The sequence below is a fragment of the Micromys minutus genome (assembly GCF_963924665.1).
Source record: "Micromys minutus genome assembly, chromosome: 27".
In the NCBI taxonomy this organism is placed as follows: Eukaryota; Metazoa; Chordata; class Mammalia; order Rodentia; family Muridae; genus Micromys; species Micromys minutus.
In genome coordinates, this window is record NC_137962.1 from 18,178,715 (window position 1) to 18,249,427 (window position 70,713).

The 70,713-nt window shown below is 42.4% G+C and overlaps 3 protein-coding genes across 9 annotated transcripts; 2 read left to right on the forward strand and 1 right to left on the reverse strand.

Annotated features, from left to right (window-relative positions):
- Positions 1 to 6,508: 6,508 nt before the first annotated feature.
- NFE2 (nuclear factor, erythroid 2) lies at positions 6,509 to 8,788 on the forward strand (the record flags this gene model as incomplete). Its single annotated transcript, XM_080939243.1, has 2 exons — positions 6,509 to 6,622; positions 7,781 to 8,788. The coding sequence occupies 2 exons, from the start codon at positions 6,509 to 6,511 to the stop codon at positions 8,786 to 8,788; spliced, it is 1,122 nt and encodes a 373-aa protein (XP_080795369.1).
- A 2,285-nt stretch (positions 8,789 to 11,073) lies between these two features.
- Positions 11,074 to 17,011, reverse strand: HNRNPA1 (heterogeneous nuclear ribonucleoprotein A1). Of its 4 annotated transcripts, XR_013975596.1 has the most exons (12): positions 16,911 to 17,011; positions 16,243 to 16,359; positions 15,885 to 16,031; positions 15,550 to 15,760; positions 15,368 to 15,460; positions 15,198 to 15,290; positions 14,978 to 15,052; positions 14,617 to 14,775; positions 13,939 to 14,094; positions 13,690 to 13,755; positions 11,307 to 11,383; positions 11,074 to 11,221 (listed from the first exon to the last, which is right to left on the reverse strand). XR_013975596.1 is itself a non-coding variant. In XM_080939900.1 (11 exons), exons 1-10 carry the CDS (start codon positions 16,923 to 16,925, stop codon positions 13,700 to 13,702), a joined length of 1,122 nt encoding a protein of 373 aa, XP_080796026.1. In that variant the 5' UTR covers positions 16,926 to 17,011; the 3' UTR covers positions 12,753 to 13,465; positions 13,690 to 13,699. The 4 variants fall into 4 exon arrangements, 3 of the variants coding, with proteins under 3 accessions (XP_080796026.1, XP_080796025.1, XP_080796027.1); XM_080939900.1 differs by lacking the exons at positions 11,074 to 11,221; positions 11,307 to 11,383 and adding an exon at positions 12,753 to 13,465; XM_080939899.1 differs by lacking the exons at positions 11,074 to 11,221; positions 11,307 to 11,383 and having other exon boundaries at positions 12,753 to 13,755.
- Positions 17,012 to 17,573: 562 nt separating this feature from the next.
- On the forward strand, positions 17,574 to 54,575 carry CBX5 (chromobox 5). 4 transcript variants are annotated; one of them, XM_080939565.1, is made up of 5 exons: positions 17,574 to 17,699; positions 39,857 to 40,037; positions 48,265 to 48,451; positions 52,961 to 53,061; positions 54,302 to 54,575. In XM_080939565.1, the coding sequence occupies exons 2-5, from the start codon at positions 39,901 to 39,903 to the stop codon at positions 54,450 to 54,452; spliced, it is 576 nt and encodes a 191-aa protein (XP_080795691.1). In that variant the 5' UTR covers positions 17,574 to 17,699; positions 39,857 to 39,900; the 3' UTR covers positions 54,453 to 54,575. The 4 variants fall into 4 exon arrangements, with proteins under 4 accessions (XP_080795691.1, XP_080795692.1, XP_080795693.1 ...); XM_080939566.1 differs by having other exon boundaries at positions 17,601 to 17,675; XM_080939567.1 differs by lacking the exon at positions 17,574 to 17,699 and adding an exon at positions 37,968 to 38,033.
- The last annotated feature ends 16,138 nt before the right edge of the window (positions 54,576 to 70,713 follow it).

Below are 70,713 nucleotides of genomic sequence, written 5' to 3' on the forward strand. Positions count from 1 at the left end.
CCCAGATCCCAGGACCTAGAAGAATGTTTGCCACTAGAGGACATCCCCAGCCCCTGGGGTGTTTAGGCTTATCACTTACTTGTCACCTCAAGCCCATTCTAGAAGCATCTGTATTTTATGCTTTTAGTGTACCCACACCTTTGCCAGAATACTTTTTCTTTTTTTTTTTCCCCACAGCCCAGATCCACTGAAAAGCCTTGCTTGAATTTCACCAAGTGCTGTACATAGACTTTTTGTGTTGTTTTGTTTCTGAGACAGAGTCTTCCCATGTATCCCTGGCTGGCCTGGAACTTACTGTGTAGATCAGGCAGAACTTTGTTTGTTTTTGTTCCACAAATGCCTTTTTTCTTTTTTAAACAGTGTTTCATTATGTATCATATGCTGTCCTGAAATTTACTATGTAACCCAGGGTAGCCTTAAAAAAAAAAAAAAAAAAAAAAAAACAAACCTTTCTCTTCCTGCCTCAGTCTCCTAAGTACTGGGTTTTTAGGCGTGTGTTGTCGTGTCCACTGACTATAGATCTGTGTGTGAAAATATGGGCTGTCTTAGACATATTTATGTTTCTGGAGCAGAAAGTAAATATTTCTAAATGATGAAGGCTGAGGTCTATGTTGTATACAGATGTATCTGAAATGCCACACACTCTGTTCACAGATTATCTGTGACCTGATATTATATAACCAACTGAATGTGTGAGTGTTACTATTTCTTATTCCCTATGAGGACCCAAATAAATATTCAATGGCATGTATGTGACCTAGATTCAGTCCCACACTAGGCCCCAAGCCTACATCCAGCATGCAGTAAAGTCATCAGGTTGCCTCCTGTCCCACACAAACCATACAGGTGTGTGTGATCAGGTTGGAATAGGAAGCCAGACTTGCATCCAGCTGAGTGTAAGCAATCTCATCAATGTTAGTTTGATGGGAGGTTCCTTGTGGTATCAACACACATAGTCATTACTTGCTTGACTTTCTTGCCAGGTTGTGGAGGATAGTGGGGAGAACAAGAGTGGTCAAAGAAGATGCTTTTGTGATGGAACAGTTGAAGGGCTACCAGCAGCTGTTGTTCATGCTTCAGGACAGAATACTCCCACTATTCTAACAGCAAGCACAATCCTATCCAAAGGGCTGGCAGAAGGACACCTTTACCTTGGTGTGGGACTCATCTGTTTCCTATCTTTTTTTTTTTTCAGAGTCAGGGTCCCATGCACCTCAGGCTGACCTCAAACTCACTATGTAGCCTTGAACTGATCTTTCCTCCACCTCTGTAGTACAGGGGTTCTAGGCTTTTTTTTTTTTTTTTTTTTTTTTTTTTTTGCCAAAAACCGAGCTTGCTTCTGGTCTGAAAATGTTTCCAACTTTACTTGAATATCCATGAGAAAAACAAAACAATAGGGAAAAAGCATAAGCTGTAGTAATCAGAACCAAAGTTAGATTGACCAAAAAGACATGTTCCTTTGATCTGAAAGTTACTGAAGCAGACACAGGGGGTACTCCTATAACTCCAGCACAGCAAAGCAAAAGGATGAAAGGCTTCTGGGAGGGCACAGTAGCCTGATACAGAGGTATTGTGTACCTGGAGATGAATCTGATGCACATATGTATGCTGGCCTGCAAGGAAGAAAGATCCCTTTTAGGGAGACTAATTATTAACCAATAGGACAGCCTCCCACCTAAGGACCCTCACACCCCATACACACTGGCAATAAATAAATAAATGGCCAAAAAAGAATCCTTTGTCTTATAGCATCTGAGGCAGAGGTTGGGGGTGGGGGGAGGTAACAAGTAAAAGGATACCTCTAAGCAGCGAGCAGCCTCTCATCCCCAAAATAGCTCCCTTAGAGCCCAGACTTTCTAGAAATGAAGGCTGTTGCCCTAAGCAAATTAGACTCAAATACCTGGTCCTTTATTGCCTGTTGCCTTTTGCCTTACAATGACTCAGTTTCCCTGTCTGACTTTAAGAGACAGCACCTCAAAGAAAGAGGAGGCTGTCGATCGTGTTTAAGCTTAAGGGTCATTTGTGAGTGGACCATAGGCTGTGAAGTCAACTCGAACAGGGAATGCACTGTCCTGGACCAGCTGGAGAGGGTCGGGAGCCTGTGAGCCCCGGGTGCCCCCGCCGCCATAGAGAGGCGGGGGCGGGGTGAAGGCAGAAACCACACCGGGCTCAAGTTTCCTCTCTTGGCCAGAAGGGGCAGGAGGAGAGAAGGGCCACAGGGAAAGGGAAGAGTTGGAGGAAGCACTGCTAGCTCCGACCGAGGGCTTCGGAGAGACCTCTAGTGCGCCCGCTTCTACCGGGGCCAACCGGTGCTCCGCGCCCAGCCATGGCCCGGGGGCGGGGCTCGGCCCTCAATAGTGCTCAGAGGCAGCGCTCAGCGCCCAGGAGGTGTCAGCTCTGACCCAGCCTCTCAGGGACACTACCTGCAGCCTCATCTCTCTCCTCGCCTCGCCGGGCTTGGAATCTGCCACAGGTGCCAGAAAGGCGAGTCCTGAGGGAGACTTTAGTGGGCTCTTGGGGAGGTCAGGCTGGGCAGGTGGAGGAGGTACTGGGAGGAATACTTAACTTCTGTCTGGATGTTTCTAAGACATCTTCATAGACTGTCCCTGGTGTAGGAGATACTTTGGAGACACTTTTAGATGACTTCCTGGCTGTTCTAGGATCTTTGGGGTGGGAAGGAGGTTGTAGATGGGGACCACACAGTGCTTTACTAAAAACCACCTAGGAGGAGCAGAAGAGTGACCAGGAGGAACCCTTCAGTTGGCCTGCTGGCTGGGGGAGCTAATAGTCTCCAGTAATATGTACCCTTCCCCATGGTATTCTGTAGCCCCAACCATCTGAAATTTGGGGGAAGCAAAGGGACCATAGATATTGGATTCTGGACTTCTAAAAAGCCTAGCTATAACAAGGTGGGGTAGTTGGCTGAGTTCTTCCAGGCTGCCTCTCCTCTACAGTCCTAAGCTGAACCTGCAAAGAGGAGGGCATTCAATCTCAGTGCAGATGCTTCTACAGAAATTCTTGGCTGCTAGTCGCAGGAGGTTGAGATGTTATGGAAGAGAAAGACAACCACCAGATCTATGAACTACCAGATCTGTAGCCTCTACTTATTGCTTCCAATGAGCCAGGGTTCCAGGGATAAAGTCACAGGAGAGCAGAAACTTGCTCCCTTTTCCTTGTTCCCAAGCATCTTGTTGAGTCATCTGTGCTCCCCGGGGACTAAGCCTTCATGGCTCAAATCTTCCTTCTCCGTTCTATTGGCTTCTCTATTTCGCCTCTGTGTGTCTCTCCCTTTTGAGAAATTCTTCCCAATTTTTGTAGCTAGGTTGCTTACCTGCTAATTTACACACCAAGATTTACTCATATCTCCCCAATTTTTTCTTTGTCTGTGTTGACACCGAAAGAGGTAGGGTAACCTTAATACAGTACCCCGAGGCAAGCTCCCTGTCAAAGAAGTTCAAAGTCTTGGGCTAGCAGTGGAAACTAGGCTGTTTTTTTTCCCTACCTCTCCAAGAAGATCTTTGGAAGATTTGAAGAATGTAGCTTGGTTGTAGAGTGTTGGCATGGCATATTCGAGGCCCTAGGTTGGTCTGGAAGGAGGGAAGGAGGAGGAGAGGGAGGAAGAGAGAGGAAAGTGGGTAGGACCACTAGGGTGAAAAGGAAGAATTGGAGGTTTCTACCAGATCTACAGTGTGGAGGACTAAAGAGAATAACCAGCCCAGTAGATTCAGTAGTTGTATGACCTGAAGGGGAATGTGTAAAATCAGAGCAGCTTTTGTTAAAGAGCACCCCCCTGGAAACCTAGCTAACATCCCCTGTCTCTTTTTACTGCCATCTCTGGTACTCTATTTGTCTGGCTTCTAGTCTGTCCTACTGACTGTAAGCTTGCAGATCCTCTGAAAGGCAGGCTCCCAAGACCCAAAGTGCCTGTGCCTGTTGTAAGCCAATGGTCTGGTGGTTTCCTTTATGAACCTCTGCCTAGGCTCTAGCCTCTTCCTGCCTCTTCTACACTTTCGTTTTATTTTAAATCCCAGGAAGAAGATCTTCATAGGAAAGGGCTGATAACTAGGTACCACCTGGAGTCTAGCTTTGCCTGGGTTTATAGCTAAATGAAGATTATAGACCATTTGCTAGTCCTCTTTCTTGTGTTCTTTCCTGAAAATTCATCTAGATGTATGTTTCTTGAGGCAAGATTGGCCTCACCTCTATGTCTAGGGCATTGTTGTTCTTAGGTGCCTGCACACAAATTCAGTTCAGTAGGCCTAAGGCCTTCAGGAATGTTTTCCATACACCCCAGGTGAATGCGGCTCTCTAACTAGAGGCAGCTTGTTCTCTCTCACAATAGTGAGCTTTTCTAGTCTTTTCTCCACTTGGCTGGAGACTATAAATGCAATTTGTCCAAGGTCATGCATCTTGAAGGCTGGAGAACTTTGCCTTCTAGGGCAAGATCTTTTGTATAGTACCTCAGATTCAGATCCAGGAAGACAGGTGAGACAGAGAGGTTGAGTGGGTGAAGAACTATGAGGCACCAGTATAGTCTCTGACTAACCCCAATCTCCTTCTTCGTTCACTATGCCTTTGGGCAATTTCCGCCAGAACCTGGGTGGGGAGGGTGGAGTTCCTGTGTTGAAATGGCATCCTGGACAGACATAAACACCCCACCCATTTACCCATTGGTCAAAAGCCTGTGCCTATACCAACTCCCATTTCTGGGGATGGCATCATATAGCAAGAGGGTGCAGACAGGGCCTTAGGCAGATCAGTCGTTTAAAGGACACTTGGTAGTGGCTATACATTTTGTGGTAGGTCCAAGAGGGGACTCCATAATGAATAGCAGGTGATATAAAGTCATACAAATTGAGGTTATCCAGCTCAATCCTCTGGTCTTCTGTAAGGTATTTATTTGGTATATACCTTATTTATATGGTATGTAGTGTGGATGTGAATGTACATGCTGTGTCTGGCTCTGAGAGAGCAGGAAAACCTTGTCAAGTCTACTTGGAATCAATTTGGACACAAAGGAAACAGATTCAGATAGAGATGGGTATCAGGGAATATGGAGGCAGGATGAGGAGAGAGGTGGACCAAAAGGAGATGATGAAAACCAGGGTAAGAGTTTGCAATTGTCCAAGCAGTAAGGGTTTCCCCCAGTTCAAGCTGGGTTGTCTAACCTCCTGGTTTACCACTGGGAAAACTAACCAGGAGCAGTGGGGTGTCTTGGGTTAAGACACCTCACTGCTACTTTGCAGCAGAGATGAAAGCTAGAACCCAGATTAAAAAGAGTAACGGAAGAATGGTAGCACTTGAGAGCCCAAAGAGATATTGTCTAGAAGAGAAAAGGGCCTGAGACACTATGGGAACTTGCTGAGGTAGATTCCCTATAGTGGTGTGGGTTGTGGACAGTGAGCACCTTGGGAACCAAAGAAGCCTAGAAAACAGCAAGGGATATGATCAAATTCCAACCTGCCATCTATCAGCCTGAGCTTCAGTGTCTGCCTCCTTCTCCCTTACAGGGTCTTTGTGAAGCCCAGCCTGATAAGTTATGCTTTTAGAATGCCAGCACAAGTCTTGACCAGTGCTTACTAAATCTTTGTTGTGGGTTGACCTTAGAAGAGAAAGGAGCCATGGTTATATGGGGTAGGACATGACCAAATGACCTGGTTGGAATACAGGGTAGAGGTCCAGTGTCTCCTGGAGCCCATTCCTCCTCTGCCTCCACTGCCTGCGGCTGATAAACCCCTTATCTGGCCCAGGCAGGGGAGCCTAAAGTAAGGATGGGAGGAGAGGGAAGGGCTGCTATCACCAGCAGGCTTGGCCCCTATCTCAGGGAAGGGGAGGGGCTGTCTGCCTAACACTTCCTATAACACACTCCTTGAGGATCCCCAAGCACTTACATCTTGGGAAGAAAGGGCTGAAATACTAGGTGTGGTGGCACGTGCCTTTAATTCCAGCACTTGGGAGGCAGAGGTGGGCAGATCTCCGTGAGCCTGGTCTACATAGCAAGGTCCAGGACATCCAGGGATACATAGTGGGACCTTGTTTCAAAAAACAGCAACATAGGCTTAGACCCTAAACTGAGGAACCAAGAATAATTCCAGGATGACTCCTGATGTTTTCTCCCAGAATGGAAAATGAAACTTCAATTCCCAGACTCCAGAAGACTGAATTTTGTCTTTGGACAGAAATGCCATTTTTTTTTTTAAGGAAGGAAGAGAAGACATCTTGCTGAGAAAAAGTAAAGATGCTTACTGTGTGCCCACAGAGGACTATGGCCAGAGCATGTGAGGTAGAAAGTACTCCACTAAAGAACAGAACATTGGAGTTCATGGGGTGGTTGATGGCACCCGTATACTACTGACAACGCTCCTTTCTTTTGGGAATTCTGCACGGGACAGGACAAACTTTTGACCTGGTAGAAGCAGCTCTAATACCTTTCTTCCTTCAACACAGGTTGCAGGAACTCTTTGTGCTTGGGGGGGGGGGACCTGGGGCCATCAGCTGGTACAGTAGGATGCCCCTGTGTCCTCCTCAGCAGAACAGGAACAGGTTATTACAGCTGCCTACTGGGGAAGTTGGAGAGATGGAACTGACTTGGCAAGAGATCATGTCCATTACGGAGCTGCAGGTGAGTATGGGGTGGGCTCTTGCCTGGCCAGAAGCAGAGAGTAGGGGGGTATGAGGAACACCCAGGGGTTGTAGGCTTCTGTCCAGCTGCTCTGCTTACACCTCTCTCTACCACCCTCTGCTCTACTCTTTTTATCTTCTCATCTGATTGGACTCTCTTCCAACTCTGCCCATCTTTCCTCATTACCACCCCTCATCCTTAGCAACAAACTCTTTTCCTCCAGGTAGCAGAGCCTTAAAGGGCCTCAGAAAGGGGAAGATAGATTGTGCTGGGGTCCTCTCCTCCTGAATGTTTGACAAAGGGGTGTCTGTTGGTCTAACAGTGGTGCCTTTGTCCTCAGCTAGGCTTGAGCAGGATAGCTCCGCTAAGTAAGTTGGGGGCCTTGTTTGTAATATGTGTTCTCCTCCTCACTGCACCTGGGCCTGGACAGAGGGTTAACCCCTCATCCTGGGCTCTGTGCCTACCTCTACCTCAGGCCTGGTGTCCTCGGGATCTGCCCTTAGACACTCCTCCCACACACTGGCTCCCTCTGCTGGGCACCGAGGAAATGGCAAAGCCCTAAACATGACCCTTTGACCCTAGATAACCACAGCAGAAAAGGGTTCTGAGGGTCTGTCTTGGATAATAATGACCTTGTCTTCCTGAAGAGAGTAAAGGAACAGGAGCTATTTGGCCCAGTAAGAACTTCTGATAAGGAGATGCTGTAACCAGTTCTATGTGAGGTTGTCTTCTCTGAGGTCTCAACACTGACTTTTATTTCTGTTAAACAGCCTTTTCCTCTTCATTGCCTCTCCCTCTCTTCCTCTTTTCCTCTCTCCCTCCCTCCTTTTCTCCCTCCCTCCTTCTTCTCCTCCCTTTTGATACAGAATTTCTTTGAGTAGTCCTGGCTGTCTTTCCAGAGTGTCTTTGAATTCAGAGATCTGGTTGCCTCTGTGCCCTAGTGCTGAGATTAAAGGTGTGTGCCACCATGCCCAGCTTCTTTCTTTTTCCCAGAGTTTCTCTATGCAGTCCTGGAACTTCCTTTATAGTGCAGACTAGCCTAGAACTCAGATTGGCTTTGTCTCTTGAATGCTGGGATTAAAGGTGTTTACCAGCATAATCTATCTTCTAAACCTCTCTCTCTCTCTCTCTCTCTCTCTCTTTTGTTTTTCTTTGCAGGGTCTAAATGTTCCAAGTGAGCCATCTTTTGAGCCCCAAGCACCCACCCCATACCCTGGGCCACTAACACCTTCAACATACTGTCCTTGTTCAATTCATCCAGATGCAGGCTTCTCCCTTCCTCCACCAATGTATGAGCTCCCAGGATCCACTCCCCATATCCCAGACCTTCCATACTCCTATGGCAACATAGCTATACCAGTGTCAAAGCCAGTTACCCTTCCAGGCATGCTCAACGAGCCCCTTCCAGACTCCTTAGCTCTTCTGGACATTGGGCTGCCAGTGGGGCAACCCAAACCCCAAGAAGACCCAGAATCTGACTCGGGATTATCTCTCAACTACAGTGATGCAGAATCTCTTGAGCTAGAGGGTGCAGAGGCTGGCAGACGGAGGAGCGAGTATGTGGACATGTACTCAGTGGAGTACCCTTACCCACTTATGCCCAACTCTTTGGCCCACCCCAACTATACTCTTTCGCCCACTGAAACACCCTTGGCCTTAGAGTCATCTTCCGGTCCAGTACGAGCTAAGCCTGCTGTCCGTGGGGAGGCGGGGAGTCGGGATGAGCGGCGGGCCCTGGCCATGAAGATTCCTTTCCCTACGGACAAGATAGTTAACTTGCCAGTAGATGACTTTAATGAGTTGTTGGCACAGTATCCGCTAACGGAGAGCCAGCTGGCTCTAGTTCGGGACATCCGTCGACGGGGCAAGAACAAGGTGGCAGCCCAGAACTGTCGCAAGAGAAAACTGGAAACCATTGTGCAGTTGGAGCGGGAGCTGGAGCGGCTGGGCAGTGAAAGGGAGCGGCTCCTTAGAGCCCGAGGGGAGGCCGACCGCACTCTGGAGGTCATGCGCCAGCAGCTGGCAGAGCTGTACCATGATATCTTCCAGCATCTTCGGGATGAATCTGGCAACAGTTACTCACCAGAGGAATATGTACTGCAACAGGCTGCTGATGGGGCCATCTTTCTGGTACCCCGTGGGACCAAAACGGAAGCCACAGATTGAGCTGGCCTAGAGGGGGTGGATACTGGTGCTAGGAACGCCCTATTCCCTTCTGATAAAGGTACTTCCCAATTCCAGAACAAGGCTCTGAGTTCTCCAGACCAAAAGAGGGCAGATGCAACCTTAGCATCCCTAAGTTTGAAGGTGTATTTGGTGAGATTTGCCTGGAGGCCAGGTTGAGTGTTGGCTTCTCAGGTCTCCACCTCCAGTCCAAGCTTTGATCCATAAAGAGATGTGTGGAAATAGCTTTCCATTGTGTCTTCTTTGAGGGTCATGAAGCCAAACGGCCTCAGAAATCACTGTTTACTGGAGAAAAGGAAGTCCTGAACTTATTTAAAGCACATATAAAATTTGGGCATGAGCAATACAACCCACCTGCCTTCATAGCGGCTTAGAGTCAAGAGCCTGGGTGCTTTGAGGAACTCCCATCCTGGGTGGCCCTCTCAATTCATTAATGCCAAGAGCTGTCAAAGTTGGCTGTATCCTCTATGGAAGGTCTCTGGAGCATATACACACACAAACACTTGATATACTCACACACAAACCCTTTTTAGTTTTCTCCTGCTTCTCACTCTGGGTCTGAGAGGTTAGACCTTTTGAAGCTCAAGTGACTATTGATTGGAATGAGATTGAAGAGGCACTAAAATTAAAAGCATTTCACAGCCTTGCCTTAGTCATGCTCCACATTTAGGTATGCACTGCACCTAGAGCCTCAAGAAAACTAGGCAACTGAAGAGGCTCCAAACCAGCCCTTCCTGGTTAAGACAATAGCTATGCAATCCAATGTTGGGAAGATGTTATTTCTACACTTCTAGATAGACAGGGTGGACCAAGGTAGTCTCCAACTCATAAAGATCTATTTGTCTGTCTCCAGTGTTGGAATTAAAGATACGGTATGTGCTAGCACAATCTAGCCTTCCTCTTTATATTTTGTGACTATACTATATTCATGCAGGCTCCTGGAGATCAGAGAGGTGTTTCCTTGAAGTTAGATGAGTGCTGGAATACTTAAGTAGGGTCCCACACTAACTCAAGCTGGCCATCTACTTGTGGAGTAGAAAATGACCTTGATCTTCAGTCTTCCATGTCAAATATTAGAAAATGCAAATAGATGGGATTCCTGATGAACCCCCCCCCCATCAGTGCAGATGCTGAGACTTTTCACCATGTCTCCACAAGCACCCTCTGCCAAGCCCATCTCGGCATTCACTTTGTGGCTGAGTTCAAATTGTCTTTCCTGGATTCTCTTCTCTGGGCTTGAATTTGGCTACAGCTCAGGCTGGGGCCTTGGTTTCCAGAGGGTCTGGGCTGGTTTGACTGCTTTAACTAGGATTACTTCAGTGGTGCTAGGGGTAGGGGGTGGGGGTGTTGAAGTGGAGTGAATGGGAAAGTCATTCTGGTCTTGAGATTTATGGTTTTGCTTCCTTGACACTGGTCTCTTAAAATGCCAATGATGAGTCTGCTTTTCTCTAAGCCAGCACTTCAGTAGCTTCTGGCTTTGCAAGGTATCTGTCCAAGGTGCCATGACCTGCTGGAAAGGGTCTGTCTGTCCAGCTACAGTCCAGAGCCAATTTTCTGCAAAATTAACTTGCTTTGTCCAGGTCACCCCAGATACCACCTTTAACTTCCACCTGAGACTGGAGACTAACCCTAACCCTCCCTGTAATCTGTCTGGAGATTGCTGTTCAGGGACTGCTTCTGTCCTGAGTTTTAGTTGTATGGTCAAGAGCCTTGAGGACACAGTAGCCCTGAGCTAAACTAAGATCATCTTCCAGGGAGCAAGCCTAAAGTTGTCAGGTCCCCTGGCTAGAAGAGCCCCGCAGTCTTACGGGTAGAGAGCCTGTGCCCTGCCACATCCCCCTCCTTTTACAGGAAGGTGGGAAGCCCTAGGCAGGAACCATTCTTGCCACCCAGGGGTCCCTGAAGTCTTCTGGTCCTCAACAAAGGGTACTGAGACAAGGATGGTGAGGTTGGTTGTGCCCAGTTTAGTGCTGTCGTCTATATTTCTTGGAGTAAGCATTTTAAATGAATAGCATCATTGTCTATAAACCTACCTCATCTTCCCTTTCACTTTGAAATATCAGCTATGGTGTAAGCCCAGTGCTCATGCTACAGGCAGGAGGATTGATTCCTGGTACTAACTAGATGCTTGGGTTTCAGAGTGCTGGGACTGGAGGCATTTGTCAACATGACCAGGCTATGTTTGTAGATTTTAGTGTGGATTCCAATCTGGGTTAAAGAGTGAAAGCAACTCAATGCTTCTATAAATGCCACAAAGACAAGAAACAGAAGTTAATTAAAAAGTTTATTTTATAAAAAAACAAAGTAAGCCATTCACAAAATTGAATGATCTTTAGCAGTACAGCCAAAACCAACTGCATGGCAGTGAGAATGAAGTACAGTGGCCCAGGATAAAGGCTGTTCTCAAGGCTGTTCCTGTAAAGAAGGAAAAAAAGTTATATGGCTTCACAGACTCATTTAGACTTCTGGCTTGTATATATAGTTTAACACAAAAACTCACCTTTTAGCCAACAACTTCTGCAGAATATTTTAAAACAAATTTTATGACAGCAGTTAAGCCTCATAGCAGATTCCTTCCTAGAAAAGCAAACAACATTTAGAACTAGCCTTTTGTGAGGTCAATTCCCATCATTAAACTAGTCCCACCCCCTCCCATTAACAATCCACCCATCCTCCCACCATCGGGGAAATGTTATCTAGTATTACTTTGAGCCACTGCTTTAAGAAAATGGGTCAAAGGAAGGTTAAATAAAATTAAAGGGCCAAAACATTGTCACAATAGAAATATATCCACTTCCTTCAAGTAGGATTAACAGGGTACTAATTAGATAGATAAAAACAATTCATCTCCAGAAAAACCAAGTGCAGCTTTAACTGGACTAGTTTTGGCTCAATATAATTAAGAGAAATCCAACAGAAAATAGGACTTTACAAACTATATGGATGTAAGTAAAATCTGTTCTTACCTAGCAGCATAGCAATAAACCTTTCCTTCTGGCTCTGCCTGCTAGTCCTAAGAGTCAGGTGTGCCTTACTCTTGTCTGCCTCCTTCCTTGCGATGGTCACTCAAACTTCACTCCCTCCTAGCTTTCATGGAGGTGCCGTGGCCTGCCCCTGGCTTATCTGTACTCCACATACCACAAGTGTCTACTCTCAGCTGTAGAGACTCTGAGCTGGAAGCCATTCGCGCTATGCTTGCTAGCAGTTCCTAGTAGCTGAACATCTCCTGGATCTTTAAAGGCATTGTCCCGATTCCTGAGGTATCTGCAAACTCCCTCAATAGTTAAGATTCCACCTGCTATTGCAAACTCAGCCAGTATCATGGAACTACCATCCATGCTTTCCCCCACCCCCTCTCCCCCACCTCCCCACTCCCCCATTCCCCAAAACTTCCAACCAATATATATATATATATATACACCCAAGAGATGGAATACATAGTCCTGTGGTAAACAGTCATCTATGCTACCCAGTACAATGGCACTTAAAAAGGGGAACCAAATGGGAAACTCATAAGAGCCTATGCACAAGTAACAATTATTGGAAGTAACTTTTCAAACTCATTCTCTATACAATTAACACTTGAGGACAGTAGTGTGAAGGAAAGCTGCCGTTTATACAAAATTACATTGTTAACTATATTTGTAAATTTAAAATTTCAATGAACCAGAATCACCTATAAAAAAACCTTGAGACACACCCACCCACAACCCAGTTAAACTGCAGTTTTCCTTCACTACAGCCTGTGGATTAGGGCAATTAGAGTTCTTACTAAAGATGCCCCAACACTGCTAATCTCTGGATTTATAGGTGGCATTAACCAGCAGTTGGGTTCTATGCTGGCAGAGCTTTGAACTTGCACTGCAGTAACACAATCAACATTTACCAGGGGTATTGGGTAGGGAAAGTCCAAATCTCTGCCAGTCCCAAATCCATACAGTTGTCATTCCATTCAAGAGAATTAAATCGTTTATTGAGTACACATGATAATGGAGATACACAAGCTTCATTCCCATCTGTTTTTTATCTGATACCGTTATTCATTTTTGATATTGCATAGGGTGTGCCAACAACCATTTTATAACCAAATTGTGACCTTGCTTGGATGACCCTTTCAATGGTGAAACTCATTAAGTTACAACAGTAACTGGCAGTTTAACAACACCAAGGCTTTTGAAGACAATGGCTTCTCCACCCAAGCAACCATAAATAAATTCCAAATGGAACTTGGCACTACCCTGAAGGAATTCTAACTTCACACTGTTAGGGAAGTTTACCAAGATGGCTTCAGAGTAGACTAACTTTACACAGCACATTAAAAAAAAAAAAAAAAAAAAAAAAGACACATTTATTCAGCGTCATGATCAGACTATTACATTTAGCAATCAACAGCATGGGTAAAAAAAGGTCTACAGTAAAACCTTTTGTTGGAATGCTTTACACTTTCCACAGAACAGAAACTAAAATAACCTGTTATACAATTAGTCACAAATACAGTCCTGGAGTTTTTGCCCACACACATGAGTATTGTCTAAAACATGTCTTCTTTGTAGCAGCTAGGCCCTGCCACCACTGTGCTTGGCTGAGTTCACAAATCTGTTGTAACCTGTAGCTTCCCTGTCACTTCTCTGGCTCTCCTCTCCTGCTAAGCTTTGTTTCCTGTTGAACAATATGGAATAAAGTTGTTAATCTAAAACACATTAAGACTCAAGGCTACAATCCAATAGAGCAAGTTGTTTCCCACAAATTTTGCTGAACTGCATATTAACTTAATATCCACCATTTTACTGCAATTATAATGTTAACTATGTTGCACTGCTCAGCTACATTTGGGTTATTGGGTTCAATTATAAAATTTAGTGAATTACAAAGGAGTCACTTACCTGGCTGTGATTAGAACCTCCTGCCACTGCCATAACTACTGCTGCTGCTGGAACCACCATAGCCACCTGGAGTATTAAACAATGCTTTGCTTTAATACTTGGTGCCAATGATTTTGCAGTAATTGTTAATCATCTGTTTAAAAATGCCCCTGGCCTTAATTAAGATGACCTAATAAGGATTATATGACCCTCTTGATGTCCTTTGAAGGGAGATTTAACTAGTCTTTCATCACATCATAGATACCATACCTTGGTTTCGTGGTTTAGCAAAGTATTGGCCTCCACCACCATAAGGGCCAGAGCTCCTGCCTCCAAAATTTCCTCCCTTCATTGGTCCAAAATTTGAAGACTGGTTGTTGTAATTGCCAAAATCATTGTAGCTTCCACCACCTCCAAAATTGCTTCCTAGAAATAGAAAAGCCCTTATTGACTACTTGAGGACTGACAAGCCAACTGTGTTTAGAGTCCTGAATCAAAGATTATGCGCACGCACACACACCTTCTGTCAGCTCATTTCATGTTTTGAGTGAGGCATTCAGTCAACCCAATATTTAAAGAAAATCAGCCCAACTACTGGCTCAACTAAGTTTTTCTCAATGGCAAGTTAGAATTAACGGTTGTCTTCAATTTTAGGTCAAGACAGACATTTCTTAGATGTTAACAAAATGCCTGAAGTCCCAATGGAATTTAGACACTCAGCTCTAGTGTTAATCTAACTACCTCATGTTAAAGATACCACTAACCACCTACTTATTTTTGGGGGAGGCGGCCCCAGCTTAAAGCCAGGAGGAGGTAGCACAGCAAGCCTACTGTAATGCGCCATGCAATGTACCCACAATGCTTTAAGAGCTTCAAAGTCCAACGGGCATAAACTTCTAAAAGTCTAATCTAGCTCCACACCAAGTACCTGCATCACTGGATACCTACCACTACCACCGCCAAAGCCGCCTCCGCCTCCTCCGTTGTTATAGCTGTCATAGCTGCCACTCCCGCCATAGCCACTGCCCTGGTTTCCATAACCCTGTCCACCACTTCCATAGCCTCTGCTTCCTCCAGAGTAACCAGGGCCGCCTCCTCCATAACCACCTACAAGAATACAAGCCTTCTCAATAAGACAAAAGTATTTAACAAGAAAAATCTATGCAAGTGTAATAGCTAAAGGCTGCTCACAGCATGCACATTTTATGGCACTGATTGAATTTTGTCATGCACTAGGTTTAGTCTCTACTAGCCTATTCTAAAGGTACAGGCTGCCAGAAACCATTACCTACAGACCTAAAAAACTTACCGTCATTGCCAAATCCATTATAGCCATCCCCACTGCCACCATATCCACCACCACCACGGCTGCCACCAAAGCCACCTGGAAGAAACCAAAGCTTTAAACCAGGCTTAATAAATGAAGGAATACTTATCAAAAGCAAATTTCTATGTATTAAAAAGCTTGCTTGGGTAAAGCCCATAAATGCTAGTCAATAGTTTAAAAAAATAAGTAATCAAAAACATACCACGCCCACTGAAGTTCCCTCCTCGACCAAAATTGTCATTTCCACCAAAACCACCTCCACGACCGCCACCAAAGTTTCCAGAACCACTTCGACCTTAAAAAAAGAGATTTTGGTATTAGGCTAACCTGTAATAACTCACACTGCTCCCCACAGTCAAGAAATAAAATCACCTCTCTGGCTGGATGAAGCACTAGCCATCTCTTGCTTTGACAGAGCCTTTCTTACTTCACAGTTGTGGCCATTCACAGTATGGTATTTCTGAACTAAGAGAAAAAAAAAATTAAAATCAGGACTTTAAAAAATCACGTGAACTCCAGAATCATTAAGGAAAATATAGCTCTCTGATACTTACTAACAATCTTATCTACAGAATCATGGTCATCAAAGGTGACAAAAGCAAAGCCCCTCTTTTTTCCACTGCCTCTGTCAGTCATAATTTCAATCACTTCAATTTTCCCATACTGCTCAAAATAGTCTCGTAGGTGATGTTCTTCAGTGTCTTCTTTAATACCACCAACAAAGATCTTTTTCACAGTTAAGTGGGCACCTGGTCTCTGAGAATCCTAAAAGGAAAAAATGACTTTCATTGGCACCTGTGGTGGCCCACGCCTTTAATCTCCCAGTTGAGGTCTGCCTGGATTATAGTCTCAGGTTAAAAAGAACCACCTATTAAGAAAAACTACTCACTTCTCTTGACACAGCTCTCTTAGGTTCCACAACTCTTCCATCCACCTTGTGTGGTCTTGCGTTCATGGCAGCATCCACTTCCTCCACAGTGGCGTATGTGACAAACCCAAAGCCCCTGGATCTCTTGGTGTTTGGATCTCTCATTACCTGTTCAGAGTTAATTCTATCAACACAAAGGCCTCACCTCAGAACCAAAATCCAATTCAGCCTGAGCATGCAAAACTTCAGAGTTGGGGAAAAAAAAAGAACCTTTAGAGATCTTATTAACAAATCCCCATAAGAATGATTTTTACTATCCCATTAATAAGCAAAATTAAATCAGAAGAAATAAGCCAGCTCTTCTTTCTTTTAACCTTACCACGCAATCGGTGAGTGTTCCCCATTGCTCAAAATGGCTCCTCAGACTCTCGTCGGTTGTTTCGAAGCTCAGCCCTCCTATGAAGAGCTTCCGCAGCTGTTCCGGCTCCTTGGGAGACTAAAGTGGAGTAAATTCGGGGTTTAGTGGAGGGGCTGAAATTTGGGTGAACGAATCAACACTACTCATCAACACATACCACACTTTTTTATTGTTCTTTATTACTGCACAAGACCACGTGCTCCTTCCTCCAAGGGCTAGGAGGTGCGGTTGGGGACTCGGGTTGCACGCAGCGCATGCGCCTTTACTTACTTCATACGCACGCGCAACAAAAGACACAGGTTGGTCTGATCCATCGCCATTAAGGCTTAGTATCTTTAACAAGAGATCATTAAACCAAACGGAAAAAAAAAAAAGAAAAAAAATCCACAAACTCCCGACAGTAAGTATATGAATTCTGCCACAGGAACAGTGCGTGTAAATTAATGGCTGTCGGATCGCAGCCTCATGGTGACTATGGGTACAAAATGGCGACCTGCATTTTTTAAAGTAGGCCTTAGCAGTAACCGATCAAACACCGAAAGCAAGGGTGCCAGCAACAAAACAGATCACATCCCGCCATATTTAGTAACTGTAAAAGAAAGCAAAACTGCAGGGCGTGCCTAACTTACCTCTGACTTAGACATGACGGCAGGGAGATGAAAGTCTTCTGCGATGCTTCCTCGGCAGCGTGAGAGAGCAGAAAGGAGTAAGATAAGGAACGTATCCCGCAGCCAACCTTCTGCTCGCCTTTTTATCCCGCCTCCTCGCTTTCGGCATTGGTAGACTCCGCCCTTGCTTCAGTCTTATTGGAGATTTGAAATTGTTCCCTCCCACCATTGGCCTGTGAAAACGCCCAACTAAGAAACGGCATCGGTTTGGGAGTTCTACTCAGTCTCCGCCCCTTTGAGTCATTGATGCCCCAAGGGATCTTATCCTTAACCAATGATTGGTTAGCTAACCAGCCATTTATATTTGAATGTACTCAGGTCTTTAAATACCTTTTATAACTTTCCCACACTTGAACATTACAAACTCACTCGGGAAAGGATGATAGTTAGAAAGTAGATAGCCGGGACTTTCCCCAGCCACTACCTATAAAGCGCATGTGTAATAAAGATGGCGAGTTTACGTCGGCGTAGTACGAAGTTCCGCCTGCTGTCTGGAACACGTGAAATGGCGGGTGGGAGAGGGTTGTGAATCTAGGCGCCTGCGTAGTGGCGGGACCTGTGTCCTGTTTTGCGCAGGCGTTTTGGGCGGAGAAAAGGTCCAAGCCCAGGATTGGTTGCGCAGGCGCAGGGAAGGATCCGTTTTGGCGGGCGGTTGGCATTGCGCAGAAGGCGGCGGTAGCGGTGGCTTGTGCCGCTTAACCACAGAGGAATCGTGCAGGCCTTAGTGTGAGTGATCAATTTAAATCCCGGGTAAGTGGCAGAGTCTTGTCTACCCGTACGAGATCTTGGACCCGCTCCAATTGCACCGGTTATTGTACAAAATGAATGGACCGCTGATCTGGGGGGAAAGACAGTGAAGGGGCTGCGACGGGTCGGGCCAGCCAATAGGACACTTGGGGCGGGATGTTTTATCCTTGCAGGTTCTGTGGAGCTGCGTTGCCGAAGCGTTTGACTGGCGAGTGTATAGGCCAATTGGGTCTTTCTGTAGCTGCCTACCGATCGGTCCTTGGACCATCGGAATGTGGTAGGCGGGTTTTTCTCGCCTGAGTTGCGTCTCTCCGAGCCAATGAGCCCCAAGCGCGCGGTAGGCCGGCCTTCCCCAAGAGGCTGAGGCTGGACTCCAGTGGGGAGCGCGGGAGTTGGTAGGTTAAATTCATAGAGTCTGGAGCCAGTAGGACAACCCCCCCCATAAAGGTTTGTCTTGCATTTGTGGGGGCGAATATTTTATCTAAAAGGACTCGTATAATTAAGGCATCCATTCCGTATATTACCTTAAGGAAAACATGTTTTCTTTTATCTTTGGTACAAAAAAATTACACCCTTCACTTGAGACTGGAAAATGTGCCTTTAGCCTTTGAAAACTTTTAAAGAAGAATATTAAAATTTTAGAGTGAAATAACTATGTAAGTACTGTAATGAAAAGCGTCCAAGAAAAATAAACTTAATCACTGTCAGCTCTTTCATTGGATGCTGTATTTGTGCTTGTATCCCTATGAAAGTTCTTGAGAGCTATGTGTCAAAAGTCAAAACGATGTTTCTATGGAAACAGTGAGGTCGAGGCCTGTATGTTTGAGGGATAATTGCCATTATTGAAATAATGAAAACCTTAATAAAAATTAACACATTTGCTTTTTGTTGTTTTGTTTTGTTTTCAGTCATGTACTTGTCACCACCACTCATGTTTCCAATTCTTTAATCTGAGTCTCTTCTTCGAAGAACATTTTTCTCCCCTAACACTCAAGATATCCTAAGCTCCTATTTCTGCTGTTCATTTGAGCATATCTGATTTGGGGTGAAAAAGCTAGTTCATTTGGGAGGTATTTAAATACTGGGGACAGAAGACTCCACCATCTTTTGGGTTGTTATTCATTGTTTTTGATTCTGTATCTTTTTGTACTTTCTATGCAGTCTCCTTGGTGTTGCTAATGCCCACACTTCTCAGAGGATCTAGACAAATGTATAACTTTCATTTACTATCTGTGTCTGTTGACTTATTCATAGTCTTTGTGATAAGAAAATTCCAGCCTGGCATAGTGGTCAGTGCCTTTAATCCTAGCAGTTTGAGTTTGAAGCCAGCCTCCTGATCCAAGTAGTAAGTTACTTGACAGCTAAAGCATAATCAGACCCTTCTCAAAAAAGAAGAAAGAAAATAAGTTACTCGCATACTTTGTATAAAAGACTGGTGACTTCAATTTAGTTTTTTGTTTTGTTTTTGAGATATTATATATCCCAGGCTGGCCTCACATGAAGAGATGGACCTGTCTTCCCTCCACAGTGCTATCATGCCTGACAGATTTCTAGATAAGGCTCAGGATTTTTTTTTCTTCCAGGCATGGTTTCACTGTGTAGCCCTGTCTGTCTTGGAACTCATTCTGTAAACCAGGCTAGTCTTGAACTCGTGGGTCCATGAGCCACTTGTTTCTCAAGTGCTGGGATTAAAGGTGCCAGCCACAGTTGCTCAGCCTCTTTCTTCCTTTCTTTTAATGTTTCAGTTTTAAAACAGTACCAAAGATGTAAAAATGAATAATAAAGTCTCCATTTAAAATGGCTAATGCTACAATTTATTATGTTCAGATATTTAGCAGACTGGTAGCTAGCAAAGCAGGGAGGAAATGGCCGCTGCTGCCACCTTGTCTTGAAGTAGTCTTAAATTTACTAGTAATCCTGTTTTTTCTCTGGTGTAGATTAGTTTTTGTGTCTTGACATTAAAAGGGGAAATTTTACTATTTCTTAGAGAGTGAACATAGGATTATGGCCAGCCAGTCTGCTTTCTGAGTTTCAGGTAAGGGGTTGGCTACATGGTTCGATTCTGTCTCCCGAATAAACAGGATTGATTACATCTTCAGTGTATGTGACTTGTTAAAAAAAACAAATGGCAAGCAATGGGCTGGATATGTAGCCCTGTCTTAGACACTTTTAATTTTCTTTTACCAGATATGGGCCCATCTTGACATCTTTTTTTTTTTTTAAAAGATGGGTTTCTCTGTGTATGGACCCTGGATGTCCTTGAACTAGTTCTATGGACTAGGCTGATCTCAAATTCTCAGAGATTACTCCTGCCCCTGCCTTCCAGGTGCTGGGATTAAAAATCAAGTGTCACCATGCCTGATATTTTAAAGATTTATTCATTTTATATATGTGAGTGCACTGTCGCTGTCCTCAGACACACCAGAAGAGGGCATCAAATCTATTACAGATTGCTGTGAGCCACCATGTGGTTGCTAGGAATTGAACTTGGGACCTCCGGAAGAACAGTCAGTACTCTTAACCACTGAGCTATCTCTCCAGCCCTCTTTATATATATTTTTTATTTGTTTGTTTTAAAGCAATGTCTCTGTTGTCCATGTTATCTTGAATTTATTATGTAGCCCAGTTTGGCCTTGATTTAAAGGAATCCTCCTGCCTCAGTCTCTCAGGCAATGAGATTACAGGTATGGCCTCACCAAATAAGCATATGAAATACCGTTTTCTAATCTCTATTGTATTCGTTTTCTTAAAAATAAGGTCAATTTCAAGGTTATACATGTGGTTGGTAGAATTCTGGTCTACAGTGCCTGGAACTTGGCATGGTGGTACTGACCTGCAATCCCAGCGGGAGGTAATGGGAAGAGGACAGATCAAGACCATCTTCAGCTACATATCAAGTTGAAGGCCATTCCAGACTCTATGAGACCCTGGCTCAAATCCACCCCCTTCCTCAACAGACATAACTAAAGAGAGAAAATAGGGTAGTTTTCATTGTCCTAATTCATAGGTACTTAGAGATCTAACCTTGGTCTGTAGACTAGAGCACCAGATCATGCCACCTTATCACCAAGAGGATCCCTCCCAACTGTGTGTACTTGTGTGTGTGTGTGTGTGTCTCTCTGTGTCTGTGTCTGTGTCTCTCTTTTTTTTTTTTCCCAGAGAAGTCGGGTGGGTGGGTTAGTTTGAGATAGGGTTTCTCTGTGTAGCATTGGCTATACACATAAATAAATCTTTAAAAACATTTAACAAAAGTTTACCTTTTCAAATCCTGCTGCTAATAGTACATATGTTGAACTATGGTTTTAAAAGTTTAGCACTTGTGTTTAAATGTTAGAGGCCTATCTTACAACTAAGTTTAAAGGGATGAATAAATGAGAAAATAACCCAATAACACATACAACTGAAGTGACTTGTTAATGTTTATGAAAAGAATATTTAGTGTTAGGAATTGAGCATGCTAAGCAAGTGCTTTACTTTTGACCTATATAAGCCCTGACCATACTTTAGCAAAGGGAAAGATTTGTTTGGTATCCAGCCAAAACAGGGTGAAGTTTTTTTCTGAGGAAAGCTAGTGACTTTGTTTATTGGTGCTGGAGTTTCTTCCTTCCTTCCTTTCTTTTTTTTTAAGATAGAGCATCATTGTAGCCCGCGCTGGCCTTAGGTTTTCGATTCTCCATCCTCAGCTTCTCATGATGATGAGGACAGACTAGAAGGTCCTCTTCATGCTTAACTTATGAGTTATATCATGAAACTACAGTATAGTCCTAACTTCTGCCTTCTGTTTTTGTTTTGTTTTTTGAAACAGGTTTGATTTCTCTAAACTTGCCTTGTAGACCAAGCTGGTCTTGAACCCAAAGAGATCATTAGCCTGTCTTTTCCTCCTGAGTACTGGGATCAAAGCTCACCACTGTGTAGCTGACCACTTTTATTTTGTCTGATAATCTTTATTTATATTCATTTACCTCCATCCAAATTGGTTCAGTACTATGCTATATTAAGTTTAAAAACAATGTAGTTATCATTTGATACAGTTTCACTGTTATTCATGAACTTGAGCATTCATCATTAAGAGATAATTAAGCATTTAAAGGCATTGTAAAGGATCTGAGTTCAGTTTCTAGCACTCAGGTCAGATAATTCACAGCTACCCATAACTCCAGCTTTAGGAGTTTGAATACCACTGGGTTTCTTAAGTTCCTGCATGTACACGTACACCCAAACATATATAATTTTAAGAAATTTTAAAAAGAACCTAGGTGATCTTGGAAAAAGTTGCCTTGTACAAACTATGAATTTGTTGGATTCTGTAAGTCACTTGAAGCCACATATTCATTTCTGATAACAACTTTACACTTGTGCTGGCAGAACACCCACAGTGACAACTGTGCCTATGTTTAGTCTGTCCAGGAGCTCAACCCACTAATCCCGTTTGTGGAAAAACCTACACTGTTCTTGTTAGCAGCTATGTAAATATTAGCCCTCTCAGAGTTTGTCTTAGGTTTGCAGGTTTATTTTGGACAAATTATGTCCTGTTTTTTGTTTGTATTTTGAGACAATGTATTACTATGTAACCCTGGCTGGTCTGGCATTCATAGAGATCAGACTGCCTCTGTATCCCACCTGCTAGGATTAAAGACCTGTGCCACTACACCTGGCTGTATCTTGTACTTTTTAAAAAATTATTTACCCATTGATATGAGGGATGAATGGTTTTAGAATGGTTTTATACAACAGGGCACACTATACTTTTAAGTAAGGATTTGGGGCCAGGAAAGCCAACCTGATCCCAAAAAAAAAAAAAAAAAAAAAAAAAGTTGGGCATAGAGAATTATACTTTTACTAGGAGGAAAAGGCAGACAGGTATCTCTTGAGTTTGAGGCCAGCCTGGTCTATATAGGGTTTTCCAGGACAGCCAGAGCCACATAGTGAAACACTGTAAAAATCATGGAACAAAAAGGCTAAGACAGAGGATAGTGAGTTTGGGATTAACTTGGGCTATTTGGTGAGACACTGTCTCAAAACAAGAACAAAAATAAGTCATGCTGAGCATGGTGTCTCACACCTTTAGTCCTGGAATTTGAGAAGCAGGCAGTCAGATCTGAGTTCAAGGCCAGCCTGGCCTACTTACATAGATTCTCAAAACAAAAACAGAAAGGTCTTAAACATTCTTTGGGGAGTTATTTGAAGCACAATTCTTTGTGTTCTGATTGGGTACTAGAGAGGCAGAACCCAGAGATTTGAACAGGCTAATAAACACATTCCCTGTGCTATATATACCATAGGTCCCAGTTACTGTTCTTTGAAGGCTTATTTCCTGTGCTTATTATCTTCTTGTAGCTTCTATAACAGCACACTGCAGAGGATTCTAGAGGCTGGAAATCAGCATTAAATGTCTTGAACTTCTTGTACATACTCTAGCTTCTGATGGCTTATGGCATGAAATTTCTTTGCTGTTTCACATTTTGTTCTTTGCAACTGGGAACTCATTTTATCTCTTATAAAGATGCATATGATTTGTACTTAAGGCTTGCTGGGGTCATTGAGAGTAAATTTCTTCTCATCTTTTAATAACAACATTGCTATGTAAGGTAATATTCACAAATTCATGGGATTAGGGTATGAATCTTTTTCAGTGAGCCCTGGGGACTGTTACCCAAATAAATTTCACCTTATTTAAAGGGGGGGGGGGTGGATTATTTTAAAAATGGAAGACAAATGAAAATTATAAGACTCATAAACTTGGATCTTTTTTCTAAAGAATTGTAAACATTTTTTAAGATTAATTTGATACCTCTGAGTATTTTGCCTAACCCAACCCCCATCTCTCATATGTGAATCTCTCTCTCTCTCTCTCTCTCTCTTTCTCTCTCTCTCTCTTTCTCTCTGGTTATTGTTTTTTCCAGACAGGGATTTTCTATATAGTCTTGCGTGTCCTGGAACTCAACTCTGTAGACCAGGCTGACCTCAGATTCACAGAGATCTGCCTACCTCTGCCTTCTGAGTGCTGGGACTAAAGGCATGGACCACTACTGCCCAGATTGCAGCCAACACCCTTAGAAATCACTAAGCTATTTGTCTAGTCCACAAAATGTGGCAGGGACTCTGTTATGTAGCTTTGGACATTCTAGAACTTGCTTATAGACCAAGCTGGCTTCTAACTCCCAGCAATCCATGAGTCTTAAATTAAAAGACTGAGATTTTTAAATTTAAAAGATTAAAAGATGTGTGTCACCATACCTGGTTGAATTTAATTCTGCAACTAGTCACTGAGTAGACTTTAAACTCATTCCTAAAGCTTACTGGCTTGTTTTATCTATTTATTTATTTATTTTTATTATTTATTTTTCAAGACAGTTTCTCTATTAATCCTGGCTATTCTTGAACTTTCTTTGTAGACCAGGCTGGCCTTGAGTCCTTTTTTTTTTTTTAACCCAATAATTAATACAAATCAAACAGTCTTGGTGCTGCATACCTTTTAATTCCTGCAGTGGGAGGCAAAGCCAAGAGGGATTTCTCAGCCTAGTCTATATATCTAATTTCAGGCTAACCAAAGTTATGTTTGTAAGACCCTTTCTCAACAACAACAATAGTAATAATTTATTCTAACATTTGACCATTGTAATCCTGTGTCATTTTGCTTAAAACTTGAGAAGCGAATACTTGCTTGCTTAACTCCTTGGGCTACTAATACAAACAGACAAACCTGTACTTAAATATATACATAAACTTAAAAAAAATATAGTGAATTGGTCAGACCATTTACTCCCTTCCTAGTGAATTTGGGAGCCAAATATTCTTAACTTTCTGGTAATAAGTACTTCATCAGAATTAAGCACTGACACATTTTTCTACCTTAAAATAGGTCATAGATGGAATAAAGATCTTTATGTGCAGTTTTAATTTACAGATTTTTCTGAGTGTGTGTTGTACTAAGCTTCATAGCTAATGCACCACGAGATTGACAAGATGTACCTGAAAAGATTGTTTCAAGGTCAGTCATAACAAATAGTACTCCCATCTTCGCCATGGAGCCAAGGAAGCACATTGAATTCAAGTACTCCCTGATTGTTATCTACATTTTTCAGAATACAGCAAATTTGCATCTGAGCCAACAGGTATAATTATGTTGGAATAAAATGCCCTGTACTAAAGAGGTCAGTTAACAAGCTGGGAAATCTTAACTTTGGTTTCTGAAGCAAATCCTTGAACTCAGTGTGCCTTGTTCTCATCCCTAAATCATTAAGACTCACTTGTACAGAGCTGTGGAGGGTGATATACCGCTAATTTGTTCAGTATCTTTCAACAGTAAATTATGTCTAAAGATCTGATAAAACATAGTAAACCTCATTTATTTGAGTAGTTAAGAGACAGCAGAGATAAAATTACAGATAATTCAGAAAATTCATTAAAGTTATTTTTTAACTTCCTTTATTAAACTTTTGCCTGTTTCCAAAGTGCTCTCTTGTTCTTTTTCCATAACAGACTATGAGATAGGTTGGGCAAATAACAGCAGGTTAGTTAATTAAAGAATCAATTCATCAAGAGAACATAAAAATCTTAAGTGTTTATACAGCTAAAAATAAAAGCTTCAGGGGCTGGAAATATAGCTCAGTGATAGAGTGTTGGCCTGGAATGCATTAGACCCACGGTATGACCCTCAGCTTCACAGTGGAGGGGGGCTCATATGCATGAAGGAGAAAAGATACAAGAGAAATAGCAAACTTCTGTGATTATATTTGGAGATTTAACTAACTGATAAAAACAAATGTGTAGAAAAGTATCGAAGTAGAAGGCAACATTATAAGCCTGTAGAATAGTTTACAAAACAGCACAGTGTTTTCAGCTGGTATGGAATATATCTCATTCAAAAGGCTGCTATTGTATAAAGTGTTAGTGCAATTGGATTAGAAAGTAGTAACACATCTGGAAAGTCTCCAAATACTTGGAATACTGCACAATACTAAAGTTACTCAAGGGTCAAACAACTGGGAATGTAGCTCAAAGCTTAGCTTATGCAAGGTGCTGGCTTGGTTTATTTCCAGTACCAACCCCCAACAACAAAGAATTTGAGAGGCGGAGGAAGAAGGATAACATGAATTCAAGGACAACCTGGGCTATATAGTGAGAGTCTTATTTCAAAAGACAGAAACAGAAAAACCAAACTCAAAGTTACTTGAGAATAGTAAGTGATAAAAGAAAAAAAGTAGGACACATAAATTACTGATTTGGAATAAAAGAATTGATGCCTCAGTTACTCCTATTAACCTTTGGGAAGCAATGAACCTTAAAAGCTTGGCTTGGTGCTTCTATAACCCTAGCATCTGGGAGGCAGAGGCAGCAGGATTACTGTAAGCTGGAGACCAGCCTAGGCTACAAAGTGAGAGTCTATGCTGACATTTTTCCCTTTTCAACCGGGAAAAGAGAAACTAAAATGATGCCTCTGTTTTTTGTGTCTAACAAATGAAACCCCTATGCCCAAATTGTTTTGTAAATTTTCTCCCAAAACAGACCTATGAAATAAGTAATTAGGGCAGTGTCAAGTGAACTATTCGGTTTGATCGTCAATATAGCTAGGATCCATGTCTACTTACTGAAGTCTTCTTTCCAGTATTTAAGAAATGCGTTTGGGTTGGGTATGGTGACAGGCCTTCAGTCAGTCCAGGCACTCTACCTCTAGTAGTGATACCTTGTTATCGTTTTTTAAGTTGCTTTACTGGGTATAGGTGCTTACTCAAGGACAATCTGGTGGTCTGAAGTCCATCCCAGGACCCACATGGTGAAGGAGAAAACGAACTTCTCCAAGTTGTACTTTGACCTCCATGGACATGCTCTGGCACAAATGTGCCCCTACACAAACATACCTGTACAGATACACAAATGGATAAATGTCTTTCAAATGAAACTTACTTATTTTATGTGTGTGTTTATGCTAGAATGTATATATGTGTACCACATGCTTGCCTGGTACCTGTGGAGGTCAGAAGAAGATATGAGATTCCCTGGAACTGGAGTTCCCACACACTATGAGTTGTTATAATTAATCTACTTGTCTTCACCTGTGGGCTGCTAGGTGCTAGAAACCTAATCAGGTCTTTTGCAAGAGCAGCAACTGCTCTTAACAGCTGAACCAGTTAAAGTTGTAATGTTACTACCTCTTTTTTTTTTTTTAAAAAAAGATTTATTTATTTGCTATCTATCGTAGCTATCTTCAGACACACCAGAAGAAAGCATCAAATTCCATTACAGATAATTGTGAGCCACCATGTGGTTGCTGGGAATTGAACTCAGGAACTCTGGAAGAGCAGTCAGTGCTCTTAACCACTGAGCAATCCCTCCCTCTAGCCTGTAATGTTACCTCTTAAGTAGTCTTTACTTTTCCTTTTGAGCCTCTGACTTTGTAGCTTAAAGCTTTGATGGAACTTACTATGTAGCCTAGGCTTGACTTGAGCATTCAGTGATCCTTCAGCTATAGCCTTGTGAGTGTCACTAGGTCAGCAAACATGCTGCTTTTCTGATCTTTTGGATTCGCTTTGTGGTATGGGAAGTTGAACTCTCAGCCTTTTGCATGCCTCACATGCACTACCCCTTAGCAGATGAAGCTTAGCTGCTTCCGAAGCCCATATAGTCCTCTTTTGTTCATTCATTTGGTTTTTGTTGTTGTTAGTGGTGGTTGTTTCTTTTTTAAATTTTTATTTTATGTACATTGGTGATTTGACCACACGTATGCCTATGTGAGGATGTCGGATTCCCTGTAACAGGAGTTAAAGACAATTGAGGTTCACCAAGTGGGTGCTAGGAATTGAACCCAGGTCCTCTGGTAGAGCAGACAGTGCTCTTAACCGCTGAGCCATCTCTTCAGCCCCTCATTTGGTTTTTTTATTTTGTTTTTGTTTGTTTGTTTATTAGTTTGGTTGTTTTTTTTTTCCCTAAACCTTTATGGAACACTGGCTCAGTTTCCAGCCCATAGGCTGAATTTAGTGCCCACGTGGTGTTTGACACTTTTGACACTTAGTGGGCTCTCAACAAATATCCCAGAGCCCAGCTAATCAGTTTTAGAAAAGGAACAGAAAGACTATATTAATCATCTTTTTGGCACAGGATTTGAATTGGGAATGTGGTTGGAAACTAGACAAAAAGAAAAAAATCTTATTTGGCCTAAATAACACATCAAACACTTGAAGAGCTGGGTGGTCTGAGATCAGCCATCCCCTTAGCCATTTATCTGATGATGGCCTTTCTGTGCATTTAACTATCAATATATTTGAAGTGTGGAGCACACTTTTATTATATTGTGCCATAGTAACTCACACTTAAATGTCAATAGAGACACTTGCAAAGACTTACAAGGTTCAATAACTTCTGGTGTGGGTTTGTTTCTCCTGTCATCACCCATTATATGTTTTTTAACAGCTTTTAAATCGCCACAAAGCAAAATTGGTCAGGATCATAATAGATGGCCCAGAAGCTACCAAGGATACCTTTGTATGGGATGGGAAAAATTCAATACTGGCTTGATTTTATTTATCTAAATTGTAGGGTATGACTTCAATATAATTCATGTTGCAAATACTCCAAGATGATTGCAAAGCACAGAACTGTGCCACCAGTTAAGGAATGCTCTCTTTATTTCCTAAAGTTTAAAGTCTGAGATGTTTCTTACTTAATCATGTAAATTTTTTTTCTTTTCAGCATGTAATTAATATACAATTAGTCAGGTTGCAGTATATTGACTTAAATCATCTCAACAGTTAAATTAGTAATATTTTTATTATAGTTGTATAGGTTAATTTTTATGTGTTGAATGCCATTGCCAGAGTATTGGGTGAATCAAAATTTTTTTAGTTAGTATATGCTAATAACCTGTAGCCCTAAGCTATTAAAGTATAAAATCTGCAAACAATGCCAGGTAAAGATTTTATTTAGGTAGAGGAACATTTTATTTCTCTTTTAACTTCCTTTTTTTTTTTTTTAATTTAAATTGGAACTCACTATATAGGCTAGGCTGACCTCAAACTCAAAAAGATCTATCTGCCTTGCCTCCAGAGTGCTGGGATTAAAGGTATGCAGCACCACACTGGCTCCAACTTCCATTTTATGAGGATAATCTCTAAAGTGTGTATAAATTCATTGTAATTTGCCCATTTTTCTTAAGATTTATTTATGATGAAATCACAGATGTGTGTGTGTATTGACAAAGTTTATAAATTCATGCTTTATCAACATTAAATTGAGAGGAGTGAGTATGAAATTAACACCCACTTGAGAGTGGAGTCTTAAGATGAGTTAAGGACATTCTAGAGGTGGTAGAGTTGTTAGAAAGTACCATCTGGAAGACATTTTTCAATAATGATGCCAAGTTCTACTTTCTTTTAAATGTTGGAATAGTTGGGTATATATTATGTGCCCAGTGGTTAATTTACCAGCGCCTTAACTAAATTTTATGACAACTTAAGAGGAGAAATTCAGTAGATTTTAATGGGAGGGAGACAAACATTCAAATAGCCTTTTTTGAGATATAAGAATTTGTGTGCAGTTGCTAGACATACTAGTTTATTAGATTGACATGTCAAACGATTCTGAGGATTGAGTTCTGTAGTCAACATTTATATAAAATAATAGTGGTCAGAGCCACTGCCCCTTGAGGAACCCACAACCACTATTGGTACCCTCTTGTGCTGCTTGCTTGCTTCTTCCTTCCTTCCTTCCTTCCTTCCTTCCTTCCTTCCTTCCTTCCTTCCTTCCTTCCTTCCTTCCCTCCTTCCTTCCTTCCTTCCTTAAATTTATTTATTTATTATATATAAGTACACTGTAGCTGTCTTTAGATACCAGAAGAGGGCATCAGATCTCATTACCAATGGCTGTGAGCCACCATGTGGTTGCTGGGATTTGAACTCAGGACCTCTGGAAGAGCAGTCAGTGGTCTTAACTACTGAGCCATCTCTCCAGCCCTTTTCTTTCTTTCTTCCTTCCTTCCTTCCTTTCTTTCTTTCTTTCTTTCTTTCTTTCTTTCTTTCTTTTTTTCTTCCTTTCTTTTGTTTTTTGAGACAGGACTTATCTGTGTAGCCCTGGCTGTCCTCAAACTCACAGAGATCCACCTGCTTTGCCTCCCAGATGAAACCACCACCTGGCTTAATACACCTTTATTATTCTCAACTCTCTTTTGTTTGAGAGAATGGTCAACTGGGTATGTGTGCACACATCTTTAATCCCTGGACTAGGGAGGCATATGCAGGGAATCTATCATTGCTTTCTCGGCAAGCCATAGTAGTATTCTGTCTTTTAAAGAAAGGTCAAGAGTTGGGGAGGGGATACAAACATCTAGATGGAATTATAGAATGGTTTTTAACAAGGTCTGTAACATAATTTAAAAGAAAGAAGGGAAACTGGGTAACAACTGTAATCTCAGTGCTCTGGAAACAGGAAGGAAGATTGTTGTCCATCTAAGGTACTAGTCAGAAGGAGGCTTTGTCTAAAAACCAAAAATCAATTAAAGATTGTTTACTCTTTTGTTGACTGTAGCAGGAGGCTTTATAGAATCAATAGTACCCAGTCTCAATGTGGTTATTAGTTGGTTGAAACTATGCCTTAGTGTTTCAGTTTTGGGAGATATTCTAGTAATTGAACTCAGAGCTTTGCACATGTTAAACATTCCCTTTATAGGCTTTGAGATGGCACAGAGGTTAAGAGCACTGTCTACTCTTTCAGAGGTCCTGAGTTCAATTCCTAGCAACCATATGGTGGCTCACAACCATCTGTAGTGGTATCTGGTACCCTCTTCTGGCCTGCAGGTATACGTGCAGGAAGGATGCTGTGTACATAATAAATAACAAAGAAACGAACACCCCATTCCCTTTCCTACAGGCTCCACCCTCAGCCACTTAGTCTGGTTTTTAAAGGATGAATTGTAACTGCTAGCCCCTGGGAGGGCACTTTTCTGTATTACTCTGTAGAGTAATAAAGTTTTTGTTTCCTGTATGCGGCTTGTTAATGATAGGGCTGTTAGTGGCCACAGTTAATCCTCCTCAACTCTTTCCTAATCCAGTCTTTTACATGGATATTTTAAAAACCTTGACTACTCCTGAATTGGGTGTTCATATGCTTCCAGTGTAGGTGGGTGATAGTTCTCAGCCCTGTAACAAAACCTGAGACAACCTAGACAGCTATAGTGTGCAACTGTGCTATGTTCTTGTTAAAATGCTACATGACCAAATCTTTAGAAATTATAAATCCAGTGCAAGAAAATGTCTTTATGCTGTTTGTGTTACATACCTAAGATCATTGGTACTGTAGTGTGCATGAGGAACAAAAAACATGAGCAGATTAAAGTGGCTCAGTAAGCTTGACTGTATCTGTTTATTTGCTGTGATTGCATAGAACACTCCTAGAAATTAGGACTGTTGTAACAATTGAAGCTTCCCATCACCTGCAAAGTTTGCTTTAGTTTTGTGTTTAAGACAATATCTTTTACTATAGTCAGACTGGCCTCTTGCTTGTGCTGCTCTTCTGCTTCACCCTCCTGTGAAGTTCTGGGTACCACAGGCACACACCACTACGCCCAACTGCCCTGAGTATGGTGGTGTGTGCCAGTAATCCCAGAACTAGGGAGGCAGAAGCAGGAGGATTACTGTAAATTGGAGGACAACATTCTTGATTATATGTAGAGAGAACCTGTCAGGGGGGATGGGAAATAGAGGTAAGGAAGCCTGGTCCATCTGAAGTCACTGATCAATAGCATATTTAATTTGTGTGATGAGAGGGAGATTTGAACATGTTTTTCCCTTCTCTCCTTCTTTAGCCAGAGCTTGCTGTCTGGAGAATTTTTGTTTTGTTTTGTCTCAAGACAAGGTTTCACTGAGTAACAACTCTGGCTGTTTCCTGGAAGTCCGTCTTAAACTTACAGAGATTCACCTAACTCAGCCTCCTGAGTGTTGGGATAAAAGGTGTGCACCATCACCTGGCTGGCTTACAGATTTTTATTGTAATCCAAAAATGGAGAATTCATTGATTATGCATCTGGATACTACTACCAAATAATTTGGTGATTCAGTGAAGTGTTGACCAGTTAGTTATCATCCATATTGCTCTGTTTCTTTAATTGATAATGAAAAAAAAAAAGTGTGTGCTATGTCATGATTTTTTAGGAACACTAGGGCAGACCAGAGATTTTGTGGGGAGTTTGGTTCAGTAATTGCTTAATCCTAACAGCTGGCCATTATACCTATTATTCTGGATTGACATGGACCAATGGATTTTAAATGTTTTGTTCTTTACTCTAGAATTTTGTGCACACACTCCCCCACCCCCGCCACATACACGGGGTTCTTTGTGTAGCTCTGGCTGTTCTAGAAATCACAGTGATGGGCCTGCCTCTGCTTTCCCAGTGCTGGAATTAAAGGTGTTTCGCCACTGCCTGGCATCTCTTCTCTTCTTTTTGCAATCCTCCCCCAGCCCCCCCCTACATACACACACACAACTGTTTTTTTGAAGATTCATCTTTTAAATAATCTCTTGTGCGTTGTTTGGAATGAGGGTCTGACTGCTTGACGACAAAGTTCTTTGCTCGTTTTCAAAGACTGGTTTCTGTCCTCATCCCTGGCTGAGGAGCCTAAAAGATGAATTTGCCTTATGTCATTTATAAGAAGGTCTGTTGATACTGGTCTTTTCTTAGCCCTGTGCACCTAGTTGCTGCAATCTATTAGTATTTTATTTATTATACTAATATATAATAGCAATCTCCATTAGTATTTAAGAGGAGGCTGAAAGCTGTTTTGCTTGAAAAGGTTCTCTAGAAATCTGAGAAGTTCCTCAGCCCTTCCCATGAAGATTTCCATAAGGATAAGGTTGCTTGTCCTCTCTTCCTGTGCCATAGTATCAGGATTCTGCTGTAATCGCTCCATCATCCTGCCAGCTGTATCTCATTTCTCATACCAGAATGCTCCTTCTTCCCAGGCTCAGCTTGACCCACCATAGTATCCATGCTTTATCTGCTGCAGGGACTAGCCTTAAATTGTCCGTCTGGCTTTGTGTTTCATTTGACCCTAATACACTGCGTTGCACTGTCTAAAAGAGAATTATGTCCCCTCCCATGTCTGAGTGCATTTCTCATTTCTAACTGCAGCTCCTGAGCAGATCTGTAACTTCAAGGTTAAGATAAGACACATTCCATCAGAACTATGTCGTCATCCTTGCCAGCTTCTGATCTGTGACCATCCAGGAGATTTATAAGACAGTTGTATGCCATTCTTTAAAGAATATTATGGTTGGACTCTGACTCCTGGCATCAGGCCCAATTTGATTTGTCAGCTGTTACAAAACCCATTTCCCATAGAGAAAGGGGCCTTGGTTCATATGCCCTTCAGGCTGCTCTTACCGATAAACAGGAGTTAGTAGATCTGAGCCTTTTTATTTCCTAGTGTTTTATAAGGATAAAGATAAATAACTATATGTTGTTCTTTGTTGAATTTACTTTTGTTGTTTTGTGCACGCACACATGCATACATGCACACACACATGGGCATACTCTGTAGTGGGGGTATTCACGTCATGGCAAGGAATAGAGGCCAGAAGACAACCTTGTATGCCATGTTCCCCTTTCCACCTTGATATGGGATCCAGGGATCAAACTCGGGCCATCACCAGGCTCACATAGCTCTTCCAATATAAATCTAGCCATTTCCCTAGTGGGTGGGTCCATCAAGACTTATTATTTTATGCCTATGAGTGCTTTGCTTGTGTGTATGCCTGTGTACTCCAGGTCAGTTGTGTTAGCAGAAGTCAAATGAGGTTTTCAAATCCTCTGGGATAAGAGTTACGTACAAACAGTTGTAAAGCCACCAATGGGTGCTGGGAATCAGTCCTGGTACTCTGGAAGAACAGCCAGTGCTCTTCAATGCTAATCTGTTTATACAGCCCTGGCTTTTTTGTTTTTTGTTTTGAAACAAGATCTTGCTATGTAGGCTGGTCTGGAATTCACTGTGTAAACCAGGTTGGCTTTTAACAGTGAATCCAGCTGGCCCTACTACCTCTAGTGCTGGGATCACAGGCTTTGTCACGGCTCCCAGCTATTTGTTCCATTTCAGTGGTGCTGAGGTTGAATATAAAGGTTATTTGCTCAAGAGCTGTTATACCTGGCAAGTTACTACTTTAACTGTATTTTATTTTCTCTGGCTATATTTTCATATTATTTAATTAAAGAAAAAGATGAGGCCAGGCATAGTGGTATACACCTCTAATCCCAGCACTGGGAAGCAGAGGCAGGTGGATCTCTAAGTTTGAGCCTAGCCTGGTCTATACAGAGTGAGTTCCAGGACAGCTAAAGCTACACAGATCCTATCTCAAAAAAGGGTTTTGGGATTTTTGTTTAGTTTTGGGTTTGTGTGTGTGTGTGTGTGTGTGTGTGTGTGTGTGTGTGTGTACACATGCATGCATGTGCATGCACATATGCAGTACACATGGGGTGAACATAGAAACCAGAAGATGACATCAGATCCCCCGGAGATGGAATTACAGATAGTTGTAATCCACCTGACATGGATGCTGAGGGTGCTCTGGAAGAGTAACAAGCTCTTCTAACTACTGAGCCATGTCTCCAGACCTCATTTTGGTTTTATGATAGTCTTCTTATTGTAGCCCCGGTGGGCTTCCAACTTGTGATAATTCTCTTTTTACCTTCTGGGTGTTGGTAGCAGAACACTGCTACACTGGCTGGGGAAATGGCTTGTGAGTAAAGGTGCTGTCAAGCCTGATCTGTATTCGGTGTCTGGAACTCACATAGTAGAAGGAAGAGTATTAGCCAGTTCCCAGTTTGTCCTTATTGCCATATGCACACTATGGCATGCAGGCATCCAAACACTGTTCACGTATATGGTATGGCACATGGTCTACTATATATTATAGTATATACTATGTAACATATACTATACTATAGAATATATTATGCATTGTATTGTGATATGTATAATATATAGTATAGGTGTAGTATATAGTGTGCATTATATAATGTATGGTGTGTATATATGCATTTTTTTAAATTTGAAAAGCTGTGATAGTGCAGGACATAGTAGTAACACCTTTAATCCCGTCACTTAGGATGAAGAGAAGACAGATAAAGATCTATGAGTTCAAGATCTCATAGACCAGTCTGGTTTAAGTTGTTTGTTCCCTAAGATGGTGACACACATTTTTTTTTTAAGATTTATAGTACACTGTAGCTGTCTTCACACAGAGCAGAAGAGATGGTTGTGAGCCACGGTGTGGTTGCTGAGAATTAAACTCAGGACCTCTGGAAGAGCAGTCAGTGCTCTTAACCATTGAGCAATCTCTCCAGCCTGGCACACATCTTTAATCCCAGCACTCAGGAGGCGGGTAGTACTCTGTGAATTCTAGGCCAGCCTGACTCTCTTTGTGTAGCCATAGCTATACAAAGAAACCCTGTCAGAGAGAGAGAATGAGTGAGTTGCAAAACAACCAGGGAAACAGAGAAGCTGAAGCTGTCCTTTAGAGAGGGGAGGGACCAAAAGACCATAACTTTCTGAACTTTGCAAAATTCTCTAGCATGCATTTATTTATTTACTTATCTATTTATTTGACTCATAGTGGCAATCATTGCTGGATGGGTGCAAGCCAACTAACTATTCTGGAGACTGAGGCAGGAGATTGTAAATTCAAGAACTTCTTGGGTTAACTTGATACCATTCCTCTGGATATAAATAACTAGATAGACTAGAGAGATTTTACATTGGTAGAGTACTTACCCAGCAGTGTTAGATGTGCTAAGCTCAATCTCTAGTACATAAATGCTCTCATACTCTGATACTTCTGGTGTGATAGCCAAAATTTCCACCATTCTCTACTTGAAAGTACTTCTTCCACCTCCCTCCCGCATTGGCCTTAAATGTAGACATCCACCTGCCTCCATCTCCTGTGTACTGGGAGTAAAGGTATGCACCATCATGTCCCCTAGGCCTTCTTTTCTTTTGTAAAGTTTTTTTTTTTTTAAGATTTATTTATTTATTATGTATGAATGCACTGTAGCTATCTTCAGACACACCAGAAGAGGGTATCAGATCTCAGTACAGGTGGTTGTGAGCCACCATGTGGTTGCTGGGATTTGAACTCAGGACCTCTGAAAGAACAATCTGTGCTCTAACCAATGAGCCATCTCTCCTGCCCCGTAAAGTTTTTATATAGATAAATATTATATATTGAACATGCTTTCCCACCCATCCATTCCTATTCTCCCATTTCTCATCCCTCCGTAGTTCCTCTTCTCCCCTACACAGTTTTAGTTCTGTATATGTGATTTTGTGTATCTCTATAAAGTAGGAGCTACTATTGAGAGAACATACTACATTTATCTTTGAGACAGGCCTCTTTTGATATGATTATAATCTCCAGATACATCTGTTTTCCTGTAACTGATGTAATTTCATGCTTTATGTCTGAAAAAGATTTCATAGTGTATGTATGCATTTTCTTTATCCCTCGTGTATATATATACATATATATACATACATACATACATACATACATACATACATACATAAGTGTTTGCTTGCATATGTGTGTTTATGTACCACATACATGCCTGTAACCCTTAAGAGGATGTCAGATCCCATGGGATTAGAGTTATAAGTGGTTGTGAGCTACTCTATGGGTGCTGGGAACTGAACCCTGATCCTCTGCTAGAGCATAATCATTGAGTTACTCCTTTCTCTAGTCCCTAGAGTCTTTACTGTTTGATTGTATCTCTTCCTTACTCTCCCATTGAAGGAGCCTTAGCATGTCTGATACCACAAAAAGTTTAAATTTCCGTATGTGAAGCAAATTTGTTTACTAGATCCAAATGAAAGGACATTGTATATATGTCTGGTTTTCTTTTCTTCTGAGACTAGATCTCTTGTAACACAGGATGGTTCTGAACTGGCAATGTAGTTGTGCACAACTTTGAATTCCTGATCTATTGCCTGTTAATAGTCTCTGCTTTTTTATCATTATGATACCATTCTTTCTTTTGGTATTAGGAATTATTAATATAAAGAGTTATACATGAGTAATATATTAGGGGATAATAATTACTAAATGTCTGTTTTATAGTGTTACAATAATAATAAAAAATACTTAAAATTAACTAATGGCTGTTGCCAACTTGCCCTTCCCCCTTTTAAAAACTAAGAAACTCATTTTTCCCATCTGTAAATTTAGTTGAAAGGTTTTTTTTGTTTTTTGTTTTGTTTGTTTTGTTTTGTGGTATGGGGGGGTGTGGCTTAGTAGTCTGTATTGTTAGCTTTCCTTTCTAGGCTCTGCCCCACAGTTACCTGGCAATAGCCAGGTATGCCTGGCTCGCTATAAAGGGGCTGTTTGCTCCTCTTCTCTTTCTTGCTCTTACTCTGCCCCTTCTCTCCCAGACCACTTTTCACCTTCTCCCTTCCCCTTCCCTCTCCACTTGTCCCTGGAAGGCCTGTCTTCCACCATCATCCCCACCCCGTATGTCTCAACTCCTTTCCCAATTCCACTTCCCATGCCCTAAATAAACTTTGTTCCACACTATGTCGTCGTATGACTAACTGGTACCTCAGAGGGAAGGGATGCTTCACCATGGGCCCACAGAGGCACCCCCTCCTACCTCTCCATACCTGTCTCTATCGAACATATCCTGGCTCCTTAAAAATAGAACACAGCAGTAAAATGACCTGGTTACAAAGCTTGATCCCTGGTCATTGTTAAGTCTTTGAGTTCTGTCATAATTCTCTCAAACAAGAGGGGTTACATAGTATCATTAAAATCCTTCCTCTCTCCCTTTCCTGTTACTTTTTTCCCCCTCAAGCAATTTTAATTACCTATACAGTGACAGATGGTGGAAAAGCCTTTGTCCAGAGTGCTTCTACATTAAGGGTGGTTTGTCCTGATCTGCTGTAGGAAGTGCCTACTCTTGCTTCCCCCCTTCTAGTGAGCTATAATCTTTTTAGGTGCTCCTAAAATGCTATTGATTAATTCACAGTGCTTTAAGAGGGATGAGCCTAAATTTTGATTTTAAAGCAAAGAACTAACTCCCTTGAGCTCTGAAAGCCTTAGCCTCAGGGCCAAGGAAGATACCTTCCAACTTCTCCACCCAGTCTGCAGAGAAAAGGAAAGTTAAGCCTTTTAACTTTTTCATTTGCCTCTCCCCCTTAGTCTAGTACGGCTGCCAGTTGTCATGGCAACGGGCTGGGACAGCTGCGCAGTGGCGCCCAAGCAGCTGGGTGGGGGCGGGGGAGCTGCCAGCCCGCCAAGCCCCAGACCTGGGAGGGGAGGCCCCTCCTGTTAGCCCAGAGGGAAAGAACGAACTGGGGCGATCCGGTAGGTAAGGGAGGGAACCCCTATTGATCTACTTTGAGGGCTTCTCTTCAGCATGAAGGTATAAAGGAAAAAAAATTCTCTTCCTCAAACTGAAGAACACATATGTAAATCCTTGTTTTTTGTTTTTTTTTCCTGGTGAGGCAGGGAAGGCCATAGCCACAATGCTTAACTGCATGCTTCCAACATGGGGCTGGTTTTAACCCAGCGCTCTGACCTAAAGTGCTCAGCTCCCGGAAATTCCAAGGTGAGTGGGGGTGGGGGTGGGGTACTCTCCCTGGAATATGACATTTCCTGTCTGTGGTGAGGTCGGAGGCTGTGTTTATTTTAAATAAACCTTATATATTTTTTGATGTTTAGGAGTCTTTAAATTCATGGAAAGATTATTTCAAAATCCCTTACCTACATTCCCCCACGCCTTCTTTCTCAAATAAAGTTATCATAGGTCAGAAATTAATACAAGCAGTTTTTGAGGCGGGCATACCTATTTGCTAATAAGTTTTGTAGGTAGGGTTTTCAACACTATATTTCTGTAATGATTTCTTAAAATTAATAATTGTAAATAAAATTTTAAATACAACTTCTGCTTCTCTGATTTGAACATAATTTTAAGATTAGTTACCCTTTTTATCCCTGAGATTGGCATTCTGGCCAAGATGGGAATGTTCTAAAAAATATCTTTAGAGATTATAGCAAAATAACAATGGAGTCAATTGAGGAATCAATTCTTACTACTTGATAATAATCCAGACTACAGGTACCTACCATTTAACATTGTTAAGGAAGAGTTATTTTTAAATGATCATGGTAACAACAATGTGGGAATTTTAAAAACTAGGTTGTCTGTGAGCACTCCTGACGTGCACTTCTCAGCCTAACTCAGTTTCCATTTGTGCTGCCTTGCTGTGGTTTCCTGGGGCCTGGGGCTGATGAATAAGTCCTCTGTGTTCTGAGGAGGCTTCATGTTGATGCAGAGTCTGGGGCCAGACTTTTCCCTCCTCTTCCTTTGGCCCAAAGTCAACTTCAGTTAAGAGTTAAGGTACCTCCTGAACTATTTCGGTTAGTTGCGCCCTGGGAATTAGACTAGTTCAATGACTAATTCTGAAAATTTTTTCTTTGCCCCTCTTCCCTTCTAACCTCAAATGAGCTTGCTAAAAAGGAGACTTAGTGTGTTTGAGCTGTTAGCCTTGCTTTTGAGAGCTGATGGATACTCTAAAGGGACAGGCTCAACTTGTTTAAGGAAAATGTACCAATTCAGTGGAAATGTGGTGAGAGATAGCCCAAGCAGGCTGTGTGTGTGTGTGTGTGTGCGCGTGTGCGTGCGTGCATGTGCGCGTGCATGATCCTGAAAGATTGATCAAATGTTCAAAGAATAAGAAAGTTACATTCAGGTGCATTATGGGAGGAAAAAATTTTTTTCTTTCATTTTTATGAAGACCTTTATTCATGTTGGAGGAAAAAGATTTATATTCTGTCTTGGTTCCTTTAATTGAAGGTTTTCCATATTTCTCTTTGAGTTCCCTGCCCACAAATAAATAGAGAAATGGTTAGGAGTAATACCCATGCTATTTGCTCTTTGGGGATATAAAATTAAAGAGTTAAACAATTATTCCATCTAATAAGTTTGATCTCTTCAGCAGAAGAGAAGTTGTTGTTAGAGAAATGTGGATTGACCCACTTTTAAAGTTAAATTTGTAACTCTGTCTTATAATTGTAGATCAAAGAGAAGGTGTAAGTGGTTCACTGGTGCTGTACCTTCTGTTCCACTAAGAAGTGACATTTGTAACCCTCAGATAGATTGAACCATTTTATCTTTCCCCTTTCAGGAACCTGGTGGCAGTACTCCTTCAGGTGGATCAACACACACGACATGGGAAAGAAGACCAAGAGGACAGCTGACAGCTCTTCTTCAGAGGATGAGGAGGAGTATGTGGTGGAAAAGGTGTTGGACAGGCGCATGGTTAAGGGGCAAGTGGAGTATCTGTTGAAGTGGAAAGGCTTTTCTGAGTAAGTGATTTCTTTTTCAGTCTTTAGTAGTCTATAGAGGTAGAAAACTTTGGTTTACTTGCCCATGAACCATAGTCGGTCTTTTTCCCATTTGCATACTTGAATAAGGATCAAGAGAGGCAGGAGAACACTGTCTCCCTATCGTGGAGCTGATACTTTAATGATTTTACTTTTGAGGGGTAGCTTAAGGAATTGGTTGGGAACACAGACTTAGGAGCCAGATGTCCTGGGACCTGATTTTTGTTCTACCCCTGTGGAACAAAATTAAATTAACCATTTGATATTTACTGCAACATACCCCTTAAGATGCAGGTGAATGACCTTAATTAATTTCTTTTAATTATTATGACTTAACATTTTTTGTTGTTGTTTTGTTTTGTTTATTTTTTATGTTTTTCGAGACAGGGTTTTTCTTTGTAGCCTTGGCTGTCCTGGAACTCCCTCAGTGGACCAGGCTGACTTTGAACTCAGGAGATCAGCCCACCAAGTGCTGGGATTAAAGGCATGTGCCACTGCACAGTGCTAATTTTTCTTTCTTTCTTTCTTTCTTTTTTTTTTAATTTATTTATTTATTATGTATAAGTACACTGCAGTTGTCTTCAGACACACCAGAAGAGGACATCAGATCTCATTACATGTGGTTGCTGGGATTTGAACTCAGGACCTCTGGAAGAGCAGTCAGTGAGTGCTCTTAACCAGTGAGCCATCTCTCCAGCGTATTTTTTTTTTCTTATTTTATGTGAATAAGTGTTTTGCCTGCATACATTACATGTATGTTGTTTGGTGCCCACAGTCCAAAAGAGGGCATCAGAAGAGGAGTTACAGATGGTTGGTTGTAAGCTGCCATGTGAATGCTGAAAATCAGACCACAGTTCTCTGGGAGAGAGAGCAGATAGTGTTCTTAAACACTGAGCCATTTTCTCAGCCCATTGGCTAATTTCATAATCTACTCCCCTCACCCCTCTCACCCCCTGCTGCTCTAATAAAACAGGGATAAAAGGTTAGTAGGTGTAGCTTAGTAGCAGAGAGCTTTTACCCAGCATACTCAGGGTCCTGGTTTTGTCCTCACATATACCAGAAGAAGAAAAGAAAACAAACAAAAATTCAGGGATAAGACATAGTACTTGGCTGTTTCAGTGAGTGTGGGTAGACCTCTTACCATTGCAAGTGTGAGCATTTGTATTTAGATCACCAGAACCCATATAAAGACAGGCATATACATCTCTCCCTGCAGTTATACACTGAGATGGGAGACAGAGACAAGAGAATCCCTGGGACCCCAAGGGACAACTAGTCAGTCATACATAGCAGTGAATAAGGGACCCTATTCAAACAAGGTGGAAGGTGGGGATCAATAGCTGAGGTGGTCTCTGACCTCTAATTGTATATACCCAAACTCACAGATAGGACACTAACAGATTTAAAAGAAGTCAAGCCTTTAATCTTAGCTCTCAGAGGCAGATAGATCTTCTGAGTTCCAGGCCAGGGCTGAGATTGAGGTATGTACCACTATGGCCAGCTTATAATTAACATTTCATTGTAAACGTCTTCTTTGTTAGTAATTTTTAACTTGTGAGGGGTGGGTCATTTTCACCTTCTTGTGTGAGTCAAGGTCTCTTGGTTTGGTTGTGTGCAGCATATCTGAGGCTAGCTGGTCTCCTCTAGTTGGTTGGGTCTTTGCCTCCCATCTTATAGTAGGAACACCAGTGCATCCGTCTTTTTATGTGAGTTCTGAGGACTGAACTCAGGTCTCCAGAGCTTGTACAGGAGATATATAGCTCAATAGTAGTGTCATAAATGAATTCTGGGATTGATATTGGAGACATGGCTTAGCAGTTATGAGCACTTCCTGATTTTTTAGAGGACTCCAGTTAGGTTCCCAATACCCTTTTCTTACAACTCACAATGGCCTGTGACTTAGTTCCATGGAATCTGATGCCCTATTATAGACTCCTCTGTTACATATATACCCTTTTATATATAGTAAAAGAAATAATAAAATTTTTTTTTCAAGACAGGGTCTGACTATGTAGCTGCTGTCCTGGAACTCACTATGTGGACCAGGGTAGTGTCTAACTCAAAGAGATCCACCTGCTTCTGCCTCCAGAGTGCTGAGATCAAAGATGTGCGCCATTGTGCCCACCAAATGCCGGGGATTTCAGTAAAGGCTGGAATAAATTTTCTTCTCTTCACTGAGCATTATCTGTAAGAGTGTACCTCGCTGTATATCAGTAGGTACCATCCAAATCGAAACTGTTATTCTTGTACCATACATAACTTGTGATAAGAATTTAATTGTTAAGGTACAAGGTTAACAACAGGAACTATGAATTTGGCACAGTTGGCAGAGTGCTTGTGTAGCATACACAAAAGCTTGGAGTTGAGACCTAGAACTGCATACATTGGGTAAACCTATCTGTCAGCAAGTAGAGGCAAAGAGGATCAGGAGGTCAAGGTCATTATTGGCTGCATAATGAACCTCAGGCCAACCTGGGTTAAAGGAATTTGATGGTGTCCTCCTTGAAAAATTAAACTGAGCATAATGGTACATATCTTTAACCCCAGTATTTGAGGGGCAGAGGCAGGTGGGTCTCTGAGTTTGAGGTCAGCCTGGTTTGTAGAGTGGATTCTAGGAATGCCAGGGCTACACAGAAAAAAAAAAACACATATTAAAAACAAATTTAAAGAATTAACAGGAAGCTGGAGAGAGGGCTCAGTGATTTAGAGCACTTGTTCTTGCAGAGGACCTAGATTTGGTTCACAACACTTATGTGGTGGCGTACAATCATCTATTACTCTGATTCCAGGGCTTCTTATTCCCTTTTCTGGCCAGGCCTGTACATGGTGCACATATATACATTTAGGTCAAGAATTCATAAAGATAGATTTAAAAAATATATTTATGTATTATATACAAGTACACTGTAGCTGTCTTCAGACACAGCAGAAGAGGTCATCAGATCTCATTACAGATGGTTGCAAGCTACCATGTGGTTGCTTGGATTTGAACTTATGACCTCTGGAAGAGCAGTCAGTGCTTTTAAAGGCTGAGCCATCTCTCCAGCCCAAGATAGATCTTTTAAGAAAATAACAGTGACAACTAGTGATAAGGGACCAGAGATACAGCTCTACAGTTAAGAAAACTAGCTATTCTATCAAAAGACCTAGGTTCAGTTTCTAGCACCCATGTGGTGGCTCACAACCCTCTGTAATTTAGGTCCCAGGGAATCCAGTGTCCTTTTCTGGCTTTCATGAACACTATGTGTGCATGTAGCCAAAACACTCATATACAAATTTTAGCTTTATTTAAAAAACAATTACTGATAGAAAAATTTTAACAAAATACTATTATAAAAGGTGAATGGTCTCAACCTATCTTTCTATTTGTAGCAACTTTTTTTTTTTTCCCTCTTCAAGACAGTGTTTTTTTCTCTGTAGCCCTGGCTGTCCTGGAACTCACTCTGTAGACCTGGCTGGCCTCAAACTTCTTCCTTTGCTCCTCGAGTGCTTGGGATTAAAGGGGTGCACCACTATCAGGCTTGTACCCACCTTTCTTACTGTGATAATACAAGTTGTGTTATAGTTTGCTTTCTGTTGCTATGACCAGAAGCCATGTGGAGGAGAAAAGGTTTATTTTATCTACATGTTACATACATTCCATGGCTGAAGGAAGTCATAGCAGGAACTTGAGCATGGCAAGAAATGTAAGTAGAAACTGTGGAGGAATGCTGGTTTGCTACCTTTTCTCCCCTTTTGTTTTGTTCGAGGCAGATTTTTCTTTGAAGTCCTGGCTGTCCTGCAACTTTCTATTAGACCAGGCTATTCTTGAACTCATAGAGATCTGTCTGCCCCTGTCTCTGTGATGGTACTATGCACAGTGGGTAGGGTCTCTTTATATCAATTAGCAACCGGAAAAAAAAAAAATCCTACAGATAGACATGCTCAGGTCCAAGGCAGTCTGATAGCAGCTATTCTTCAATTGAAGGTCTCTCTTCTCAGGTAACTCAGATAGCAATCACAGGTCTGCTCCTTGTCATTTTGACAAGAGAAAGCATATGATTGTTACAATGTAACAATTTTATTGTCCTCAAGATTTATGTTAGCATCACAATATAAAAAACAGTCCAGGCCAGGTGATGTCAGCACAAGCCTTTTAGTCCCAGCACCTGGGAAGCCAAGGAATGTGGATCTCTTTGAGTTCAAGGCCAGCCTCCGATACAGAGTGAGATAGATCTAGGACAGCCAAGGCTACATAGAGAAACCTTGTCTTGAAGCAAACAAACAAAACCCAAAACAAATCACATACACAGACCAACTTTAAAAATCTTACATTCTTTGAAAATGAAAAATTTCAATTCTTTGAAAGTTCAAGGTTTCTTTGTTTTTTATTGAATATGTATGGACATTTTCCTTGTCTGGGTACTATATACATGCCTGGTGATGAGACAATCACATAGACTTTCAGATTCTGTGTTACCAGAAATACAGACAGTTGCAGGTGCTAGGAATTGAATCTGGGTCCTCTGAAAGGGCAGCCAGTGCTCTTAACCACTGACCCACCTTTCTAGCTCTGTCCTTGTTTCCTTGAGAAATACCCATTGTAGGCACAGTGGCACACACCTTTAATACCAGCACTCTGGAGGCAGATCTATGACTTTCAGGCCAGCCTGGTCTGTAGAGTGAGTTCCCCAAGGTCTTAATTTTGAGCTTCTGTAAAATCAAAAACAAGATAAATATTTCTATTCCTCAAGAAGAGAGCCATTGTATAAAAACTGGTCCTACTTAATTAAGCAAAAGCAGAGTCCAGCTATGTAGTTCCAAGTCTGACATCTCGGACTTGTTTACCATGGGACTTGAGCAATCCTGCTTCTCTGGAGCTGCCATCAGCCACACACAGTGCTTGTCTCCTAGGTTCAGGCCAGCTCTACTCCATACCGGCCATTGTCCTTGCATCTTCAGTGTTCTGTGGTTCTCACTGCAACTGAGGCTTCATCTTCATGGATGGCCTCTCTCTGGGGTCTTTATTTCGTCCCTTGATACTAGGCATCAAATGTTCTTCATGAGAGATGCCATGTCTTGAAAACCAGTACAGCGTAGGACACTTAAATATGGCTAAGTTCTGCCAGCTTTATGTGCATGCAGCCTTGGATCCCTACAGCCTGAACCATAAGCTTCTGTGTGATGACCCTGAGGACATATTTCCCAGAAGACTGACTAGCAAAAGGTTCACTCCAACAGATTAGTAATCCAGAATGTCACACAAACAGTGCCAGTAAAGTTTCGTTCCCTCTGAAACTCTTACTGGCCAGCTTTTGTGTTTCATTACAGGTTACAGGTGTGATGAACACAAACACAACCTCTTGCTTGCCCTCTAACAGAACTTTGCCTCTGAGGAGGGAAAGGGATTGTAGTACATTTTTTTTCTTTGTAGGTACATTTGCTTTAATTCCACAAGATTGTTGTAGTTTTAATTTTCTAAAGCCTGTGCTACAAATAAAATATTTGTAGGTCAACTTTGAGAATATAAAAATTCAGACATGTTGGTTCATGTTAATCTCAGCACTCTGAGAAGTAGAGACTGGTGAATCTCTTTTAGAGGCCATCCTGATCTACCTATCTAGCAAGTTCCAGGCCAGCCAGCCACAAACCCTGAGAAAAAACAAAACAAAATAAAATAAAACAGAAGCCCACAGAGAAAGCTGGGAGTGTGTTTCATTTGTTAGAGTGCTTGCACTGGATACATAGCACTAGCTTGGGTCTCCAGTTCTGCACAATGGAGGTGTGGCATATGCCTATGATCCCAGTATTCAGGAGGGACGATGAGGAGTTCAAAGTTATTCTTGATACATACAGAGTTTGAGGTCAGCTTGGGCTACATGAGATCTTCTTCCCTAAAAATGTTACTTTTCACATTGTAGGGCTTTGTTTTGTGTTTTGTTGGAGATTATTTCAGATTTCACATAAAACTTGGTGACAGGAGACTTGAGTCTATCACATTTTAATTCACGCCATCTCCTACTTATTAAGTATATAAATAATATTCAAGACAATAGAAATTGGGAGGCACTACTGGGCATGATGGTGCACAATTTTAATCTCAGCATTTGGAGGATCTCTGGGTTGTAGGAGGGCCCCACCTATTGTGGGCAGTACCACCCCTGAGGCTGTTGGGCCTGGGGTATATAAGGAAGATGAAAGCCATGCCTGGTAGTGCACACTTTTCAGTCTTAGCACTCCAGAGACAAAAGCAGACAGATCTCTGGGAGGTCAAAGCCAGCTCTACATAGTGAGTTTCTGGATATTTTAAGATCACAGAAAGAAATACTGTCTCAGAAACAGAAGAGAAAGATTGGAGGTATGTGACTTACTAAGTTATCCTTTTTATATAGGATGTATTGTATGTATAAAATCACACACTTGACAATTAATCTTTTATATTTGGCCCTTTTAATGGAGGAAAGCTGTGCTAGGGATTAAATCCATGGAGTCTTGCTTGTGGCTGGACAAGCACTTTTACCACTGAGCTATATACCAGCTTCTAGACTGGGTTTGTTTTGTTGTTTTTAAAGATTCAATTTTGGGGGGCTTATTTTGTTTGGTTGTTTGGTTGGGATTTTGTTTTATTTGTTTGTTTGTTTGTTTGTTTAATGTATATGAGTACACTATAGCTATTTTCAGACACACCAGAAGAGAGTATCAGATCCCATTACAGATGGTTGTGAGCCACCATGTGGTTGCTGGGAATTGACCTCAGGACTTCTGGAAGAGCAGTCGGTGCTCTTAACCACTAAGCCATCTCTCCAGCCTGTTTTTTGTTTTTTAAGGCAGAGTTTCTCTGTGTGGTCCTGACTGCCCTGGAACTTGATCTGTAGACCAGGCTGGCCCCTGCCTCCTGAGTGGCTACCATCACCTACTAATTTTTTGTGTGTGTGTGTGGGGGGTGTGTGTGTCTGTTTATCTGTGTCTGTGTGGGGGGATGTGAATAGCAGGTGCCTGTGGAGACTGGAGGGTGTTAGATTCCCTCAAACTGGAGTTACAGATATTCAGGTCCTCTACAAGAGTAACAAGCACTCTTAACCACTGAGGCATCTCTTTAGTCCCCAAACTGGTAGTTTTAATGGGTTTATTAAACTATAATTTATGTATCATAAGAGTCACCTACTCCAGGTAGTAGTGGCAGCACATGCCTTTAGTCCCAACACTGGCTTTTAATCCCAGCACTTGGGAAGGAAGCAGAGGCAGGCAGATATCTTGAGTTTGGGGCCAGCCGGGTCCACAGAGTGAGTTCCAGGACAGCGCTCACCCTCAAAAAAAAAAAAAAAAAAAAAAGTCATTTATACCCATTGAAATTGTACAATTTGATGTTTCTTGTTTTGTTCTTTGAGAAAAAAAAATTTTTTTTTTTTTTGGTGTTGTTGTTGCTTGTTTGTTTCGGTTTTTTGAGACAGGGTTTCTCCTTGTAGCTCTGGCTGTTCTGGAACCTGTTCTGTAGACCAGGCTAGCTTCGAACTCAGAGATTGGTACTGTTTGTTACCACATGTCCATTACAGAACATTACCTCAATCTAATCTAAAATGTATCTTGCCAGGGTATGTCAGAGAAACAGAATCAGAAAGAAAGCATATATTTTTTTATAAACTTAGTATACTGTTTTTGTTTCTTTTTGTTACTGAATACTACTCTATTTATACAGTTGCACCACAGTTTTGTTCATTCATTCATCAGTTGATAAGCATTCAGGTTTGTTTTAGAGTTTTGGCTAAAATTTTGCTATAGGGCTATAGTCTGGTGGTGGAGCAGATATAAAATCCTGGTGTGGGGTTTGCTCCCCAGTCCTAAAAAAATACTGTTGCTATAATAATTCTTTACATGACTTTGTGTGACCATACTTTTTCCCACGTCTCTTCAGTGAAAATTGAAGATCAAATATGCTGGATTTCTTTTTCTCTGCAGAGCTGGAGATCGAACCTGTGGCATTACGTATGCTAGCTAGTACCTTACCACTGAACTAGACCCTAAGCCTCTTACTAAATCCTATGTATAGATTTTCAATCCTTTCCTTGCATGTCCTCTTTAAAACAAGCTCTAGTAATAAAAACATCTGAAGATATCATTTGCAAACACTTGCCAGTATTAAGTTTGTAGGATGGAAAGTGGGTCAAAGTAGGGCATAATTCTTATCCCTCAGTCTTTTTTTTTTTTTTTTGTCTTTATTGTTACTGTTCAGGGAGCACAATACTTGGGAACCTGAGAAGAACTTGGATTGTCCTGAACTAATTTCTGAGTTTATGAAAAAGTATAAGAAGATGAAGGAGGGTGAAAACAACAAGCCCAGGGAGAAGTCAGAAGGAAACAAGAGGAAATCCAGTTTCTCCAACAGTGCTGATGATATTAAATCTAAAAAAAAGAGAGAGGTGAGCTTCCTGTTCCTGCCACTGTCCTCTTGCTCCTGCTGTACAAATGGGGGTTTAGTTATTTCTCTAAGGATGGATCTAACAATATTGCTGAACAAAAGCTTGCATGAAGTATTTTGATTAGCTACAGTGACCCCTTCTGGTGAGTGACAACTAGTAGTACTAATTGTATTTAAGTGTAAAAATATGAAGTATAATCCATTCTGTGTCTTCCATGAATAAATGTGTATGAATGTGTGTCTTGTGTGTGGGTGCCTGAGGAGGCCAGAAGGTGTTGGATTCCCTGTGGGTAGATACAAGTAGTTGTGAGCTCTCTAAAGTGCCAGGAATTAAACTTAGGACCTCTGAAAGAGCAGCAAACTCTCTTAGCCTCTGAGCCAAGAGGAAGACACTTCTGATTTTCTTCTTTTTAAAGAAAGAGAAGTTGCTAAGGAGTTGGCTCAGGAGTAAAGGTACCTGTTGCCAAGTCTGAAAACCTGAGTTCAAATCTGACCTCACATATTGTAGGATAAAACTGACTCCTTAAGTTGGTCTTTGACTTCTGCATGCACCTGCCCACTTGAACACACTAGTAATAATAACTGACATTTTAAAAAACCTCTGAAATGTTTACTGCTTCACTCTATGTTGTCTTTTGTTCTAATAACATTATTTTTAATCTTATAAATTATCTTTGTGTGATATGTGTATAGTTTACATACTTGTTAGTGTATATATACACATGAGTGCTAGTGCATTTACATATATGTATACATTCATATGTATGTGACGACTGGAGATCAAAGTCTGATGTCTTTCTTCAATTCATTGATTCACCTAGGCTTTCTGGTTAATGAATCTCAGGGATCTGTTTGTTTTTCCATCCATAGCATTTATCTTTTCTCTTAGTTTTTTATTTTTTTCTTTTCTTTTTTGGGGGTTTGTTTGTTTTGTTGTTTCTATTTGAAACAGTGTCCCGTGTGTCTTCAGTTTGGCCTCACATTTCAAGTATGGCTGAGGATTACTTTAAACTTCTTGTGCTCCTACCTCAACTTCCAAGTACTGAGATGGCAGGCCTGTGATACTGTTTTATGCTTTGCTAGGGATTGAACTCAGGACTTGCTGCATATTAGATGAGAACTCTGCCAGCTGAACTGAGGAGCCCAGCCTCTCTGTTGTTTGGAGCCAAAGGTCATGCTTTGTAACTTGTCTGACCCTGAACTTACGACATATTTCTGGCTAGCCTGGAGCTTCCACTTCTGCCTTAGGCTCCTGATAAGGCATGTGCCTAAATAGCACCATACCTGATTATTTTCACAAATTTTTATTCTAGCTATATACCCTAAAGAAGAAAATTATTTTTATCTTCTTTTGTGTGTTTATTGTTTAGTTTGGAGACTAATTATGAAGTTTGGTTTGAATCAGTTGCTTTTACCTGATTTTTAGATAAAGGTAGTAACATGAACACCATATTGCCCCTCCCCTTTGCATCTTTGCTGTGTGCATATGATACACAAACACTACATCTCCAGCATTCCCTCTTTCCATTTATTTCAGGGCTATGAAACGTATGCACTTAAAGTACAAGTGTAAGTCCGGGTTGTATCCCTATTTATCTATTCTATGCTTGGATGCCCACTTTTCTAGTTACTCTCAACCATGACTACACCTCAGAACCACCTATCACGTCTTTAAAAAACAAAAACTCTAGTACCCAAGTTAAATGAGAGTTTCTATGGGTAAACTGAGGCAGTAGGGTTTTATAAAGGTTACATGTAACTCTTGGACTCTATGGGGACTGTTCCTGACTTCTTTCTCCTGTTAAATTTATTTTTACAACTTTTTTGTTTATTTAAGACATAGTCTCTTTGTGTAGTGATGGCTGCCTTGAGTTTGCCAGGTAGACCTGGCTGATATCTAATTCACAGAGATCCTCTTGAATCTGCCTTCTGAGTACTGGAACTAAAGTTGAAGGCCAACATGGGCTGCAACCTATGTCATGTTCTGATTATGATAAACTGTATTGATAAGGAATTTAAGGAAGAAACACTTCATTTTCTGAGGACTTGTTTTTTGTTTGGGGGTTGGTTTGTTTGAGATAGGGTCTCAAACAATGTATGAGCCTTGGCTGGCCTAAAACTCATGTAGACCATGCTGGTCTCAAACTGTCTCTGCCTCCCAATCTTCCTTCACTCTTTAAATTTTGTCTATATATTTTAATATATTTTATCATTTTGCATTTGTGTGAGCATGTATGTGATAGCACATGTGTGAATGGTAGAGAAAACTTGGAAAAGTCCTTCTTCCAGGTTGGTCCTAGGAATTGAAGTTGGGACTTTAGACTTGATGGTAGTCATTTTTTGTTTGTTTTTGTTAGCTCTTTGTATTCTGACTTTTATCATTTGGTTCATTTCTAGTTAAAGTAGCAAATTAAAAAAACCAAAAGACTTCTAACTATGTATTTGTGAGAAGATAGTAAACATTTCTTCAACTTAAAAAGTCTTTGTTCTTTTAAAGGCAGTAATCTGGCTTTGAGTCCCTGGCTACTTCAGGGGTCTTTATGTCTGGGTTCTGGAGCTGCTGACTTTGAAAACAGCCTCCAGACATCCTTTACATCAGATAGCATTCTCAGCAATACTGGCAGCTGTCAGGTAGGCAGCTGGCATAATTGTAGTAGTTGTGTGTTTTCAAGGTATGGGAAAATTGACTTTTTTTAGACCACTGCAGAAGAAATTTCTTAGTTGGTTTTATGCCTGATTTAAGATTACTGCCTGTGATGATTTTAGTGTTTTCCTTGCCTTGGCTCCTTTCAGCAGCTTGAACATTTTTTCCATTTCCCTCCCTATGTAGCAGACTGTTTCCAGCTGCCAGAGATGATGTATGACTTAGTCCCTGTGCCAGCATTCCAGCTGTGAGCAGCTGTGTTTGCATCTGGGAACCAATTCCCCTTAAATGCCCCAAAGAGGTTGTGTCTTAAAGAGCCAGTGTCTTCCCATTGACCCATGGCTAAGGTTTCCTTCCTATTGTGGGTTCTAGTATCTTTGGGGACTACCAGGAAAGTGCAAACTATTGTGTATCTATTTCAAAATAATTGGTTTTGTGTTTGCTCTTTGTTTGGGGGGTGTGGTCAGGGAATATGTGGGAATTGATACTCTACACACCATGTGAGTCAAACTACGGTTGTTGAGCTTGGCTACAAGCCCTTTTGCCCACTGAGCCATCTCAATCGCCTGCTTTTGTATCTCAAAGGCAAGTAAGTTGATCAGAGAGGGTTAGGATTTGGTTCATATGAAAGTTTTCTTTGTGTGGCTGGTGAATGAGCTTGCATTATCTCTTGTAAATTTAAGAGAAATTATGATGTGTATAAAATTAAGACTTTTGCTCTGACTGATGCCATTGTACCTGGACCAGCCAGAGACCAAGTCCCAGTACTCACCTCACGAGTTCACAGCTCAGTTGTTTGCAGTCTCAGACCGGTCTCAATTAATGTTTGTAGCATGTCTGAGAAGACCAGAGGTTCCTCTCTCAAGTTATATGCAAACAAGTGTTTGTAATCTTTGAAATTTGCCCTTTTTAGAATATTGGTCTTATATTCTTCTTACTTATGTTTTACAAGATAGATTGAAATATTAAAACTGTTGGTCGCTGTTAAGATAAACTAAGTCTAAAAGGATATGGTTGAGAAAGCATATCTGAAGTTGAGAGAGTGGAAATGAACTTGTTTGGTGTCTGAGAAGCAACAGTAGAAGGCCTGCTTGCAGTGCTTTAGAGACTGAGTGGGTTAGAGGGGTGGAATGCTCAGGTGATTCTCCTGAGACTCCAGGCTGCTAAGGGGGGGGTGGGCAGGAGGTCCCTCCTTAATTATTTGCAAGGAGTACTAGGAACGATGACTATATCTTACTGCAAAAATAGCTCTTAACATTGCTGCTCCTGTTTGACCTAGGTTAGTATCTTAGGGTTTCTATTCCTGCACAAAACATCATGACCAAGAAGCAAGTTGGGGAGGAACGGGTTTATTTACCTTAACTTCCACATTGCTGTTCATCACCAAAGGAAGTCAGGACTGGAACCCAAGCAGGTTAGGAAGCAGGAGCTGATGCAGAGGCCATGGAGGGATGTTACTTACTGACTTGTTTCCCCTGGTTTGCTCAGCCTGCTTTTTTATAGAACCCAGATCTACCAGCCCAGAGATGGTACCACCTACGATGGGCTGGGCCAGGGATGGCTCCACCCACAATGGGCTGGACCCTCCCCCTTGATCACTAGTTGAGAAAATGCCTGACAGCTGGATCTCATGGAGGCATTTCCTCAACTGAGGCTCCTTTCTCTGTGATAACTCCAGTTTGGGTCAAGTTGATACAGAACCAGCCCGTACAGTATTATATATTTCTTGAGTTGTAAGGATTTTTCTGAACTGATGACAAATCACATCAAGTGATATTAACAAAGGCTATGATTTGTTGTTCTGAAAAACAGGTTTTGTTTTTCCTTGATTTCTATAAGCTCTAATCTCTTTTGTTCTATTTATAGCAAAGCAATGATATTGCTCGGGGCTTCGAGAGAGGACTAGAACCAGAAAAGATCATTGGGGCAACAGATTCCTGTGGAGACTTAATGTTCTTAATGAAATGGTGAGAGGAATTGTGCTTTACTTTACAGTTGTGTTTTTGTTACAAAGAGTGTAAAATCGAGAATTTCTCAATTTACTCTTTAACCAACTCCATTGTCAGTATTAAGTGGGATTTAAGGTTCATAATGAATTTGTGATATTCTCAAGCTTTGGTATTGTTGTGTTATAGTAATCATATTTGGGTAAAAAAAAGCTGGGGGTAAAAGATGCATGACTGCTACCTGAATGTCTGTTTGTATAGAACTGAATCATTTACTGTAAGATCATGAGCCTGTGACTACGGGGTAAGAGCCAAGTAAAGCTTCTTCTTCTCTCTTTTTTTTTTTTTTTTTTAAGCTCAAAGAATTTGTTCATTTATTTTATGTGAGTACACTTTTAGCTGTTTTCAGAAACACCAGAAGATGGCATCTGATCCCATTACAGATGATTGTGAGCCACCATGTAGTTGCTGGGAATTGAACTCTGGACCTCTGGAAGAGCAGTCAGTGCTCTTAACCGATGAGCCACCTCTCCATCCCCAAAGTAAAGCTTCTTACATCACTGAGGGTCAGGGTCACCGAATGATATCTAAAGTGAAATTAATTTCAACAAAAGGCATCTAACTTAATGCTAAATAATGCACAAATTACTTTCAGAGATAATGACTTAATGAAAAAAAGTGGAATATTTCCCCATTCCTTCCTCCTATCCTGACAGGGTCTCATGTAGCTCAAGCTATCCTTGAACTCAATATGTAGTCCAGGATATTGAACTCCTCCTCCTGTCCCCACCTCCCTAGGACTGGAATGACAGGGTTACAGGCATGTGCTCATTATACCTGACTGGCTTCTTCCTTTCCTTTTCCTCCTTCCCTTTCTTTTGAGATTTATTTCTTATTTCATTGTATTCTATGTGTATGTGTTTTGCCTTCATGGTTGTGTGTTTGTGTGCTCAGTGCTTGCCGAGGCTAGAAGAGGTCATTGGACCCCCTGGAACTGACATTACAGGCAGTTGTTTGGTACCATGTAGGTGCTGGGAACTGAGTCCAGGTCCTCTGCAAGAACAGCTATTTTTTTTTCAACTCTTTCTTTTTTGTTTATTTTTTGATGCTAAAAATCAAACACAGAGGCTCCACCTGATTTATACCTTCATCCCTGTAAAGAACCTTTGTACTTTGAGATCAAACCAGCTACCCTCAGGCTGTGACATTGACAGATTGTCTCAGTCTCATGTCTCCTACTAATTACTCCCTTTCTTTCCAGGAAAGACACAGATGAAGCTGACCTGGTTCTTGCAAAGGAAGCTAATGTGAAATGTCCACAAATTGTGATAGCATTTTATGAAGAGAGACTGACATGGCATGCATATCCAGAGGATGCGGAAAGCAAAGAAAAAGAAAGCGCAAAGAGCTAAAGGAGGAGGCAGTCTCTGTCATTTCTCTTTGTATATAATACCTTCACCTTCTTGCCTCCTCTCTCTTCCCCCACCCCTTTCCATCCTAAACACATCCATAAAAATAATGTGCTTATCACTGTGCTCCGTGGAGATGTTGGTATTGGTTCTCTTGTAATATGACTGCTGATCTGATTCCTAAGTGTAGCTCTGTGAAAGTCAGGCATTACGTCATTTACATGCTGTGTGATTCCCATAGTGGTCGCTTTCACCCTGATCTTTTCCTTTGGTTCCCCTGTAACTTTTTAATCACCTTAGAGTCATGAACTTTGGGGTTGGTTGCTTTGGGGGATTTTATTATAATGACGATGACTTCAGTTTCTTGATTGTTATTAGAATATATTGACGACCAGCTGGCCTTTGTTTTGACATACTGTCATAGGAAGGATGTTGTCCATGTTTTAGAAAGCTAATAACAGCAGCCTACCTGTTGTGTCTTTTCTAATCTCATTTAGCTCTGCCAGGAGAATACAGGGTCCCTGGTGTGGTCTTCTGAGCCACTCCTGACTATCCTCACCTACCCTCCCATAACAACTCAGTTCTCTTGAGGGCTTGAAACTTTTAAATCTGTCAAGGCGCTCTGTTTAGCCCTCACACTTTTTTGGCCTTGTTACTTTCAATCCCCAATTCTGCTTCTGTAATGTGGTATCAATTTGTTATTAAATGACAAAATTAACTGTGGAGTCTGTAAACTGTAGTGCAGGCAGATAATAGGACGGGGCTGGATGAAGTTGTCTTTGGTATCACATGGTATGTATGTATTCTTTCCTTCATCCCTTATATTTGAACTGTATTTATGTAGGTATGAGTGATTGCCTGGTGCTTGTTTGTGCCGAGGTGCTGGGCACCTCTGACCCTGCCTACTTGTATGGCCTCTCAAAGCATTCCTGTACCAAAGAGGCATCAGCAGATCCACAACATTCCCTTCCATGCCATTATTTTAAGTTGGTAATTCTTAGAGCCACTAGCCACAGTGCCATCAGGTTTTAAATGGCAGCAGCAGTGATTCTTCATTTTACTGCCTCATGGCTGTGGGTTTGCCACCAAGCCCTCAGAGTATGAGTGTCCCTGCTCTCTCCACCCTCAGACTTTTAGTTGTAGCTTATTTTAAAAACTATTTTTATGGAAGACTATTGCCTCAGAAACTGGCAGGTCTTGACATTAGCTTTTTGATACAACCCTTTCTCACAACAAACGACTTCCTTTTGGGTTTACTCTTGCTTTGCTATTATTTCTGCTCCTATTCTCCTTTTTTGTCCCCTGAAAAATGCCCATCTTCTCTTCATTTCTTTCTTGTATAGTTCTGTAGGCTGGAGAATCAGGACTAAAAGTAAGGAAATAACAGGGTTTGGAGCTGAGCACTCTTGTCCCAGCTCCAAAGCTGAGAAAAAAGAATAAATGCTGAGGTAGCCTTAATTCTAGACTTCATCAACTACTGAGGTTGTTTTTGTAGTTGCTTTTGATTTTTAAACCATAGCTGTCTGGGCCAGAGTATCCAACCATTTCTAGATTGTTCATAGTAATGAGAGGAACGGATGGAGTGCTCCAGTCCACAGATGAGCCAAATAATATGCAAATCCTTGACCCATTCATAGCATTTGTTGACATTGCTTTTCTGCTCAGCTGCTGATTGAGTTCTGTGTTCTTGAATAAATTATGTCAACATTTATACTGCACAGTTGAGGAGACAGCTGTTTCTGCAGTGACATGGCAGACAGACAGAGAAGCTTTGCCTTAAGTCAGCCAGGAAGAACCTGTGAATGGTAATGTGCTAGGGGAAGAGCACCTAACCCATATCTCGCATGGGTGAGCATTTTCTCTTCATAGTCCATTGTTCTCTGAAGACCTTAGAGGCAAGATCAAATGCTAGATAAGTGACTGCTTGCTGTCTGTAGTTAACTTGATGAAATGAAGGATGGTTAGAGAGCAGATATATGTCCTTCAGGCAACCAAGGCTAGTAGTAATTAGGGCAGATGAAAGTAGCACAGAAGTAGCCAGAGTTCTTGAGGATCTTAGTCTTTTGATTGGCAACTAGAGGAAAGGACAACCTACTAAGTAGTCAGCAATAGTGGGCATGTAAATTGCAGTGGCCATATTTTTTTAAAGCAAAATCTTAGCATGTGGGCAACCATAATAATGATATTTGATACTAAGATAAGTCCTAAGAAGTAAGGCCTGGTGGCTTAAGTACACAGTCATGGACTGATACAGGGGTACTAATGTTCAAGGCCTTTTGGGGAACTTAGTGAGACCCTGTCTCAAGATAAGAAATAAAAGAACTGAGGATTCAGTTTGAGGGTTTAATGCCTTGTAATGCAAAAAAAAAAATGAATGGAGGAATGGCCTGCTGGCTTTAATGCCCTTTACAATGTTCTTTTCTCTCAAAAGTTCATGGTTTTCTGTTAACTATTACCAAAACACCCTTGTTTTCTTCTTAGTACTTTTCCTGGTTATATATAGAAATAGGGAACCAGGATTCCAGTATTATCTTCAGCTCTTAGTGTGAAGAATCCAGACACCCATCTGTGCCTCCAGCACGTGTTGTGCATGTGCTTGTTTCTGCTGGAGAATTGCTGCCTAAAGAGTTCGTGGCCAAAGGTGAAATATCCCCCAAACACTTGACTATATTCTCCTGTGTTAATCCTTTTTCAGAACTAATTTTGTGGTATGGGGAATTGAACCTAGGGCTAGCTTACACATGCCAGACAAGTGCTGTGCCATTGAACTGACATCTTAATCTGCTCCCTGCCCCTCCCCTTCCCATATACCATTTTGTTGTTCTAAAGATTAAGTCTCTGATACCAGGCTAGCCTCAACTTGCTGTATAGCTCAGTTGAACTCTTTTTTTTTTTTTTTCAAATTTATGTGAGACACACCAGACAGAAAAGGGCATTGAATCTCATTACAGATGATTGTGAGCCACCATGTGGTTGCTGGAAATCAAAATGAGGATCTCTGGAAGAACAGTCAGTGTTCCTAACTGCTAAGGCATTGTTTCAGCCCTTGCCAGGTTAAATTCTTGATCTCCTGCCTCTATCTTCCAATCCCTAGGATTACAGGTGTGTGCCACCATATCTTAGCTCCTTCTTTTATATTGAGATCTTCAAAGTTACCTATGTTAGCCAGGTATAGTGTAATAACCTTTAATTCCAGTATTTAGGAGGCAGAAGTAGATGAATCTTAATTGGAGGCCAGTCTGGTGTATATAGTGAGTTCTAAGCCAGCCAGACCTACATAGATCCTGTTGCGAAAGGAAAAATAAGAAAAGATTACCCAGATTGGCCTTGAATTTAGGATCTTTTTGTATCAGTTGTGTGCCTCTATGCCTAGCTCAAAACATCTTTTTTTTTTTTTTTAGTTATTATGTATATGGGTTTTTGCCTACATGTATGCCTGTGTACCATGTGCATGCCTGGTTCCCTAGAAGAGAGTATCACTGGGATAGGAGTGAGCCACTATGTGCATGTTGGGAATCAAATCTTGGTCCTCTGGAAGAGTAGTCAGTGCTCTTAACTGCTGAGCCATCTTCCACCCTTTGTTAACATCTTTCTAATGTTGAATTTCTTTCTTTCTTTTTTTTTTTTCATTTTCCTTTTCTGTTTAGTCCTGACAGTTTCTTGCCAACTTCACCTTCTAATGCTCATGTTTTGCTAGCTTTTCGCAAAAGCAGAGGTGAACTGGGTGATCCATCAACTTTTACATTGTGTTGTTCACATTTCTACAACTTTAACATACATCAATATTGCTTTCATTCAACAAACATTTTTGGCTCAGGATACAAAGTTTAAACTCCTTTGCTAAAGAACTTTGGTAATGGTGTGGGATGAGTTGATCATTATAGTTTTGTATAATGAATACTATACATGTATATAAATTACCAGTCGGGGCAGCAACAAGTATAGAGATGAATCTTTAGCGGGCTGTTAGTTCTGTGGTTGAGTGCTGGTGGGGCGTCCAGAAAGCCCTAGGTTCCCACAGAGTGGGAAATCTGCAGTAGGAGGGCGCCATTAACTGATTCATCTATGGAAAAGGCCTGTGGTCTTGGATGAACTGAATTAACTGACCATGGGGAGCATTACAGAAAATAAAGCTAGAAATGCTATCATTCCCAAGAGTGCAGAGAAGTGAGCATGAGAACCGTCTTGTGTAGACTCTGCCAACACATCCTGACTATTAGTATTGCCTGTGCTGAAGATCTCATTGTATGTGGTAGTGTTAATGGGTCTGTTTGTATATTTCTTCTTCGTGGGCACTTTAGCAAGTTGCTCACACTGTTCAGTTTCTCACCCTTTGGAGAACTCAACATTAGTCTGGCTTTAAAGCCCAAAACATATGACAGACTTTGGTAGAGCAAAGCTTAGGAGTGAACTAATATCTGAGAGTCTACTTTTGGGTCACGTGGGTCTCAGTGCCAGGGAGTAAGCAGCTCCTATGTCACTTATGTCAAAGCTTCCACAGGAATATTGTGTTCTGGCTCTTCATTGTGCATGATGCTCCTCCCAGATAAGAAACAGTCTGGTTTTCAGGTTCTTATTCTCTTGAGAGCACAAGACAAAGATCTTAGCTCTACTTGGATAATTGACTGACTTTAGAAGTCAGAATTCCCAGAAATTCAACTAACTTCTCTAGAAGGTTAAAATGTGATGTTCTTGTTTGTTTTTTGCTTGTACTGAATATTTTGAATTTTAATCTACCTCATCTCGTTTTTTCGGAGTTACTTCTGTCATTGCCACTTGAGTATCAAGCTTGACTTTGGTTGTTGCCTAAAATTGATCTCTTCTCTTCAGTGACAGTTTATTCTCTTGCCTTTCCTCTTGGCCCTCATTTCACCTAACATCATCTCTTATTGCTCCTGTCAGAAATATATTTTAAAGTCTTGTTTTATAGAAAAAAATGGTCCAACAATGCTGCTTCTCTCTGAGGTCAGTGAGAGAAGGAGTTAAAACACGGTGAGGAAGGGCAAATTCTCCACTGGAGGCAGAAGCTGACAAGGAAGGAGTCATTAATTAAAGACAATTTCAAAGTCAACTGATTGTGATCATTAATGTCACAATAGATCAAAACCTAATTATCACAGCCTAGGTAAGAGCCATCAGTATTAATCAGAAAATCTAATAGGAAACTATTACCAAGAAATTAGGCCAAATTGAATGCAATGAACTTTTTATCATCTTTTTTTGGTAATGTTCTTGGCATTGGTGACCCTAACAGTTGGTCCAAGCCCAGATTGCTAATTTTACTTTTAAATCGCTTTTTTTTAGTAGCCCAGGCTGGCCCTAGTGTTTACAGTCCTGCCTCAGCTTTGAGCACTGGGATAATGAGGTGGTACTTGCATTCGTATTTGTGTGAGTGGATAGGAGAGAATTGAACTCGGGGCCTTGTACATTTTGGGCAAGTGCTCTACCATTGAGCTGTATTCCTAGCTCAAAGAGTGTTTTGTTTATTAGGAAAGTTTCCAGACAGACTGGATCTAAGCTGACATTGCTGAAACACCAACCTTGAATTTTCTCATTATCTGGGCTTATCTAGTCTAATCAGATCAGTGGAATATATACATATATATTATAGTCGTATAGTGTCTCTGGTGAACACTGTTGCTATATCAGTCGTTGAGTGCTTGTTTATAGAGCTCTGTACTGGTTTCTGTGAAGGCTGTGGGAAGAAGGCAGTGTTCTGCTTTGACATTCTTTGAAAACTAAAAGGATAGTTTCTTTGTGTGACAACATGGTCAAGGTGTAAGTCAGTGTTTTCCAGTTTCCAGTAGCATTAGGGTTTGATCCTAAACCAGCTTAGCAGTGCCCTCAACCCCAGTAGTTTTAAGACAGGAACAAAATTTTTTCTCACTGGAATTCTAAGGGATGGGGAAGACATCTTTGTTTCTGTTTTCCTTTCTATGTTACAAGCTATATCTGTGGTAGTAGGAGAAGCCATTAGTATGTCCTTAAGGTGTTTGTAAAGATGTTACCACCTTTGGGTGAGATGAGTCAGGCTGTGGAAAAGTTGCTGTCCTTTGGTTGTCACAGGAGGAATGCCAGGCAGTAGTAGAGGGAATTGTGCCTAGGAGTCTACATTGTGCCCTGCAGCCCTGTTGCATTTCAGATGCTCAGGGTTAATCTTACTTAGGAGGGCCATGCTGCTTTCTGGACCTTAGGAACCTGGATTATCCAGTAGAGACTGAGAATCAATGTCTTTTGTTTGTTTGTTTTTTGTTTTTTACAAGACAGGTTTCTGTGTAGTCGTGGATGTCCTGGAACTTGCTTTGTTGACTAGGCTGGCCTCAAACTCAGAGATCTGCCTGCCCCTGCCTCCTAAGTGCTGGGATCAAATTTGTGTGCCATCATCACTGCCCAGCTAACCCTTCACTTAAGTGAGTTTTAGTGTTTAAAATGCAACTTAATTTTCAAAATGGCACTAAGGTGGTTTGTCCAGCCTCGGGTTACTCCAGGTGAGCAGCCACCCTCAACAGTGTGTTGATTGAACTCATCTGGCTGTAGTGAAGTGACTGAAAGTGAGATGTTCTAGTACAGACTTCTGTGCTAGCCTCCCTACTTGGTCTTAATGGTGACCTTGGGCAAGTCTTTCCTTTCAATGCTTCAGTTCCCCATCTGTCAAATGGGGTGACAATACTGACCTACCTCATGGGGTGTTGTGAGGCATTATAGATCAGAGCTGATCAACTCCTTTAGGATTGCCTTTGGAGGATACCTTGAGTTGAAGATTTTTAGTCCTCACTGAGCTATTTCCAAGCTTGGAAGTACTTAGTGACCTTGGCAAGTTTCTGTCCCCCGCCTTTACCCCTCATCAAAGCTGCTAGTTCAAATGTTGACAGTGTTTTGTGAATGTTGAAGTCTTGATTGTCCAGTCTAATTTGGGATGCTATGAGGGAAGGCACTTGTGGGTTCTGTGTCTTGCATCACAGAGAGACTGTTAGAAATTCAAGAGCCTTGGGTTCGGAATCTTAAGGCAGGAATTCTACTGCCTGTCTTTCTCTGCAGGTTGGGAGTTAAGGTAAGGTCCTATTCTCATGGATTTACACTTCTGACTGTCTTGGAAGCAAAGTGACACTTGGTAGTTTGGATTTATATTATTGCTTTCATTTTCCAGGCTGATCCTAGGACAGTTAGTGCACTGCTCCTATGCCTCTGCCCTATCATAGAACCCAAATGGTTTGAGCAACATAACCCTCCCTTCCCCCACCAAAAAGAGCTACATTGGATTTTTTTTTTTCCCTAGAAATAGGTATAACATTTCAGAATTGAGCATTGGTCCTCAAGGTTTCTTCCAGTTCACTGTGTGTGGAATCTGTCACCTCTTTTCAGTGTCTACTGTCTGACCCCATTGAGGACATCTTGGACACTTGTTTGCCCACATGAGGGTTCAAGAGCCTTACTCTCTGCCTCAGTTATAGGGGCTAAGGCATCCCTAAGCTCTTCATGATAGGTTTCCTTTCCCCCTACTTGACCTTGAGTTGGTACCTATGAGAAAGCACAAGGTCCTAGCTCCCTGGAGGTACACACTCCAGTTCTGTTGGGTGGACTCTGCTCTTAACAGGGCTCTTAGAGGGTTCTCTGAAGGATGGGAAAGGAACACTCATGTCCTGCCAAGTAGTAGCCAGCAGTTGCCTTATCCCTGCTTGCTGGCCATGTTCCCACTTCCTCACAGAGAGGGCTTTCAGGGCCCCTAGAGGCTGGGTTTTCTCAGCACTATACCATTCTGAGTAGGAAGCAGGCCATACCTTGTAGTCAGGGGTCTAAATGAAAGTGAGACATTCCCTGTGGACTTTTGGTTTGTGGGGGAGTTTTGGTTGTGTTTCTTGGTTCTATTTCAGCCAAACACATCTGCTTTTGATTTCTTTAAAGGATAAGTGGTCTATCTATCTATATCTATATATGTGTGTATATATATATATATATATATATATACACACACATATATATGTATATATACACACACATGTATGTTTGCATTTTAAGTGTAAATGTTTTGAAAAAAAAACAGACATTGTCTTTCTACAACTGACATCCAATTCAGACATCATTCTCTCCCCCTTCTACCCTCTTTTCCCTCTTTTCATACTCTTGTACTGGTTCTAATAAACGATTGCTTTTCAAATATGGATCTTGAGTGATAGTTTGAAGAGCTGGGTCTATAAACCTTTTCATTTGGGTCCTGAAGTGTTAGCCATTTCTGCCATTCCCTATTTCTTTCAGTGCTGAGCATCAAACCTTGTGCATGCTAAGCAAGCACTCTCTCACTGAGCTGACCCCAGCCATCCATCCATCCCATTTCTGAAGCATTTGTGAAAGAAGGGAGAACTGGCTGCCGTTACCTTCTTTGGGGATTTGTTGGTTCCAACTTTCTACAAACAACCACAGGGTGGCGCCAACCCTTGGGAATAAGCCAATGCCGGTGCCTGCTTTGTCCCAGAGCTGAATCAATTTATTTGCTTTCTTGGTTTTCCTGCTCTTCCAGCTCTAAATAGACATACAGAAAATAAAGGAGCACTGGGTGCTCTTCACCAATAAAGCACATCAAGCCAAGTGTAAGGCTTACACAGCCCAATATGGTTACCCTGAACTATCATCTTTGATTTGCTTCACAAATACTAAAGAAACCTGTTCCCTACCTGTGGGCCAGAAACGGGTTGGCGTGGCAGTAGGAAATTGGATCAGGAGGGATGTGAGTTGAAAACCTGGTGTGGTTGGGCAGGAGCTTGCAGAGTGAGACATGAAGATGGACAGATCCTGGAGCCTAGTCCTGGTTTCCACCAGCTTGTCTGCAATTCCTCCCTCTTGTTTTCCTTTCTGGCTGCTGAATTATAGGGTCTCTGCAGTCTAATCTCGTAAAAGTCTTATGAAGACATCTGTAGGTTGGCTGGCTTAATGGTCCATGACCCCATAAACATGGGACAGGAGAGCCATTTGGTCCACTTCAGAGATAGGCCTTTCTGGACATTATTTATTTCCTACCTCTGAGGTCTGGGTCTGCTTTCTCTCTTCCCATTCTTGTCTGCCTTGGGCCCATCAAGAATCAGGACTAACTCCAGAATTACAGAGGGGTTGACCCCACTCTCCCAGCCCTAGACAACTATCTTGTGTCTCCCCTCTGTGAGGAAAGGGGTCTGCCTGGCCCTGGTTCAGATTAGCTCTTTGTTGCCATAGCTTCCCCTCAGAATCTTTCCGTTTTCTGGGTAATTTTGCTTCTCTTCCTTGTTTGTGTTAAAAGTTACCAAGCTAGTGAAATGGATGCAGTGCTGGCAGCTGGGGGCAAGTGGAGGGGCCACTGTGGGGGTCTGTGATCTGCTGGCTTATTGAGCCTGGAACTCTGGGCTGCTCGGTTGGAGTCAGCAGCCCCAGGCTCTCTGCTCTTTGGAAGGAAGTATAAGCTAGAGCCAGGTGTCTACTATGGTGAGAGCTGACCCTGACTGAACAGAGGAGACCATGACAGCAGCTGCTGCCCAAGCCTAGAGTGGACCTGTTTGTGTGCTTGGAGAGAGGAACACAAGTGTAACTCAAGCTCAGTGGGTAAAGGCACTTACTGTACAAAGTGGGCAACCTAAATCAAATTCCTGGAAGAGAGATGGAGTCCAAAAGTTGACTTCCTTATGTATGCTTTTTTGTTTGTTTTTTAAGGGAGACCCTACTGGGCATGGTGTCATGCCTTTAACTCCAGCACTTGGGAGACAGAGGGAAATAGATCACTGTAGGCCAGGCTATCTATCTGAAGTAGGGGGAAAGGAGACAAGGTGAAGGCTGTGGTCAGTAAGAATGTGGGCATCTGGCATAGGCACTGTGTGGCTCTGTATAAACCCTGAGCTTTAGTGTCATGTGAAAGTACAGTTTAGTCTGAGGCTCCAGCCTCCTCCCTAATCTCCATGTTGCCTCTGTTCCCTCCCCTCAGCAGCTGTGGCATTTTGGTTTCCAGGAGCAGGCTTTCTCCAGGCAGGGTACCACCCTCTTTTACTGGTATTTCCCCTTTGCCCACTGTATTGTGTGCATTTGTCTGGTTCTTTTGTCTTTTTTCCCCTTTTCTGATTTTCCTACCCCTCCCAATTCTATAAGCAACCTTAACTTGGATATTTCATTTTAACCTATCAAATTATCTTTCTTGCAATGATCCAGGACTCTTTATAAGCTCATTCTACCCCATGCAGTCTCTGGAAGCAGGTGCAAGTCTGTGTGAAATGTGGTGCCCACTTCCAGACTGGGAGAAGCAACCCTCCAGCCACCAACTCCCTTGGCAAAAGCTTGTCTGATAATTTGGTTGTGAGCCAGGGAGGGAGAAATGCTGATAATTGTAAATGGGGGCTGCGACTGTGCCCTCCCCTGACCCCTCCCGTCACGGCTGCTTTTGGAGAAGGGAGGGTGTAGGGAGGTGCAGCGCTGGCCACAGCTGCTACAGCTTGTGAAATTTTGCCACATCTGCAAGGAGGCAAGGGAGCAGGTGAGCAGAAATCCTTGCCATTGCTTTGTGGGAGTGGGGTGGACTTCCTCCAGCTATTTCCACACTTGCAGCAGCTCCCTGCCTCCCCCATAACTTTCAGCTTCCTTGTGTGTTTCCATTCATGGTGGGAACCAGGGGTGCTCCGCTCCTAGGAACCTGTGCCTGGCTACCCTGTGTCCAGTCTACCGTCTCGCTCTAGCTTCTGCCTCACCACCTCATTCAGGCAAAGTGTTTTGTCCGCTTGCATAGCACACGTATGCCTATGGGTGGCTGTGAGCTACCCTGTGAGTAAGGATAAGAACTGAACCTGGGTCCTCTGCAAGAAAAGCAGGTCCTTTTAACCACTAAAGCATTTCTCCAGCCCAATAATGGCAACCTTGGGGAATTTTATAACCTTTGGGGTGTTTGTGTCATCTCAGGGCAAGGGTTGCTATAAGACTGGAAATTGCTGATAGAAAACTGTTGCATTCTTTATCTGAAAAACACCCTTTTGAGGCAGAATCTTAAGGGTGTCCTTGAACTCTTATTCCTTGGCCTTTAGCATCCTGAGTGATATTACAGGTAGACACCACCTTGCCTAGCTACCTGCAGTTGGAAACCTGATGCCCAAGGTCATCTCAAACTTACTGTGTAGCCAAGAGTGAGCTTGAATGTCTGGTCTTTGTACTTCTACCTCCCAAGTGCTGGGATTCTAGGTATGTGCCACCATGTCTGGTTTTATGCTGGGGCTTTGTGCAAGCTAGGCAAAAGCACATACTCTACCAACTGAATTATGTCCCATACTCACCCTAACCCTGCCCTTTACTTCACTGGAGGATTGAGTCTGGGGCATGGATTAAAGAGTTGGGTCACCGTAGTTTGGGGACCAAAGTACAAGCTTTGGGAGGAAGTGGGAGAGAGACAGACCTGTCCCTATGAAAATTAGCACATGAATGAAATAGCGGAAAGGCAGAGGTGAGAACTTAGATCAGATGTGTCATGTGTGTAAAGCAGATTCAAGGACTGAGGAAACCTGTGGAAAATGCCTGCTTTCGAGGCTCTAAGCAGCAAGCAGCGTTACTCCCATAAACAGCTAGAACTTTGCTCCCCAAGTGCTCTCTCTGGGCAGTGAATCAATTTGCTATTTACCCTCCTCTGTTCTGAAAAAAGGATAGGCTTTCCTCTGAACTCCATGACCTCCCTGGAAATCTGAATGATAATGTGGATAATTTTAGAGGCCCCTGTGCATCTTTAATGACTTTAATTTTTACTCAAGTGTGGAGAGGGTGTTGGGGTACCTGGATCCCCTCAACCTTCAGGCCTCCTGCTTTAGGCATCCCAGAAAGGGAATGATGGGAAGAGCAAGGACTTGGCAGTTGAGGTGGCCACAGGGTAAGGACACCTAGTCTCTATTAGAGATCTTGAGGACCAAGGGACACTTGCGGTTTTTATCTCTGGGTCCCTCACAAGGAAATGGTGCATCTGGATGTGGATGAATTGGAGGGAGGGATCCATTTGAATATGTTTGTGCTCATTTTGACTACATTAAATTACACCGGGTCTAAGTTGAGCCATTTAATGGACACAGGCGGGAAGCAGTTGCCTGGAAAATTCAAGGCAGCACATAATCTGCAGATCATTCATGAAAATGAGCAAACGGTGCTTGGGCTGCTGCTTGGGAGGGTTTCTCTGAGCTAAGAGGAAGAAGACATTATGGAGAAACTGCTCACTCTCCTACCTCCTCTCCAAGCATGCAACCTAGTCCCTAAGCTAACACCTGCTCCATCCCCTCTAATGCAGGCCCACTGCCCCCCCCCCCCAGCCCTCAATGCAGGCCCACTGTTCTGAGAGGCTGGGGAGAAGTAAAAGCACGGAGGGAATTGAGGATAAGACTCAGTTGCCCCCCAAAGCAGGAAACTGGTAGAAGTCCAGAGTGCTTCAGAGGCAGCTCAGTTTGGAAGGATACCAAGCATTTGAGGAGCCCAGGGCACATGAAATGTCAGGGTAAATAAGTGAGGTTGAGAGAGGGTAAGCAGTATAAACCCAGAGGTGACCTTCTATCCACCCAAAATCCCCTGAACACCCTAGGCTATGGGCAGAGCCTTAAGGGTTGGAGTCAGCCTGGATGACTGATGGAAGAGAACAAGCCAGATGTGTGCACCCCCAGCACCACTGAAATACAAGTTTGTTGGTCTCTAGTCTCACTGTGTAAACCAGGCTGGCCTTGAACTCAGAAATCTGCTTGCCTCTGCCTCCGTCTCCTAAGTGGTTGGGCTAAAGGCATATGGCACCCCACCCGGGTTTTAAAAACTTCCTTAGCTTTATGAAACATTTTAAAAAAGTAGGCTGGTGAGATGACTCCGTGTGTAAACGAGCTTCCAGCACAAAGCCCAATGACTGAGTTCAAACCCTGAAGCCCACATAGATGTGGAAGGAGAAAACTGACTCCACAAACCTGACCTCTACACATCCATTGTGGCATGGTGTAGCTACACACATACATGCTCACACATACACAATGACTCATTGATTTAAAAATACTGGCAAATTATACTTGTGCAAATGAGGTTTGAAACAATATGTATATAGTGTGAAATAATTGAATCAAATTAACATACCCATCATTTTGAATGTTTCTCATCTATTACTCCTGCCTACCTGGGCCATCATCATCCTTTGACCATCATCTTTCAGCTCTTCCCAAGCATTTCACCTATAGCTAAAAGGAAACTGACTGGTCCTAGGTGTCTGGGTCTCCTGTACCAGAAACAGACATGCTTCCAGCAGGACTCCCTGAGGACCTCCTTTCTCAGAATCTTAAGCTGAGTCATCTCAGTCCTTGGCGAACAATTTAGGGTCTGTGACCACTATGAGAGGCAGGCTGAGTAATTAATTAGAAGACAGCAGCTGGGCCAGGCCAGAGCTGGAATTCAATCAGGAGAATCACGGAGTCAGGGTGCCTGAGGTGATTTGGAGGTTCATGCTGCCCTCTGGCAGCCATGGTGGAAATCGCATCCAGGTCAGCTCAGGGTGCTGGACCCTGAGAGTCCCACCCAGCTGGATGCTGGCTGAACCTATGTCCAGTGCCAGGGTTGCCAAGGATATGTCCTCCAACTATAGTCACGATGTCAAGCGACTCCCCTTTCACCCACCCGAAGCCAGTGAACCTGCTCTTTTAAACTCAGGGTCAGCTTCAAGTTTGGCACAGTCTGAAGCTCTCCCTGTGGCCTGCACTCCCATGTCCCAGGTTTCTCACCTCGGATCTTGAGCACCGAGAGAGCTGGGGTGGCTCGGAGAGCTGCATGGAGACGTGGAGAATGTGCTTTTCATGGTTGTCCTTGAAATTGCCTGGATGACCTTGGAGCGTCTGTGGGTGCCTGAGAGGATCAGGCTTCACTCATTAATTTGCCATCTAGTCTGTCTGAGTGACCCTGACTCTTGAGAGAGCTCACAATCTAGGGAGTGCAAGCAACCAAATGTCTCTGCAGTGCCTGAGCAAAGACATTGGTGCCAGGAGGCCTGAGAGAGGATAGTTGAAGCTCTTTTTCTTTTATCTTGGAGGATGTGTATGTGTGTGTGTTCTGCTGTGGAAGAACCCAAGACCTTTCATACTGTAGTCATATGCTTTACCATTGAACTATATCCTGGCCTTTAAAGATATGCTTTATTATTAATAATGATACTTATTACCGTGACAGGATCCTGCTATGAAGCTCTGGCTGACCTAGAATTTACCATGTAGCCCAGACTTACCTGAAACTCAAGACAATCCCCTGCCTCTGCATCCAGATTTCTAGGATTATAGGTATCAGCTAACATCTGAAGAGATATTTTTTAAAGATTTATTTATTATATAAAGTATACTGTATTTGTCAGACACACCAGAAGAGGGCATCAGATCCCATTACAGATGGTTGTGAGCCACCATGTGGTTGCTGGGATTTGAACTCAGGACCTCTGGAAGAGCAGTCGGTGCTCTTAACCACTGAGCTATCTCTCCAGCCCTGAGAGATATTTTTTAACTAATTAATTTTAAGGGTCTTCCTACACTGCCCAGAGTTGCCTTGAATTTGTGATCCTCTTGTTTCAACCCCTGAACATCTGTGATTACAGGCCTATACCACCAACTTTGTCTTAAGAGATAAGAGGGCAGGAGGGCAGTCAGGGTGGGCAATAGCTGAAAGCAGTCCAGAGTCTGTAGTCCTCTGACAGAAGGCCAGTGGGCACAAGCCTGGTTCAGATGGAAGAGATCAAGCAAGCTATACAGTGCTGTTGACAGAGTCGAAGGATGTTCTTAGCCAGAGCATATGTCAAAAATCTTTGTTCGAAATTCTGGGGCGTTCCCATGATTTTTGGATACCACAATCCTATATCGAAATTTAGCAGGATAGAACACTGCACTTCAGGAAGGTGGGAAGATGGGAGGTGGTCCTGAAAGTGTGGGCCTCGGCCTGCGGCTGAGGGATGCAAATGGATGTCTAGAAGGTGGCGCGGGCTGGCGCTGGCGGTCGGGCACAAAGGTGGCCAGCTCCAGTGGTTCTCACTCGCTCGGCCGCGCAGCCCACCCACCACCGTGCAGCCCAAGACAGCGGTGCACAGCTAGGTATGCAAATGTGTGCAAAAGACGCAGCGACTGTGCCGAGCCAAAGGGTTGGGAAGGGACCGCGGCGCTGTCACAGTTTCTGCTTCAAAGGACTTAGGGTGGGCAGGTCCCAGTCCTGCTTGTTGGGTGGCTATTTCTAGTGACTTTGGCTCCCCATACTCTCAGTCCTCATCCTGCGTAAGGCATACGCAAAGAACAGGCTCCTGGCATGGAGAAATATCCCCATCCACCTGTCAGCTCCTTGGGGAACAGGCTTGTGAGGCAGGCCGTGACAATCCCACATCCACACCAGCCTCAGAATCCCCTCTTCCCAGGACCAGGCCATTTACCCTCCTCCACCCCTTTCATTAAGATCTGCTTCCCTATCTGAAGTCCTTCCAGGAGTCTAACCACAATCACACTTGCTGCTGTTAGTACATTACTTTTCCTTGTAACCACAAATCATTCTGCAAGTCCATGTTGCTGTGTTTTGAGTGTGTGTGAACAGGCTAAAGGATTCCAAGGCACTGCTGAGGACGTCGGGGAATAAATCCCTACCCTAGAACCCCCGAAATCCGGTCCAGTGTCCGGGTGCTCTCCCTCTTCTGCGCCTCCTACAACGGCCACACGGGGTCTTCCTTGCGCTAAGAATGGGAACTCGTGCGCCCCGCGCTGGTGCCGGAGCTGTGCTTAGGCTCAAGCTTCCCTCGAAGTACTTCGCATACGACCTCCATCCCCCACCCCACCCAACTCCCCCGCTCAATAGGAGCCACAGTTCGCCGAGAGGGAGCCACAGACTCAGCGCCCTCCCGGGAAACTGAGGCTATCCACGGGTTCAGCTTTTTGGGGATTGGGTATGGCACAGCTAGCGAGGCGGGGAGATAGGAAATTAGATGAGGTAATTTAATTAGGTGGCCTGGGTGACAAAAGGCGAGCGGAATGCAAGATGGGGTAATGGGGACAATTTTTTCGTGGAGGGGAACGGAATTGTGAGCAAGCGTGGCAAGAAAATTAAGGCACTTTCTCCGGTGAGGCTTTAACTTGGAAGATTTGGCTGCAGCTGCCGTAAGGGAAATGGTGGTCAGACACCAGGAAGGACTTTCCCAACGGAGTCAAACCCGTATGCTCAGGGAGAAAGAAGGGCTGAAAATGAGATTTCCAAGGATTGTAACCTGAAACCCCCTCATAACTGGAAACTGGTAGGGAGAGGAGGTGTT

Bases quoted from the DNA above. Each gene is read 5' to 3' on its own strand.
- CBX5 (XM_080939565.1), top strand. From the start codon at position 39,901: ATGGGAAAGAAGACCAAGAGGACAGCTGACAGCTCTTCTTCAGAGGAT. The intron at 40,038-48,264 runs GTAAGTGATTTC...GTTACTGTTCAG, and splicing joins AAGTGGAAAGGCTTTTCTGA to GGAGCACAATACTTGGGAAC. The intron at 48,452-52,960 runs GTGAGCTTCCTG...TTCTATTTATAG, and splicing joins AATCTAAAAAAAAGAGAGAG to CAAAGCAATGATATTGCTCG.
- HNRNPA1 (XM_080939900.1), bottom strand. The intron at 16,032-16,242 runs GTAAGGTTAAAA...AACTCTGAACAG, and splicing joins GAACACTCACCGATTGCGTG to GTAATGAGAGATCCAAACAC. The intron at 14,776-14,977 runs GTAAGTTTTTTA...GTATTCTTGTAG, and splicing joins TAATGGATTTGGCAATGACG to GTGGTTATGGAGGAGGCGGC.